The 65,260-nt window shown below is 38.9% G+C and overlaps 13 protein-coding genes across 15 annotated transcripts in view; 5 read left to right on the top strand and 8 right to left on the bottom strand.

Moving 5' to 3' along the window:
• LOC108134683 overlaps nucleotides 1-2,571 on the top strand; it is a 13,195-nt gene extending 10,624 nt beyond the window's left edge. Inside the window, exon 2 of the mRNA XM_017255081.2 lies at nucleotides 1,321-2,571. Within this exon, the coding sequence (XP_017110570.1) occupies nucleotides 1,321-2,280 (960 nt within the window). The 3' untranslated portion in view covers nucleotides 2,281-2,571. The remainder of the gene's footprint in view (nucleotides 1-1,320) is intronic.
• A 2,318-nt stretch (nucleotides 2,572-4,889) lies between these two features.
• LOC108134771 (eukaryotic translation initiation factor 4E-binding protein) lies at nucleotides 4,890-6,628 on the bottom strand. The gene is made up of 2 exons (XM_017255218.2): nucleotides 6,276-6,628; nucleotides 4,890-5,343 (listed from the first exon to the last, which is right to left on the bottom strand). The coding sequence occupies exons 1-2, from the start codon at nucleotides 6,418-6,420 to the stop codon at nucleotides 5,135-5,137; spliced, it is 354 nt and encodes a 117-aa protein (XP_017110707.1). The 5' UTR covers nucleotides 6,421-6,628; the 3' UTR covers nucleotides 4,890-5,134.
• A 4,108-nt stretch (nucleotides 6,629-10,736) lies between these two features.
• LOC108134763 (N-acetylgalactosaminyltransferase 4) lies at nucleotides 10,737-13,959 on the bottom strand. The gene is made up of 4 exons (XM_017255208.2): nucleotides 13,383-13,959; nucleotides 12,927-13,269; nucleotides 12,178-12,606; nucleotides 10,737-11,797 (listed from the first exon to the last, which is right to left on the bottom strand). Exons 1-4 carry the CDS (start codon nucleotides 13,925-13,927, stop codon nucleotides 11,141-11,143), a joined length of 1,974 nt encoding a protein of 657 aa, XP_017110697.1. The 5' UTR covers nucleotides 13,928-13,959; the 3' UTR covers nucleotides 10,737-11,140.
• Nucleotides 13,960-14,419: 460 nt separating this feature from the next.
• Nucleotides 14,420-17,256, bottom strand: LOC108134697 (putative polypeptide N-acetylgalactosaminyltransferase 10). Its single transcript, XM_017255094.2, has 4 exons — nucleotides 16,731-17,256; nucleotides 16,334-16,676; nucleotides 15,732-16,154; nucleotides 14,420-15,162 (listed from the first exon to the last, which is right to left on the bottom strand). The coding sequence occupies exons 1-4, from the start codon at nucleotides 17,195-17,197 to the stop codon at nucleotides 14,500-14,502; spliced, it is 1,896 nt and encodes a 631-aa protein (XP_017110583.1). The 5' UTR covers nucleotides 17,198-17,256; the 3' UTR covers nucleotides 14,420-14,499.
• A 442-nt stretch (nucleotides 17,257-17,698) lies between these two features.
• Nucleotides 17,699-20,625, top strand: LOC108134752 (ATP-dependent DNA helicase PIF1). Its single transcript, XM_017255194.1, has 2 exons — nucleotides 17,699-18,742; nucleotides 19,016-20,625. Exons 1-2 carry the CDS (start codon nucleotides 17,792-17,794, stop codon nucleotides 20,063-20,065), a joined length of 2,001 nt encoding a protein of 666 aa, XP_017110683.1. The 5' UTR covers nucleotides 17,699-17,791; the 3' UTR covers nucleotides 20,066-20,625.
• A 742-nt stretch (nucleotides 20,626-21,367) lies between these two features.
• Nucleotides 21,368-23,040, bottom strand: LOC108134754 (NADH dehydrogenase [ubiquinone] 1 beta subcomplex subunit 10). 2 transcript variants are annotated; one of them, XM_017255196.1, is made up of 4 exons: nucleotides 22,961-23,040; nucleotides 22,770-22,870; nucleotides 21,875-22,150; nucleotides 21,368-21,602 (listed from the first exon to the last, which is right to left on the bottom strand). In XM_017255196.1, the coding sequence occupies exons 2-4, from the start codon at nucleotides 22,849-22,851 to the stop codon at nucleotides 21,481-21,483; spliced, it is 480 nt and encodes a 159-aa protein (XP_017110685.1). In that variant the 5' UTR covers nucleotides 22,852-22,870; nucleotides 22,961-23,040; the 3' UTR covers nucleotides 21,368-21,480. The 2 variants fall into 2 exon arrangements, with proteins under 2 accessions (XP_017110685.1, XP_017110684.1); XM_017255195.1 differs by having other exon boundaries at nucleotides 22,770-22,886; nucleotides 22,961-23,030.
• A 52-nt stretch (nucleotides 23,041-23,092) lies between these two features.
• On the top strand, nucleotides 23,093-26,722 carry LOC108134728 (E3 ubiquitin-protein ligase msl-2). The gene is made up of 3 exons (XM_017255134.2): nucleotides 23,093-23,146; nucleotides 23,281-25,380; nucleotides 25,435-26,722. Exons 2-3 carry the CDS (start codon nucleotides 23,556-23,558, stop codon nucleotides 25,836-25,838), a joined length of 2,229 nt encoding a protein of 742 aa, XP_017110623.1. The 5' UTR covers nucleotides 23,093-23,146; nucleotides 23,281-23,555; the 3' UTR covers nucleotides 25,839-26,722.
• A 677-nt stretch (nucleotides 26,723-27,399) lies between these two features.
• LOC108134730 lies at nucleotides 27,400-29,436 on the top strand. Of its 2 annotated transcripts, none has more exons than XM_017255136.2 (3): nucleotides 27,400-27,613; nucleotides 27,678-27,928; nucleotides 28,381-29,436. In XM_017255136.2, exons 1-3 carry the CDS (start codon nucleotides 27,529-27,531, stop codon nucleotides 29,365-29,367), a joined length of 1,323 nt encoding a protein of 440 aa, XP_017110625.1. In that variant the 5' UTR covers nucleotides 27,400-27,528; the 3' UTR covers nucleotides 29,368-29,436. The 2 variants fall into 2 exon arrangements, with proteins under 2 accessions (XP_017110625.1, XP_017110624.1); XM_017255135.2 differs by having other exon boundaries at nucleotides 27,675-27,928.
• On the bottom strand, nucleotides 29,394-32,455 carry LOC108134727 (exocyst complex component 2). The gene is made up of 4 exons (XM_017255131.2): nucleotides 32,254-32,455; nucleotides 31,570-32,184; nucleotides 29,686-31,513; nucleotides 29,394-29,622 (listed from the first exon to the last, which is right to left on the bottom strand). Exons 1-4 carry the CDS (start codon nucleotides 32,360-32,362, stop codon nucleotides 29,484-29,486), a joined length of 2,691 nt encoding a protein of 896 aa, XP_017110620.1. The 5' UTR covers nucleotides 32,363-32,455; the 3' UTR covers nucleotides 29,394-29,483.
• Nucleotides 32,456-32,975: 520 nt separating this feature from the next.
• Nucleotides 32,976-36,351, top strand: LOC108134745 (conserved oligomeric Golgi complex subunit 3). Its single transcript, XM_017255184.2, has 8 exons — nucleotides 32,976-33,172; nucleotides 33,235-33,750; nucleotides 33,813-34,300; nucleotides 34,358-34,497; nucleotides 34,563-34,723; nucleotides 34,785-34,914; nucleotides 34,973-35,700; nucleotides 35,761-36,351. The coding sequence occupies exons 1-8, from the start codon at nucleotides 33,008-33,010 to the stop codon at nucleotides 36,115-36,117; spliced, it is 2,685 nt and encodes an 894-aa protein (XP_017110673.1). The 5' UTR covers nucleotides 32,976-33,007; the 3' UTR covers nucleotides 36,118-36,351.
• LOC108134746 (AN1-type zinc finger protein 2A) lies at nucleotides 36,275-37,553 on the bottom strand. Its single transcript, XM_017255185.1, has 3 exons — nucleotides 37,353-37,553; nucleotides 36,729-37,279; nucleotides 36,275-36,629 (listed from the first exon to the last, which is right to left on the bottom strand). Exons 1-3 carry the CDS (start codon nucleotides 37,405-37,407, stop codon nucleotides 36,462-36,464), a joined length of 774 nt encoding a protein of 257 aa, XP_017110674.1. The 5' UTR covers nucleotides 37,408-37,553; the 3' UTR covers nucleotides 36,275-36,461.
• A 424-nt stretch (nucleotides 37,554-37,977) lies between these two features.
• Nucleotides 37,978-40,622, bottom strand: LOC108134766 (sorting nexin-2). The gene is made up of 5 exons (XM_017255212.2): nucleotides 40,339-40,622; nucleotides 39,744-39,847; nucleotides 38,785-39,670; nucleotides 38,570-38,722; nucleotides 37,978-38,508 (listed from the first exon to the last, which is right to left on the bottom strand). Exons 1-5 carry the CDS (start codon nucleotides 40,519-40,521, stop codon nucleotides 38,458-38,460), a joined length of 1,377 nt encoding a protein of 458 aa, XP_017110701.1. The 5' UTR covers nucleotides 40,522-40,622; the 3' UTR covers nucleotides 37,978-38,457.
• Nucleotides 40,623-43,566: 2,944 nt separating this feature from the next.
• LOC108134680 (lipase 3) lies at nucleotides 43,567-45,812 on the bottom strand. The gene is made up of 3 exons (XM_017255078.2): nucleotides 45,672-45,812; nucleotides 44,434-45,165; nucleotides 43,567-43,988 (listed from the first exon to the last, which is right to left on the bottom strand). The coding sequence occupies exons 1-3, from the start codon at nucleotides 45,774-45,776 to the stop codon at nucleotides 43,590-43,592; spliced, it is 1,236 nt and encodes a 411-aa protein (XP_017110567.1). The 5' UTR covers nucleotides 45,777-45,812; the 3' UTR covers nucleotides 43,567-43,589.
• Between the last annotated feature and the right edge of the window lie 19,448 nt (nucleotides 45,813-65,260).

Below are 65,260 nucleotides of genomic sequence, written 5' to 3'. Positions count from 1 at the left end.
AAGGTATTCATAAGTTTATGATTGCTGAGAATCACAAATGTTCGACTTTAATATGAAATATTTCTATATTTTATAATAATATAATATATATATTTTTTAGTTGAAAAACATTGCAAATATTTACATTTTGTTCAGTGCATTGCTGTTTGTTCAGTGGTGGCGACTGCCAGTTGATAAATATCATTAAACCGACCGCCTTGCTGTTGGCTTTTGTTTAGTGCGCCCAAGAAGATTGATAATGCCACACAAAGGAGGGCTATTTGTGTGGGAAGTGTTAATAGGACGAATGAATATAAATATCCAATTAAGTGCAGCGATTTGATTTAATTGGCTGGCGATTTGTGGGGATGCTTTGTATAAATAATGGTGAATGAATAAAAGACCCCTGGTGACTATGAGATGTTGGCCATCCGATTTGCTAATTAGCTTGTGGCTCTTTTCCAACCACCGCCTCCCATTATGATAGCCGCCTTGAGCAACGATCTGTGCATGAAATATCACGCCAACTACAGTAGCGGCCAACTCGATCCAGAGACTCGGCTTTTCAACAATTCAACGATTCACCGATCTACCGGCAAACCCCAACCAGTTACTTTTAACTCGGCTCACTGCGAAATTAAATCAATTAAATCAAAAAGAGTGAAGTTTAAAAGATTGAAAGATGAGCGAATTGTGGATACTCTTGCAGTACATTTTTATATTGCCTTTTTGTAAATTTATTGCAGAGCTTAAGTTGATGTATAATATTTTGTGAGATAAATTTGAATCCTAAAATGTAACTTACTCATATATTATATAATAGTAACATTAATTATATAATATAACAGAATATTAAGCACATATATTCAGAATTATGACATACAAATTATATACTTAAAATTAGAATTTATTTTTATATTTAAAGAAAATTAAGTGCCCACTTAAAATTTAATTTGGTGTCAAATTTACAGAACATTATATAACGTTTTCTTTTTTAAAAATAATATATTTTGAACTCGCAAATTATTTGTTATAAAAGAACTGCTTTCGTAAATTATACAAATTTCGAATATACCCAAATAGTTTTTAGGGTATCTAACTTATAGACAGCGGCAACCAATAGAGTTGAGTGATTTTGGATCAATTATGTTTACGGCTGCTCATTAAACATTTATCGAATTGATTGAGCGGTTATGTGATGTCTTAAACCAATTACATGTGTGTTAAGCCATATTTCGCTTCTATTGCTATACATTTCCTCTTTTAATTAGCTTTTAATTAGTCTCTTAAGTTTTTCATTACACATGCTTTTAGCTAATCTCTTTCAAATTCCAATTACAGATGCCTTACCACCGACTGAGTATTCTGGTGCTGCTGTTGCAGCTATCGCTGGCCTTCAGCCTAGCCGATGTGGGCTATCATTACAACAGACCCACGAGGCCTAGTATTCCATCGGCTCCTTCGGGACCCGGATCGGCATATACAGGCCATAAATTTAGTGCCCTGCCCACGATTCATCCGCTGCCTCCGATCCCCGCACTCCCGCCACTTCCAACGGCCAGGATTCCGATTCCCAGGATACCGATTCATCCCACAGCTCCGGCTGCCAGCATCGTTAGTCATTATCTGCCGCCCAAGCAGGTGGTTTCCACTTATATACCCCCTCCGGTGGCTGCCCCCATAACATCGATAAGTTTCCATGGCGCCCCCACTTTTAAGCCCATCTATGGACCGCCCACACTGGCCACGCCCATTGTGGTACCGCCCACGGGACCAGCTCCTCTGCCGGAAGGAGGAAATCTTCGCATACCCTTTGGCAAACAGGCCTTGATTTCTCCCGGAGAATCCTATGTGTCCAATGGCAGACAACTGAGGCAATATGCTGTCATCGAAATTATTGACAATGATATAGATGAGACACCGGGTCCATTCCTCGGTGGATCCAGTTTCTTTGATCGCTATGGAGCACATGTGGGTGCTCCGACGGCCAATGGCATCCAAATAGATTCTCGAGCCAATTCCGCAATCCTAGCCCAGCAGCAATTAGCCGTGCAGCCAAGATCTCAAGGCGGAGGATCCCAGGGAGGAGATGCCATAGCCTTGGGATCGGGTGGACTGGGCTTTGTCCGGCTGGCCAATGGAAATGTCTACCTCGGTTCCGGATCCTTGGGCTACATCAGTGGTCAGCAGCGATTGGCTTCTGTGCTGGAGGCACGCACCCGTTCGGAATCCACTTCGGATGCCCTGCACTTTGGTCACGGTCCCTTGGGCGGAGCGGACAACCTGCTGAGATTCAAGTAGAGAGAGGCTACCTTCCTTAACCACGCACACACATACACAACTACATCTACATCTGCACAGAAAAAAAATTGACAACAAATGAGACTTGTTTTGATTTCAATGATCAATTTGATATGTTCGAAAAAAAGAAAAAGCTTATCAATTTTACATTATTCAAGTTAAACCTTTGAATATCCAATTGATATTGGCAAATTTTTTTTTTCTGTGTACTACATCTATGAAAATATGTATATTTTATTGTAAATATGTAATTAAAGAACCACTTCTTGTTTGTGTAGACCGTAAGCATGATTAAACTATTTCAGATTCTTGTACATTTGTCCTATGCAAAACAGCGAAACTTGATCAAATAAATACGAATATGGTTAAAAATAAATAAACAACAATATTTTAATAATCAAATATACAATTAATTGATTTAAGAGAAGGTAGATTAGAGTCATAAGTAATATAGAGAAGCAAATTATTTAACTGAGTGGCTCCATAATGAACGATCATGAAAACGAGCACTTTGGAAACTATAAATTATTGCTGTTGTTACCTAAAAGTAGACTATATTTTTATAAATTTATTGAAAAAGTACTAAAAGGTAAAAATACTTAGGTTGACAAGCGCGAAACTTTGAAAACCTTTTCACAAACTAATTACTTAAACGAATTTAAAATAATACGTTTTATTTAGCAGTGTTCCTTAGTTTTTATGCAAATAAGTTTGAAGTAATGATAATTCCCTCTTTAATAAAGTTACTTATTTTTGATCGGTCCATTTTGACTTTTTTCAGGTGAAATTTTATGTCGTATAGAAAATATAAAAAGTATATAACTAAGCATTTACTTTAATTGGGTTTCTTAATTTTTTATAAAATAATTTTCATTTATGAACATTTTTGGATTAATATTTATGTATGATGTTGCAAGTTTATATGTTTTGTACTGGCAGATAATTTAAATTTATTTTTTAATATTTATTTAGTATAAGAAAGAACCTCAACATAAACATGGATTCGAAACTTAATTTATTCATTGTTTATACAACTCAGAATTAATTACCAACTATTTGTATCGACTTGCTTGCGTAGTTTGCTCATTGATTTAAATTGATTGCTTAATATTTATAACTCTGTAAACATCTGTTGATCAGACAGAAATTGCACGCGTAGCACTATTTGCACTATCTCGTATGGTCGAAATTTTGCACTGCGCTGCTAAATCTCTGCTGAGCAAACACTTTGCCAGCGCCTGTTTGCCGTCTGCCATTTGCCATTAAGTAATTATTCATGCGCAGTATTCAAATGGGGCTGGAACGTGCCGGGATCAGTAGTTGTTGTAGGGATCGGTCTATCTGAACATGTGCTTAGCATAATACTTTTGTACACTGCTAGTATTTTCTTTAAATAGCTAGTTTTTAGTTATTATAAATATGGATACTAGATTTTTATTATTTTATATTTGGAATAGTTATTAGTATCTAATATTTTAATTTAAATTAAACTTAACTATAATGCATTTAAAAAAAATCGGGCCATTTTAAATAGATCTATATTTTCCACATTAATTAAAATACTTTTAATATTAAATCGAGCCACTTAATATGCATATAAAATATAATTTATAATATATAAAAATAATATATAAAATTTTGGATTTAATTTCAAGTTATTTAAAAGTTTATTTCTAAGTTTTCCCCAACGCCACAGGCTAGTCATTTTAATTTTTTTTATCAGTGTATACATAGTGGTGAAAAAGGGAGGCAAGAGGCAGTCGTCTTTACCTAACTGCGCAGTTTTTAAAGATCTATTTTTTGTGGGGCTTGTTTGCCGGTTTCTAGAAACGCGTTGTTGATCTTGTGTTTGGTTTGCATGTGTTTATACCATATAGATATGTGTGTATATTATTTTCGATAACTGGGACACGCGCTGCTGGGGCCACTGACTGGCTAACTAAAAAAGCCGGCCGGTATTTCCAGCAGTCTATGTTTAAAATCCCCCACCCACCAAAAACCCCCTCAACAATATGTGTTTCTGTTCAAACAGTTCAACAAACTGCCAAAATATAATGTTAAACCAAAAACTGACTCAAGGTGAAGTGGAAAGTGTTCTATCAAACTCGTGGAACGCCTCCCAAGGTTCATTCGCTGATAAAGAAAGTAATTGCGGATTCGCACATGTACTTTTAAATTCAAATTAATAACTGATCTTGATAACTTCAATGACAGCTATAATATCCCTTCAGCTGCATTGGTTAAAAAACAAAACGTAGTAAATCCAAGTATTACGTATTTGTTTTTAATATTAATCCACTATATTTTTAAGTTATTTTAAATACTTGTGGAAGTCTATGTCAGGAATAAATTTTAAATCCAAATACTAGGTGTGTACTAAATTTAAATATTTTTAAAATAAAAATTAACATATAAGCTATTTAGGAATAGATTTAAATATCTTAAATTTTAAATTGTTTTTGCAATACTTTGCACTTTAATTTTAATATTAAATTAGTTGCTTTGTATTTTAATTATTTATCATGTGCATTGCATTTAATAGTAAGATAATTTGTTTATTAATTCTTTTTTATCTATTCCATTTTTTAATAAGTATAAGAAAAATGTTCTCTTTTTTAAATAATGTGTATTTTTTTATTGCTTTTCACTTAACATCTAGGGCTTTACAAGTTACAAAGTCAATATGACCGAAAGAACAAAACAAGTGGAAGAACTAAGGACTTAGCAGCTAGTTTATGAATATGGCTAAAACGATGCATACTAAGCTTATAAGATCGGTTGTTTTTTAGTGGGTTTTAACTAAGAACTAAATGATTTTGGCAGTTGCTGCTTAGGAGGACTTCTAATAGTTCCCCTACAGATCCAATTGGAACTGTTCCTGATCCTCGATCTTCAGAGACTTGGTCTTCTTCACCAGTTCCGTGGGCACGGGCACACATTTGCGGAAGGGAGTGCGAGGCGTGCCCCTCAGCAGACAACTGGGAACATTGGACGGAGGAGTTTGGCTCAACGGGGAGCCACGGAGATTCTTCATGAAAGCCCTCTCGTAGATCAGTTTAGTGCCTAAAATTATACAAAATTGGAAAAAAGCTTGATTAGTCAGGGTGTCTGTGTTGCATCAGCAAGAGTATTCAAAGTTTCCCCCTGATAAGACAGCTGCGTAAACATTTCTTTCGAGCGATAGTGAGTCACAAACACCGAGCACATGTGCTCTCGATTGTCATCAAAAGCTGACTGATTCAGTAAGATGACCAGGTTTCATCAGCCAAGAAAAGGTGAGTGAGGATTTAAAAATAAATATGCATAAAGGTTTGTTTAAAGTTTACACAAAGAAGCAAAAAACCTTCATAATTTGAATATCTTCTTTTTTCTCAGTAATTAGATTATTGGCATAACTAGTTATGAATTTAGGTAATTTATTTTATGGTGGAGCATTAATGGTTTGATATTTGTTTTGTTTTTAATCACATTGAGATCATTGAAAATTCTTATGAAAAATGAAATTTGATGTTTAATTGTTCAGACATTATTCAATTTCAGAGTTGTAATTATAAATTATATTGTTAGACTTGTAAAATAAAATTACATTTTTATGGTGCCTTAAATAGGTTTTGCTTAAAGGTATTTGAAACTGTATTAAACAGATTAAATAGTACTTTAAATAGACTGTTAAGTCCTTTTAAATTGAATTATTATATAACATGTTGTTTAATTTGTAAGACAAGATGTTGTTTTATATATATACTTGTAAATATGTATTAAACTTGAGCTTGTACAAATTTCATTGACAAATGCTTTTAAATATAAATAAAATTCAATGGAGTTTTTAAATCTTTAAATTCTGTTGAAAGGATGTTGAACAATCAATTTAAAATAAATAAAATTTAGTTAATTAATTTGATTCTTTAACAATCTCTGACCCTGATAAACCGATTTTGCCATTAATTTTGTGAATAACGATGGGTAATCCCTGTATTTACTATCCATAAACTTACCGCCAGGAGTGGTGGAGTAGAGGGTTCCTCCGGGAGTCGAGGAGTAGACCTCCGGCATGTGGATCGGATCCGAGATGACAATCTTTCTGGTGATCACGGGCAGGGCCTGGGTGATGGCTTGACGGGCAGTCGGTGATGCAGACATCTTTATTGATTGGTATTGATATTGGTATTGGTTTTGGAAACTTTCCGCTGGTTTTGTAAGCACACTCGATATGGCTGCGACAATTTGATTGTTTACACAAACTGCGTTGTTTGTATTTGCTTAATCAGCTATAAAGAGCTCTGAACCTAGGTGGCTACTAGACGTTGACCGTTGGCTGTTCGCTAAGCGATTGCTGGCGGTTTTACGAAAACGGGCTCTATTTATACCCCCCATGCTCTCTCTTGCTCAGCTAAGCTCTCTCTCTCTCTCCCACTCTCTTTCTCTCAATTACTCGCCTGATTATAATGCTTGGGTCGGCTGATGTTTTTGTTTTTATCTGGGGTGTATTTTCTGCGTAGTTTATGACAAACCGGGTTGTTCTTTTTGTTATTGCTTTATTCTAATAACCATGCACTGAAAAAAAATGGATTCCTAAATGTGTACGACTATTTTAATAATCACTTTACATGTCATAATTAAATAAAATATAAATCCATTAATTTAAGTGCAATGCATATTAAAATGCATGATTTAATATTCAAATAGATGAACTAAAGTGGAAATAATTAGATTACAATTTTAAGTATGTATTTTAAATGCATAATATTTAAATTAAGTTGAGGCATATATAAAATTAAATACAATTACAGATAGGAAAATCTATCCCGAAAATATATTTATTATTTCCATATTTTAAATAGCAGAAAACCATATAAGTTTTTTTTTTTAAATTTATTTATTAACATATTTTAAATAACTAAAAACCATAGAACCCTGAAAATCAAGTCAAAAATCAATATTAGAACACTGAAATCAAAGCAAAAATCCATGACAAAATCCATGAAACTATATAAATCACAGTGACAAAAATATTTAAATCGAGTATAATATTTAAAACGTATTTTTTATAACAGTGTACCTATTGTTTTTATTTTTGTTGCACGGGGAGACCGCTGCACAACCCAGACATTTCCAGAGATAAAGGGTATATTTCAAAAGGGGACTGTCTTGAGGGGCTTCTCGCCTTGGGCTCTTGTTTATCTTTAGCCATTTGTTATTGTTTAATGCACGGCAATATTATTGGTAAACAAGTTAGCCAGCAAATACTGAACGGCAATCGCATTCTTTTCTCAAAAACGTCTATTATCGATCTTGCCAGGGAAATGGGATGACTCAGGTGCAAGTCAGATGTTATCAATGGCTCTCTGTTTAAGTTGTTTCAAAGAATTTCGGGAAGTACTGTCTGCTCTCCATGGCTTTTTTAATTTGCACTCGTTTTCACGAAATAAAATTAATTAGCATAACGACACGTAGCCGGCAAACGTTGACGTAGGCTCCCAGTGTATTTCTATGCATGTTCGTACTCAGAGAGCATATCAATAAAAAAAAGTGCGATATTCTACAGGAGGTTTTTCGGCTGGAAGATACTTAGTATTGATATTTGTTAAAGGCGGAAACTATTTATTTCGAACTGTGGTAAAACTATAAACAGGAAGAGATAAAAAGCTTACGTAACTTGGTAATGATGTGAGCTTGTTAAGCGCAAAATTTAAAAATGTTAATAAGGGAAAAATGTGCTTCGTAGGGAAAAACAGTTTTTAAAATTTAAAAAAATAGCGAAATAAGTTGCAGACACAAAGTAAAACGTAGTTAAGTTATATAAAAAAAAGAGGCACAATTAAGAAGTTAAGACCACTAACCAATTTGTCTAGTTCTGATCTTTTTAATGGACCAACTGTTTTCTAATGTCAGATTTTATAAGTTAACCCTTCAAAGAAACCCACATACCAAAATTAAGACTTGAACCCCCATTAGTTCCCGAGTTCTTTGAGGTGGGAAATGTAATTTTCGGCAAAATTAATATACCCCACTGATCGCTGCAATGACAGGGTATTTTTAAGAAGCGGCACGAGCGGTTTTCGCCATGCGGGGGCGATGTTGACGATTTTTAATCGTTGGACGCATGTAAGTAGTGCTAAAGGAACTTTTGCTTGCGTCGACGCCCACGAATCGACGTAATTCGGATTTTGGCCACTGGCCATGTGAATGTGGGGTTAACGTAAGGTTGCCACGTGTGTTGATCTATAATGATCACGATGGGGGACAAGAGGTGGCGCCCACCTACAAATCAAGGTCAGCTCTTAAGCGTGCTAATATTTATGGTTTAACATGGGGGAAAATTCTGTAGACCTTGAATGAGTTTTTTTTTTGGGTATAGGAAATTCCACAACATTTTTAAGGAAAGCATGACCCACATCCATCAATTACATATAAGACAATGGGGGTGGGAGTTTAGCTGACCCCCACAAAAAAGCAAACGGTAAACAAGGGAGCTAGAACCTAGAAAACACCGAGCATAATGCCGTGTCATCTTGCACGTACACCACAGCATAAAAACCGCCCTACGTGCTGCGAGATATGTATGTATGTTTATTATATTATAGTTTCGGGTGAGAGACCCACCTTATCAACCCTCAAAGAACCAGTTCGGATTTCACTTTCGGTTTCATTGAAGATATATTACCTGCGCAGAGAGAGAAACATATAGACGCCACGAAAGAGATGGCAGGATGTTTTCCAATTGCGTTGCAGCCAAGTGAAAATGCGTCTTGAGAAATTCTAAGCGCCGGGGGGTGTTTTTCTATACTATTTAATTCGCCAAGGGGACAGGTATGTAGTATGTATTGGCATAGTAAAATTCGACAGAAATCTGTATTTTTTTCGGGGAGGCTGATGAAATTGCACCACAAGTTTGCGTGGGTCATTACCACTCGGGGGATCTATTTCTAAACGAGTCTGAGATAGTTGTGAATGAGCTAGACGAAATCAACTTGTTTTTATTTTTCGGTGCGAGCGAATATCACGAAAAAACGTAAACAAATGAAAATGTCATTAAAGAGAGGAGGAATAACGATATTTTGATGCTCTATAAATTTCAAAATGTCTTTTTTTTAAGGAGCATCTGAAAAATATATACCTACTTATGAATGAAGTGATGTACTTACTTTGAAATCAAAAATCTTAGGTTTCAAATTTTGAATTATTTTAAATAGAATTGGAATTTTAAATTATTTTACATTTTAAAAAATCTTCAAATTTTTAAACACCGGATAAATTAAAAAAAAATATAAAAATCTATTAATTTATTATTTTGAAACATTTAAATGTTAATTAAATGAGTTAATACACAAACCAATAAAAACCAATTAATTTAAAACTTCAAAGATAGTAAAAATAACTTAAATCATCAAATTTACAAAAGTTTAGTATTTATATTTAGTATTAGAAAGAGTATAAGTTAATGTCATAGCGGTCTTAATTTTCTAGCCTTCTTTGATACTTAAGATGGAAATCAAACTAATGGTATTCGGCAGTAAATATTTTTCCAAGAAAACATCACAAAAAAAAAACAATTATTTAAGTTTGAAAAACGTAAACAAGATATTATCGGGTAAATATTTTACTAAAATTTTTTTAAGAATTAGCTTAATCCCACCCAATTCGCTAAATGCCTTAAAAAAGGGCATCTTTAGACGCAAATCAGATGAACATCGATCACATCGCGCATCTCTGTTGACGTCGATGACCCACATTCTGTGTGTTTCGAATGAGAAGCGTCGTCGTCGTCGCGTTGGCCAAAAAAATCAAATCATTTGACATTGTTTATGCACAAAATATGAAAAACGCAGAGGAAAAAAAATTGAGAGGAAATAACCAAAATAACAATACGTTGTTTATAAATTAGCATGTGCTTTTGTCCCAGAAGATAATGAACTGCATAGATAAGGATAAAGCCAACCCAGATCGAGACTGCTTGACGCTAAGTCAATGCCTGCTGTCATTGGCATTCAGATTCAGATTCAGGGATCTTCGATCTTCGTCCTCTGTTGCGACAATCGCGTAATTTGCGTCTTAAATTACATCAGCAAAACTGCATTTGGGGGTTTTTCGGACCTGAAAGAGGGGTGACATCTTCCGCAGTCTATCCGGTGTCTACCTCTACCTCTTCACGACTCCTCTTATGCTTTTGCAAAATTTTGTAGAAAGTTCAACAGCCCCTCTGATAAGGTTTTTGCGACAGTCGAAAATGCTAATCAAAAGAATAGGAATACTACTGGCATTTTAAATGCTCTCTTTTTTTAATTCAAAGAAATTCTTAAGGTGCTTTCCGAAATATTTGCGTTGGTTTGGTTGACTGTTTAAATTATATTACATAATTTTTAATAATTAAACAAATAAAAATATAACAAAAGTAAGAAGAAAAGAAGAAAAAAGAAAAATATAACTTCTCTAATTTACCTGAGCTATATAATAACTTTATTATTTAAAACAATTTATTGTCAATAATAATCTTCGTTTAGAATTTCTAAGCAAAGCTCTCAAGGCAATCTTAATACTTGAAGTTAGTGTATGTACAGCAAATAAAGAGCAGAATTTGTGGCTTTCGATCAGACAGAATCTGCGCTCCGATTGCGATCTTTCCGTCCAGATCTTTCACTTTCCGCTGCCGTATATCAATAATGCATGGGGCAAGAATTAATGGAAAAATGGAATTTACTTGGTGAACGTTTTTTTTTTTTGTTGCTAAAATGGAACCTTCACAACGATCAATGAACTAAAATAAAATAAAAACCCGTGACGTTCGAGGAGGTCCCCGAACTGAAGCGATCAACATGTGGCTGTAGTTTACTCAAATGGGTGTGGTTCGCTCGACAGATGACTACTGCAAATCGTAGAACTTATCCAGCATGGTATTGTTCACGAATCCGAATTGCCAGCGCTGTCGCGGATTGTTCTGATCGCAGAAATTGGTGACCACCTTGGCATTGCCATCCTCCACGAATCCCTCCATGCAGATGTTGCTGTTCTTGAAGTGAACCAACCACTGATTACTGCGATCGTAGTACCAAAACTGATTGCCACCCTGACTGTGACAACTCCACATCCAAACAGTGGCATTTGGCGGCTGACTCTGCACATCCAGACACACCGAATCGTAGTCCCTCATCTTCAGATCGCGATGGACGCCCAGATCCCAAAACTGATTGGGTTGCGGATGCGTTTTGTTATCCGCACAACTGAACATTCCCACCGGCTTTTCGATGCCCAAGCCCATACTATCCAGGCAGTAGATCGGATTGGCCACGTTTTGAATGACACCAGAGGCATAGGTTGGTGGCTCCACCGGCGGGAATTTTTCCAGGAAATCCGGTGCCACCTCTGTCATGAACCAGTGGAAACTCTTGCACTTCAACCGCTGCCTGATTCCGTGCTGGCGGGTCAGATTTCCCGCATCCACTTTCGCGTAGATCGGATCACGGGAGTACACATACTGCTTGTACTCATCCATCCACACCTCCGCCACGCGTTTGTGGTTCTAAAAAAGAAATGTTTTAAATATTTTTAAATTAATACAAATTATTATTTAAAATATTAATATATATTTTAGTGTATTTGAGCTTAAAAACAATTCCCACAACATCTACTTAGTAACTTAAATAATCTAATATCAACCAACATTCATTCTACATTTAAAATATTTAATTTGGTTGTTTTCAGAATAGATTTTACACAATAATTCAAAATTGGAAAGTTAAATCACACAATTTTTTACTTAAATATTATACATTATAATTTTGTAAGTAATCTGATTGTTTTTTAAATTGATGGAGCACAACTTGTTTTTGTACCCCCACAATTTTTTTTTAAATCAATTTTTATAATTAAAATTTGTAAATCAAGTCAGGTTATACCGACCTTGGCTACAAAGTTGTCGCCTCTGGGGTTGCTTCTCGGTTTCATGGGTCCTCGGAAGATGTGGGCCACCCTGGAGCAGGGAACGTCCAGCAGCATGCCGCCGCACATCCAGATCTTGAAGCTCAGCTCGTACTGTTCGCCGCCCCAGATGTCCAGCTCATCATCGTAGCCACCCAGATCCCAGAAGAAGTCCGAGTTGATGGCAAACAGACCGCCCATCATCACGGGACTGCGAAAGGGTAACGAAGGGTCCACGGAGTCCTCAGGCAAAACAGGCAGTTGTTTGTACAGCATTTTCCAATCAAAACCCCCACGAGCCCCCCTCTGATATCCACCCGAATAGGAAAAATCCGTATGCGAAATAACATCCACAATGGGGCAAGTCGAGATCTTGGAATTGATGGCAATGGGTTCGATCAGAGGAGGAAGCTAATGGAAAGAATTTTGGATAAAAAAATTTTATAAAATATTAATTTTTTAATTAAAAGTTTTTTATATTATAATATGCTATTTTCAGATAGTTTGATAATGATGAAAATTGTATTAATTATTGGTTGCGAAAATATGAACTGAGTAAAATAAATAATTATTTTGAAAATAACCTTTAAACTTTTCTAATTAAATATGTTATAAAAGTACTTTTGACAATTAATATGATAAAAATTATATTATGTGAAACTGTAGATAAACATTCTAAATGGCGAAGCTTTATTTTGTAAGAAACACAATCCGTCTATAAAAACTCTTACCCAATTGTAGTTAACTTCGATGTGGGAGTCAAAGAAGACCATAACTTCCCCGATTGCCACTTTTGCTCCTGCAATCCTCGCTGCAATCAGACCTTTTCTCTCCGGATTTCTTACTATAGTCACCAGATGTGGAAAGTGCTGAGCTACATGTTCATCCAATGGTTCTTTCAAGGCTTGCCACTCACTGCCATCGTCCACGAGGACAATTTGCTTGAGTAACTCCGGTGGAGTGCGATTTATCACACTATAGATGGATCGCAGCAAGACACTGAAATGCTCATTGAAGAATATGAAAATCACACTGACATTGGGTAACTTTGCCAGGTATTTTCGGGTTCGGCAGCTATAAACATAAAGTAAAAGGTTTTCAAAAATTAAATTAAAAATGACCTACATTTCCTCTAAATTTTCAAAATGAAATTGAATTAGATTGTGTAGATAGATTGATATACTCACGCCTCAAGTCTGACATCCGGCACAGATCGGTTGATGGAAATGCGATCCGAAACGAGGCCATTAAAGCCATTCCTATGGGACATCTCCGCCTCCAGCTCCTTTTCACTGAGGTCATCTATGAATGCTGGCATTCCGTTTTCACCAAAACCAGTTCTTTTCTTATCCGCCTCCATGGCGGCATAATCGTGCCAGTCCTTGCGTTCGCCTTCCGGTTCCGGCAGCCGGAAACCCACAATCTTCTCACCTTGTGGCACATCTCTTACAGAGTTGCGATCCTGATATGGAGGTCGTGGAGCCTTTCGAGGTGGCTGTATATTGGCTGCCCTAAAAACTGGAGTCACGGGATCTCCATTTCCATCGAGTTTTTCCTCTAAGTCCGCATTCCGTTTCATTCGCCGCTCGACTATCAAAGTGGTGAGCAGGGAAACACTGGCGATGGCCACCACTAGCAGGACTATTTTGCGTATTAGACGCTTCACATATCTCCTCTTCATGGCCATTTGGACGTCTTGCCGGTGGAAGTCCAAAGCACTGACTGCTGGCATAATAATGCAGTAGTGACACCTGGCAAAAAAAACTAGACAGCCATTAGTGTAATTGGTAGTATCGCATCTCGAGTGCGGGAAATTCGTTGATAAGGCGACGTAGTGAGTTCCATTTTTGGAACTTTAACCATGGTTAGATGACACGCTTCTCCACTATCAATCAGTGGCAGACAGACGACTTTGGCTGCACGAGATGACGTGTCAGACGAAGATTCGGAACTCACCTGAACAAAAGTTGGTCCAAAAGAACAATAATAAACTGAACCTCACCGCATGCGAATTCAAATTAGTGGAGCGCGCGTCACGGTGGCGACACCTGTTTGGCTATAGCCGGAACTAAAGGCAGTTATTTGAAAAGGGTTGATACACTTTTTAAAATATTTTCTAAATAAATTTATAAATTTATAAAGTAATTAATAAAAGAATACAAAATATAGTTGTATTTATTTTTATTTTAAAACTACGTTTGCTTATAAATTTGAAAGGAAAGAATTTGTTGAGAAATGCATATTATTATTTTGATGAAATATTTTTTTTAAATTAAGTAAATTATTAACTAACTATATTTTTTTCTAGGCTCCCTGGTATTCCAATTGCGGATCATAGGCATCGAATTCTCCGAACTTCCACTGCTGCTTGGTATCGTTTTTGTGGCAAACGTTATTGGAGAGCACTTTGCCCACTTGATGACCATTCGGCAAATTGGCTTCTAAGCACCAAATCCACATCTGACCCTGTTGAATTAAACGTTGTCGGCGGTTATAGAGCCAGTACTGATTTCCTCCATTTTCATGGCAGTGAAAGAGCCAAACTGATTTTGTCTTAAATCCCTGCGTTTGCAAACAACCGCCACCGTTTAGCAGCCGAATTTCACGTTCATTTGTTAGATGCCAATTCTGAAATTTACCGAGTTGCGTTCCATTTCCGTTGCAGCGTGAAAGAACCACGGGTTTTTTGTGGCTTCCATTCAGGGAGTCCACACAGAATCCGGGGTAGGCCACACTTTCAATGGATCCCGAGATCATCCCCGGTGGCTCTAGAGTTGGAAATACTTTCAGGAAATCCGGTGCCACTGAGTGCATGTACCAGTCAAAGGACTTGCACTTCAACGACTTTCTAAGTGACTGCCTTTGGGTAAGCAATCCGGCCTGTGTCTTCTCATAAAGGTCTTGGCTTCTGTCGTAAACGTAAGTCTTGTACTCATCCATCCACACTTCAGCCACGCGTTTGTAGTTCTATTGAGCAAATGTTAATGCTGTTTAATAATTTTAGGTAATTGAGTTTTTTGATAACCTCTTTTGCCCTTTCGACTTCTAAGTATTTTCCTAAAATTTTGTAGTGCTGAAAACAGCGTATACACATTTTTCGGAATGCTACTTGTTGAGTTTATAGTTCTATGGAAAATATTTAAATAAATTATTTTAACATATAATTTCTTTATATATATATTTATATTTATTTTATGTAAACTTTGCGCTTTGGAACACTAAATGTTTTTCCTTGCCTTTTTTGGAAGCTTTCTAGGTATAGTTGCGTATACATAATTTTCAGAAAGCCACTTATTTAGTAATTGGTACTAAAAGTTATTTTGTAGAAAATTAAATGATAATAAAATGATTCTTTATCTTTTAAAGAAAACTTTCTAGGCATCATTGCGTATACGCAATTTTTGCAATGCCAATTATTGTGTATACGCAATTTTCAGACTTAAATATTTTAAAATCGTTTTAATTTCAAAATGTATATATATCAACGTTCAAAATTAAATAAAATTCCTCAACTTAGAAGGGTATTATTTACTCACCCTGGCCACGAAATTGTAATTCCTTGGGCTCTGTTTCGATCGCATTGGTCCTCTGTTTATGTGGCCCACTCGGGAGCAGGGAACATAAAGCATCATGCCGCCACACATCCAGACCTTAAAGCTTAGCTCAAACTGATCCCCGCCCCAGATGTCCAGCTCCTCATCGTATCCTCCCAGTTGCCAAAAGTAATTCCTGTCGATGGCCAAAGCGCCCACAATCAACGGTGTTCGATATGGCGAGGATCCAAATCCTTTATCCTCGGGAAAAACTGATAGTTTCTGAATCTGAAGTAACCAATTAAAGCCCGAACGGGAGAACGAATTATACTTGGTGTAAGCAAATGTTTTGTGAGAGATTATATCCAAAATGGAACCAGTGACAATATTCCTATTAATGGCTATGGGTTCCAGCAGGGGAGGAAGCTGAAAAATTGGATTGAAAAGTTATTAGTAGTTAAAAGAAGTAAAATATAAATAAATTTAACTTAAGTAAGTAAAATAAATACAAATTTGTTTAATCTTGAAGTAACAACAGCAAAAGGATTTTAACTCTTTTGTTGACTTAAATCTTCTCTATAGTAAAATATAGTCAAAGGTCTTACCCAATTTATGTTGACTTCGATGTGGGAATCTAGGAAAATCAAAACTTGGCAGCTGGCTATTTTGGCTGCCTCTAGCCGCGCTTTAATCAGGCCACGTCGCTCTGTAAATCTCAGTATTTGGATTATTTTGGGAAAGCTCAACGCCACAAGGTCTTCGAGCTTGTGTCCCAAATCCGATAGATAACTGGCATCATCCACAAGGACAATTTGCTTGAGTAACTCCGAGGGAGAGCGATTTATGATGCTCGATATGGAGCGTAAAATCACACTGAGATGCTCATTGTGAAAAGCCATAATAACAGTCACATTGGGCAAGTTATTTAGATATTTGCGATGCCAGCAACTGAGATTGTATTTGAGTTTTAAAGTTTATAAATGTATATCGATAAAAACTTACCTTAAAGGTCTGATATCTTGCAAGGATCTATTTAGTGAAATGTGATCGGAGAGCTTGGCATTTAAGCCATGCATTTGGTAGAGTATATCCTTTTCGTCAATGTTTGGTATTTCCGCTGCCATACCCTGCTCACCCAAGCCAATTCTAATTTTATCCTCTTTAATGGCCAAATGATCGTGCCAATCCCTTAAAGCTGTTTGTTTTGGTAAGCGGAAGTTTCCATTGCGTTTGATTTTCAAAATATCCAATTCATTTTGGGATAAAGTTACTTTTCGTAGGGAAAACTCAATTTTTTGTTGGTTTTCCCTATTTGAGAGTTGTTCTTTGGGAATTCCCTCTTTTTGTATCAGTTTGCTTACCGCATGGAATCTGTGGGCAACCAGGTAGGCCAAAATGGACGTTGAAATCAAAGAAGCCACCAGAATGGCAACCAGAAGGCGCACAATTAATCTTAAATCCCAGTTCATAGCGATTGTGTTTTTTTAGCTATCAATTGTAAATAAAGTGATTTTACGATAGGAGTTGATTCTTTCTAAGCCTCCTTAAACAATTTTAAATATAAATATTTGAGTAAAAGTTTATGTGATTTTATAAATTTCCTCTGACTCCTATTTCCGGGTCGAGTCCCTGCTGATCCTGGATAGAAGCTTAGCTATTTAGTTTTATTAAGCTAGGAGTTGTGAATATACTTATTTTTGCTGTTCAGTTATTTTAATTATATCTTATGGCCTTTTCTAATTGTGATTGATTTCAGCTTGCCTAAATAAACAAGTTTTACATTTTAATTCTACAATAAAAGTTTATTCCAAATTCCAACTAAAATACAACCAGTTTCCGGCTTGAGTCCCAGCTGATCCTGGAATGAAACTTAGCTAATCATTTCAACATATTTTTGGTATTTTCAAACGATCAAGCGAGGGCACACTGGCACCCGCTGATATCGATTATTTTCACACTGCTATCGAAAAGCCAATCGGCGAGCAAAGCAAACGCATGGAATAGTTAGATTTGTTTTAATTTTAATTTTACGCAAAACTGACTAAAGCCAAGCGCTAACCGCAATGGATCTCAACGACGCAGTGGTCACCTGTGCAGTGAACATGCAGTGGACGAATTCCGTGGGAATTACGGGTAGAAAACTGGCCTACAAGACGGCGACTTTGCGTTTGGTGCGAAATGATTTGCGCGAATTGTTTGTGGAGGTGACGCCGGAAAAACTAAAGCCACTCAAGTTTAAACTCAAAGATCTCATGGTGCACAAGAAATTCATGTCGGAGGGCAAGGCCACGTTCAATTTCAAGGCGGAAAACTGCACCCTCTACTTGTCCAATGCGCCACCGGGCACTCTGATGTTCTTCCTGCGCACGATTTTCATTAAAATGAATGGAAATGCGGAAGGATGTCAGCCGGATGATGCCTCGCTGCAAAAGAAACTCCGGGAGCATCTGATGTCCGGTAAGCCCAGCAGCTTTGAAGACGTCTCTCCCGTGACAACGGCCGAAATGATTTTGGCGCGCAAAAAGGCGGGTTTGCTGTCCAAGGGTTCGGTGACCACTCCATCGCCTCAGGCGGCCAAAAAACGACGTTTCGAGGAGCTCAAGGAGGAGCGGGGCGAGGGGCGGAGTGGCCTGCCAGCAGCCAAGAAACTCTATCAATCGGTCACAGACGAATCCCTGCGACTGAGCGAGGAGCAAATGGAGGTCCTGCGTGCCTGCACCTCCGGCAAAAATGTATTCTTCACTGGTTCCGCCGGCACGGGAAAGAGTTTCCTCCTTCGAAGGATCATCTCCGCCCTGCCACCGGATGGCACAGTGGCTACGGCTTCTACGGGCGTGGCAGCTTGTCTTATTGGTGGCACCACTTTGCATGCCTTTGCGGGCATAGGCGGTGGAGACGCCACCATGCAGAGGTCTCTGGAACTGGCTTCACGACCCGTCAGCGCCCAAAACTGGCGCAAGTGCAAGCGACTGATCATCGATGAGATCTCCATGGTGGACGGGCAGTTCTTTGAGGTACTTTGGTTTTACATTATTTGAAAATCCAGTAAGCAAAACTAAAGAATTTATAGATATCATGACTAAATTGATTCGCTTAATAAGCTAGCAAAAGAATCTCTTTCAAGAATGGTGCAGAAAAAAAGTTATCCGATGTTTAATTTTTGTTTCCCTAAGAAATAATAATACCTAAAAAACAATCATTAAATTGGAATATATTTGTTTAATAAAATTCTAAACTCTTATATATTTGATTTAATTTTTGTAATTCCTATTTCTATCTTTTCACAGAAAATCGAAGCCGTGGCTCGTCACATTCGTCGCAACGATCGCCCCTTTGGCGGCATCCAGCTTATTTTGTGCGGCGATTTCCTGCAACTTCCGCCGGTTATTAAGTCTGATTTCGGGGCAGCGCCCAGTGCCACGCCCCAGCAGCGATTCTGCTTCCAGTCCAGCGCGTGGGAGACATGCATCCAGTGTGTTTACGAGCTGAAGCAAGTGCATCGTCAGTCGGATCCGGAGTTTGTGAAGATTCTAAACCACCTTCGAATTGGTCATGTAAATGATTCAATAACTAGTCGACTGGCGGCAACATCAAAGCAGAAAATCGAGGGCAATGGCATACTGGCCACACAATTGTGCTCCCACACGAACGATGCCAATTCCATAAACGAGTCGAAGTTGGAAAATCTCGAGGGAGACAAGGTGTTGTTCAAGGCCGATGATTCGGATGCCGGCATGACCAAGACTTTGGACCAACAGATTCAGGCTCCCTCACAACTTTACCTAAAAGTCAATGCCCAAGTGATGCTGCTCAAGAATATAAACATATCCAATGGTCTGGTGAACGGAGCTCGCGGCGTGGTTGTTAGAATGGACAAGGATCTGCCGGTGGTGAGGTTCAAAAACAATCAGGAGTATATTTGCAAGCACGAGAAGTGGATCATTAAAACGGCCACGGGCGCACTCATCACACGTCGCCAGGTGCCATTGAAGTTGGCCTGGGCATTTTCCATACACAAAAGCCAAGGCTTAACTCTCGACTGCGTGGAGATGTCGCTGTCCAAAGTTTTTGAGGCTGGGCAGGCTTATGTGGCCTTATCGCGAGCCAAATCCCTGCAATCCATTCGCATCCTCGACTTCGATGCCAAGCAAGTGTGGGCCAATCCGCAGGTGCTGCAATTCTACAAGGGATTCCGACGCAAGCTAATGGACACCACCATGATTCCCCTGGGTCCCAAAAACAAGGACAAGAAGCCAGGAGACGCTAAAACCGGAAACAGCGCTCTGGCCAAGCTGAAAAAGAGTCTCATGAACAAGCCGCTCGTCTCCATTAGCTAAGCACGTAAATTAGGTTAGCTATACCTATAGTTGAATTATAGTATAAACGAAAGCCCCAAGAGAACTTCACAACTAACTTATATTGGTAAACTAATTTCATTAGGAAAAGTGCATTTTTTTTCTTTTTTTAAAGAATTGTAAACCATTTATTTCATTTTTTAAAGAAACAAAAAATTATATTCTTGGTAACTGATGCTTTTTTAAATGAAATGTTACGATTTAAAAGTTAATTAAAAGTGAAGTTCGTGTAGTGCTTCAAACCAAACTGAATTATGAATTTTAGAGTGCTTACTAATTTACCTACTTTATAAACCTAACCGACTGTTTCTCTTTTGAGGATTGTCTCAAATAGTTTTTAAGTTAACTTTAACTTTGTCGAAATGGTAAACTATAAAAAATCTTAGATAATTAAAAACTAAATTAATTTATAAGGGTTTATATAACCAAAATGTTCATTTTTTAAATGACTACTTTTAGCTGAAGAATGACTTTGAAATTAATAAAAATACTTAGACATCTGAATTAAATGAAAAATAAAAACCTAAAACATTTAAAACCCATAGCGTATAGTGTGGTGTTTGTGTTAATCATTCTTTATAATCTAAATGATGCGGTTTAATCCAAAATTGTCTGCCGAAATGACTCGTGTGCTTTACAAAATCGGTCTTTCTAGTGATTATACTTTTACTTTTGTAGTAACGATGAGCTTTTATTTTTTAATCTACAAATTTTCAAAATATGAGGATTTTTCAGTCTCAATTACATTAAAAATTGGCAATTTTCTAGTAACAAAAGCAAAATTTAATTCTGAATTGACTTTGGAAGATTTGGAATTCATTAATTTTTAGGAATTGTAATTAACACCAGGCACTACAATTAAAACTATTTTAAAATGAAACAGAAGCTCAGAAACTTTTTAATTGGAATTTGAAAATTTCTACAATGGCCTCGAGTGCCTCATTTTTGTTTTTGCTGGTAATGATAATGCTGAATTTCCACAAAAATTTCCGAAAATACATTTGGCGAATTGACCCGCAGTTCCAAACTTTGCTGAAATCTGTTATAATGATGATAAGGCCAAAAACAAGTCTTGAATAAAAATTATTTTGAAATAAGTTTAACAAATTTACCATTTAAAACATTATTATTCTTATCTCTTGTATGCTTTGTCTATATAAATATAAGCCAAAACATTCAGCCAATTTAAAGATATTTCGCTTTAGACTGGGTAAGTAGCAGACGAAACTATAAAAGCCCTTTTCTCAAAACCTTTTCTCAGTTACAATTAATTTTAAAAGATGGTTTTTAGGGTTTACCATTTCAGGGCGCGTATATTTAGTTATAACGGATAATGAAACTAGAAAACAACATCAGCTCAGATTGGCTCGTGTCGTTGGGCACTCGGGGATCGGAGTTTAGTGGGCGGCCTCCTCCTTCATGCCACTGCCCACGGGTCCGTGACGACGCTCCCAAATCAGACGATGCTTCTGCTTCATGTATGCGGTCTTGGCATTGGCATAGCCACCCAAATCGCCATCTGAAACAGAAGGGTATCAATTAGTAGGTGGCCATTTGATGGTTAAGGATTCTCGGTGGTCAATATTTTTCAAAATATATTTTTTAATATTTTAAAAATATAAGACCTTTGAAAATATTTTCTTTAAGTTTGTTTGATGTTTGTTATTGAGACTATTCAAAAAAAATGCTTAACATTCGGTTCTAGACACCCAGATGTCCTTAAATATAAGCCTCTTTTTTGGTAATATTGTGCCCAAAAAACATCTATTGCTCTCCAGATTTTATACTCACACTTGATGAACCAATTTTCGGTGGCCTTCTCGTATTGTTCCAGCAGCGGCTTGCACTTGACGATGTGGTCGGGAGCCTCGTAGAGGGTGCAGTCCTCGAAGCGCTGGCGCAGAATGTTCACGATCTCGTTGTCCACCATGCGATCCCGACGGAACTGCTGATCGGCCTCGAAGCGGCAGACGGCATCGTCCGTGTAGCACTGATCGATGGTCGGCACTCGGCGGAAACGCTGGTGGTACCAGTTCTGCTTCTCCTGGTTCGGCTCCACAATGCTCTCTGTGGGGAGGACATAAGTGAGTTTATAGTTTACCCAGAAAATCTTATTAAGAATTCCTAAAGAAAATATATAATTAATAAGTTTAACTAGAGAACTACTCAAATAAATCATATAAAGACGTTTTTAAAACGACAAACCAACTAAACTCGCTCTTCTGTTAATAATAATAACCGAATCGATATGAAATTTGGTATGTGGCATTTTTGAAACAAAAAACATTACTCCATTTTGGATATAATAACTTAGGGACTTAGATTTAACAACAATATGCTTAATTGAATGCAAATATGTCAGGAAATAACCCGGTATTTTCTATAACATTTATAATATAACGTCTCAGTTTTAAACAGTTTGAGGAAGATTATTTATAATTCTTTGGTTGTACCGAAACTTCTTCAAAACACAAACCTTATTTTGGTAAAAACAAAAAGTTATTTTAGTATTACCATTTCAATGGAGTGTAAACAAAAACAAATGCCCTAGGTGTTGAGGTTATGTCATTATGTAATTGCCTGGAGTTTTTCCACTTTTTCCAGTTCCTGACCATAGGAAACTCATCTGAACTGAGTCTGGATACTCTAAGGATCATATTGTATCCAATCCCCAAGGATTACGTACCACGGAACCAAGTAATGGGTCCATCGATGACATTGAGCACCGATTCGGCGAAGCTGGCCATTGGACTGCGCGGCTCCGGCATTTTTTGGCTTTCGTCTCCCCTAGAACAAGCGTAAGCTATATTAGTTTATAGATCCATTGGTTTCGGACTTTGTTTGACAGGAAATTCTTAAAAAAAAAACCTTAATTACTTAAAAGTCTTAATGCAAAATTCGGAAGTAGGACCGCAGCTTGGTTAGGCAAAAAATCTACTGGGTTGCCCCAAATCAGCTGTTTAACTGCCCTCAGGAAAACGGTCACACTGCTGGCCACACTGATGTGGCTTATCTGCACTACCACACTGCGGTCACACTTGCTACGCTCAGCTCGTTGCTCGGGTAATTTTTTTTAAGTTGTTAAATTTAGTTATTATTTACACTGTACACTGTACAGTACATAACCATTTACAATGACTTGAGTTATCTCAAACATAAACCCATATTTTTTTTTTTTTTTTGCACGTGAAACATAGTGTTAAGGATCATACACAGCATCGACCAAGTGAAAAAAGGCTGGCCTGTGAATCCTGTGAAATTGTCCATTTAATGAAAAAACCAATGGATTAAGGTTCAATTTTGTGTAACTACGGCGTGGTGAGCAGAGGAATTGCAGGTAATTCGGCGGATTAAACAGGTAGCTGGCAGCTTGACCAGCGGAGTCTCACATTTTGGTTTGTGGTTGGTAAACAAAAAAAAAACACAAGACACCGGCGTTTCGTACAGTACCGGCCATAGAAATATAGCCACCATGTTGGCCCAGACGGTCTACCTGAAGGTGACACGCCTCTCGCTGCGCTCCGCCTCCAATCTGTCCAAGCGCCGCGTGGATGAGCTGAACTCGGGCATTGGCGAGCTCCGGCAGCTGCTCTCCTGCGTGGTCTGCTGCCAGCTCCTGGTGGATCCCTACTCCCCCAAGGGCAAGCGATGCCAGCACAATGTGTGCCGGCTGTGCCTGCGCGGCAAGAAGCATCTCTTTCCCAACTGCTCCCAGTGTGAGGGGTGCTCCGACTTCAAGACTTACGAGGAGAACCGCCTGATGGGCATCCAGTTGCTGTGCTACAAGACGCTGTGCGTCCATCTGCTGCAATCCTCGTTGTTCGGCCAGTTGGCTGGCTTGCGGCCCCAGGTGGGCAGGGAGTTGGTGCCGCGCATCAAGCTGCCGCCCATGACCACCCAGGAGTTCATACGCGAGGGCTCTAATATCTCAGACACTGGGGACACCTTCCTGCCGCAGCCGGATTTGCCTTTCCTCAAGGATCTGCCCACATCCCTGCCCGCGGAGACGCCTCCGACGACGGCAGCCACCACTCCGGAGCTGCCCTACGATCAGCATCTCAACATCAGCGATATCGAGGCTGAGGCGGCGGCCACCGCTGAACAGGGTCACTTCTCGCCACTTCCTCTGCTGCCCACGGGATCTCGGATGGGTTTGCTCACCCATGGCGGCCAGATGGTCATCGCCACGGAGTCTGGCCTCATAGAGCACGCCTGGACGGATCAGGTGGACCTCTCCGCCGCCGTCTCTGTGGCCAGTTTCCCCAGCAACAGCACCAACTTTGCCGTCTCCTATGTTATGCCCACGGCAGCATCCACTCCGTTTGAATCGCAGGAGCTGCAAATCGGTCAGGTGGTGCAAATGGCAGACTCCACGCAACTGGAAGTGCTGGAGACCATTGAAACCTCCGGCCAGTTGGCTGTTGAAGAGCCCCATCAATTGGCTGTTGAGGAATCTGTTGAAATCTCAGCTCAATTGGAAGAGCTGTCTGTGGAGGAGCCTCTGGCTGCTATAAGAGATCAAGAAGAGAGCAGGGAATTGGAGGTTCCCGCGGAAATCGTAGAGCAAGAAGAGGAGTTGGCCCTGCCAATTGCCCAGTCACCTTTGCTAGCTGATTTAGAAGAGCCCCAAGCAGAGGTAGTTTCCTCCCACAAAAGGAAACTATCCCAACTGCAGGCAGAAGAACATGTCGAGCAGGAGGTGATTGATAAGGATTTGGAAGAGCTACAAGCAGTAGCTGAAGAGGCAGCCGAAGAGCACTTGCAACCCCCCAATGTGGAGCTGCAGGAGGAGGAAGAGCCACCACTCACACGAAAGAGAACCCGCAGTCTGAAGGCCTCGCAAGCGGCCAAACTGGAGCCTGTCAAGTTGCAGAGCGGCAAGAGTTCCTTCCGCAAGATTCGCGGCAAGGAAAAGGAGGAGAAGGCCAAGCCAACGAAGCCCAAGTGCCGCTGTGGAATCTCTGGTTCGGCCAATACCCTGACCACCTGTCGCAACTCCCGCTGTCAGTGCTATAACTCTGGCAATAGTTGCGCTGGCTGCAATTGTGTGAGCTGCAAGAATCCCCACAAAGAGGACTTTGTGGAGAGTGACAACGAAGAAGAACTGAGCCCAGAGCCAGTGGTGCTGGAGCAAACAGAGGAACCAGCAGAGGCGGCCAAGCAGGAGGAGGAGAACAGTGGGGAGGCTGTGCAGCCAGAAAGTTCAGGCGATGGCATCAGTTTAGTGCCATTGAGCAATCTGCAGCAGTCACAGCATCCCTTGGTTCTGGTGCAGAACGAGAATGGCGAATACCAGGGTAAGCTGTTGCATAGCAGATTTGAATCCTCTCTAATTGTCTATTTTTTTATAGGTTTTAATATCTTCCAGGGCAACAAGCCCGTTGATCCGGCCACAGTTGGTTTCATGCGCGTCCAGTTGCAGAACAACGATGGCAACGGTTCCATACCGCAGTACGCCTATGTGATGCCACCTCCTGCGCTTCCCGCAGAGCCACCACTTCCACCGCCATCCCTGTCGCCACCACCGCCGCCGCCGGCTCCCGAAAGGAAAGTGATCGAGTCGTCGCCAACCAAGAAATTCAGGACCACCAGTAGAACACGACGCGGCAGGGCCAACTTCTCGGCCCTCGACACGGTGGACGAGCTTGTCAGTGGCGGATCGAGGAGCAACTCTGCCGCCGGCGACAGATTGTCAGCCACTGACAATGCCCACTCACTGTTCGAGGAGATCATGTCCGGCTCGGATGACTTGTAAGCAAGGCAACGACTCACCCATAGATGTTGTTTTATCCTTACATTGCTTATATAATTTTTTTTTTTTTTTTTTTGTGTTTATGTGATGTATTTTGTGATGCCCAGAAATGTTTCTTCAAATAGAATATGTCTGGGCATCATCCTCACTGATCTTCTTATTTCATTAAGATATTTAGTTCCTCTCTAATCAACGCCACAACAAACACTCAAATCAACTCCCAAATATCTTTTAGGAGCATTCTACATCCTGAGGATTTCCCAGACTTTTTTAATCATCCAGCAAATGTTTCCAAAACTCAATTTTTTTGAATATGTATTAAGCAACCAATTAGTCGTCTAGTATTAAGCAATGTGTGTATGTTTACATATAAATATGTAAACCAATTCTGCAGCTGCCGCAGGAAAAATGATATATATTTATGATTTAAGAGCAAAGCAATAGTCATAACTAAAGGAAATTTAGTTCGTTTAACGAACAGCGAATTATAAAATATCTTTTGTATGCTTTGCTCAAAATGCGGTTGCTGTGAGCCAAAAACAAAAAAACAAACAAACTCAATTTTTTTTCCTAAACTAAGACAATTTTTTGAATAGGCTAAGACATTTTTTTGGGCATGAATTTTTTTGAGCACGAGAACTTAGTTTTAAGAAACAATAATACAAACTAAGCCATATATAGCCGTTAATATATATGCGAATATATAAATACAACAACTATTAAAAAAAGTCAAATAAATATGAGCATTGCAGTTATGAAATATTTTGATTTATTTATTTAGATTACTCAAAAAGGTTATTCTTAACATAAGCTGTTAAATAATCTGAAAAGTGCGAGTGTAAAATTTAAAAATACTTAACAAAGACAAATAAATATGAGCATTGTAATTATGAAATGGGTTGTTACTGAAAAAGTTATTCTTAACACCAGCTGTAAAAAATCTTCGTTCATAGTTTAAGAAACGCGAGTTCTTTAGTTCTTGGTCTTTTGAGTTCTAGAGATACAAAATATTTGAAAATGGAAAATATGCTAAGACATTGAAAATTCCTTAAAAGGTTATTCTCAACATAAACGTTGAAATAATCTACGATTAAATATATACATAAATGCATAAAATAAAAAAAGTCTAAGAAATAAAAGTTTTGCAAATTCTAAAATTATTTATCGATTTTAAAGGTATGGATGGAATGGTTCCTTTAAACTGTTTATAATCTTTAATATTATTTTGAGGAACGCGAGTTCTTGAGTCCTTCAACTTTTGAGCACTTAAGCTCTTGAGTTACAAAATGTTTATCAAAGACAAATCAATATGAGCTTTGCAAATTTGAAATATTTAGTGATTTTAGCAACATTTTGCAAAACTTGATGTGATTAAGAAACCAAAAATAAATTCTTTAATAGAAAAGACGGTTTCAGGAACACTGTCTCTCTGAAGGAACATGTGTGGCTGTTTCCGCTCACTTAAGTCACTCGTTCTCAGTTCTTGAGTTTAATCAGCGGCTCCGCGAGAAGAGTCGCCCTTAGATAAGCACTACTGATCGTCTGGCTCATCATTATCGTCTGATTAACGCGCCAGTCAGTCGGCAGTGCGTATTTGTGCCGAGAAGTCGAGAAATCGAGAACGGAGGCTAGCCGCGTTTCACTTGTTTTTCCCGAACTGATAAGCAGAGAAGTTCAAGCCAATCCCCGAAAGATGAAGCCGCTGATAGTGGTAGTGCTTGTCGTGGGACTGCTGGCAACTAGCTGCCACATTGTCCACTCCCAGGCAGCTGGAGAAGGTGAGCCCCTGGAATCCTAGTTTCCCATCTCAACCGCTCAACGCTTTCGACCTTTGAGCAGCAGTCGTGGAGCAGGAAGATGACGCACTCAAGCAAAGTCAGGCCAGCATAGCTGCCCAGGTGGAGGCCATGCTGGAGCACTTTAAGCAAGAGGATCCACAGGGTCTGCCCGGCGTGCCCGTTCCCGATCCCCTGGAGGTGCCCAATGTCAAGAAGAGCCTGGGCATGGTCAATCTGGACATGAAGCAAGTGAAGGCCCACGGATTGTCCAAGTTCCGCGTGGACAAAATGAATCTAGACTTAAAGGAGATGAAGGTGGGTTTTTATACCGTTTACTTGTAGATAATATACCCTTTTTGTATGCCTATTAAGTATATAAGTCCGAGGCGGAAGCTATACAATCCAGAGATTTGGAAGTTAACATGCTGGTTTTAACTAAGTCTGAATTTATATATTTATATAGTTACGCCCACAACTCTGTTTTATCTTTCTGAAACATAGTAAAGGCCAGTTATTAAGAGGTATATGTTTATTCGGTCAACATCTATTAGCCAAAAATCTTTCAAATCGAACCTGTGGGCTTAGAAGTTTTTTAGAAAGAGAGCTCACATATTTAAGAGAGAGGCAAAGAGTGTTGCCATTGCAGTTCGGTAGATGGCGCCACTCAAAACCAATTGCTATTCAGAGGAATTTTAGTTTAAAAATTGTTAAGCTAAGTTTTAACTTAAGAGGAGTTTTCTCAATTATTAAAACCTCCTGCTTTCCAGTTCAATGGTGGCCTCCAACTGGATCAGATGCTGGTCAAGGGTCAGTACACCCTCAGCTCGTTCTTTTCGCGGGCCAATGGACCTTTTACTGTGATCCTAAAGAACGTATATGCCGAGGCCACTGCCTTTTTGGCCGTCGAACGCGATGGCCATTTGGCCACGGACCGCATTAAGATCGACATCACCTTCTCGGACATGACCATGGACTTCCAGAATCTCGGCCTGGTGGGCAGCGTCTTCCAGAGCGTGATCAATGGGGCGCCCAATCTGGTGTTCGACGCCATGAAGCCATTTATGCTGCAGGAGGCGGACAAGAAGTTGCGCAGCGAGATCGACACCATGATCAAGAACACGCTGGGTGAACGGCGGCTGCCGAACTCCATCACCCCGCTGGATAGCGCTATTGCCATGGCCAGGAAGATGGTGCGCCAGAAGGGCTACGATCCGTACCATTTGCCTGATGTTAACCGCACGATGGGAGTGTTCAGTGTCCAGCTGGCACACACCTGGATCAATGGCATCTCTAGCTTCTACCGGGTGGGCAACATAACCGCGGGGATGGCCAACAAAACGGTGTCGGTGGTGCTGCAAGTGGGCACTGGCCAGGTGACGGGAGCTGGCCAGTGGGAGGTGGGTCTGGGCATGATGACCCGCGTCGGGCATGTCCAGTTCACTGTGCAGCATATACGCGCCACTGTGGGCGTGAGCCAATCGCTGGACACCAGGAAGCGGGCGCAAATCACCGATCTGCAGTTTGACATGGGCAACATCCAGGTGCGTTGCGATGGAGCCGGCACGTTGGACTACGTCATGGAGTTTGCTGTGAACGTGATTCCCAACCTGTTGCGCTACCAGATCATGGACGCCATCGAGAATCCCATCAAGCAGCGCGTCCAGGAGAAGTTCAATGCCATCGATGTGGAGCAGGTCATCAAGACAATGGCCCAGAATGACTTTCAATTTGATCCAAAACTATTGGGTTTGTAAGGCAAGTTGTGTAGTAAATAAGCAAGTTTTTGCAATCGAATAAAGGTTTATCCCTACGGGGAATCACAAGCTAGTAGTTACAGTTATAGTTATAGTTATCTATCAGTGGAATGTCCTTAGGGATCCTTGACACTAAAGCAGAGTAGCTGCAGTCGCATGTTCCGCTTCACACGCTCCAGTATGTCATCCGCCTTGCGCTTTTGCTCGCCACTCAGGGGAGGATTGATGGCCTCCAAGGCCTCCATGAAGTAGTTTCTACGAAAGATTGGGTATTAGCCATGACATCTCATAAAAGAGCTTTTAAATTAAACAACTTACTTGGCCGTCTCATTGACATAACCCTCCAGGGAGTCCCTGAGCAGTCGGATGTCCACATGCGCCTGAATGGCACCCGTGAAGCTAAACCGCTGGACACAGCTCATCAGGCGGGCCAGTTCCTCTGAGATGGTCTGCACTATGGACTCCAGAATGGGTCTCAGCAGGGCTGGCGATATGCTGTAGATCTCGGAGTAGACACCAACCAGGTTGTCGCAGCATTCGTGGGCATAGGGACGCAACTGGCCAATCTCCATCTCGTGATCCCACTGGAAGCGTCCCAAGTACATGGATGGCTCAATGGTGCCCACCAGGGGATCACCCTTGTGCTCCACATATTCCTCCAGAAGATTTGTGAACAATTGGTTCACCGTGTAGCGGGCAGTTTCGATGGCCAACGTGGGCAGTGGATAGCCATAGCGCACGAAGATCTCACCGAGATGCGGGAAGAAGCTCTTGTTGCAGTACGCATAGTTGGCCAGGCAGCACAGCATGCGCTGCTCCCAGGTGACAGCTGCTCCAGCTGCAGCACTTCCGGCCACCGAATCCGGCTGCTGGGCATTGGGAAAGCCCAGCAGCTGGGACACATTGTGCGTGGGCGTCTCCTCGTCGTGCGAGTGAAAGGCCAGCTCCTCGATGACACCACTGAAGGTGGATAGGAATTCCTGTAGTCTCGTCGTCACCTCCCTTTGTCCATCCGATTGGGGCTCTAGCAGATTGCCCTCCCGCGTCTCCCTTTGCATGCAAACGGACTGCACTTCGTCCAGGGTTTCGATGAGCAGGGCTTCGAGGGCGGCCGGCAGCAAAGTGGCACCCGGATACTCCTCCACGCCCAGCTCCCAGGTCTCCTGGGCGCCCAACTTCTTGCAGCGATCCGTGGCGCGCTTGAAGATAATCGAAAAGCAGAAGAGACGCACCTCGTCAATGAGCTTCTGTATGATGTCCAAGGCCTCCGAGGGCAGATCCAGGCTGATGAGCGTGGCATAGGCAATCCTCGTGTAGCGCAGGCACTGCGGAATCCACGGCAGAAACGCATGAGTGGCCGAGGCGGAGCCAATGGGCCAAGCCAGGCCGCTGGACTGCCTCAGAGCACGCTGGTCCGTGGCTATGAGGATGGCCAGCCTCAGGTAGACACAAAACTTTTCAATGGCGTTTAGGATCATACGCTTGAAGTCTCCCGGTTTGGGATCGTGTGGACCCCTCAGCTCGCCGGTGAAGTACAGCTGACCCAGACGCCACAAATCCGGCAACTGAGAGGCGGCAATGTCACACAGTTCCTCGCAAAAGTTCACCCGACTTGGGGCCTGGCTGGGATCCCTGCCCTTGGCCTTCTCCTGCCCACCCTGGGCATCTTTGTTGGCATGCTGGTCGAAGGTTTGGCGGAAGGTGCCCTCCAAATACTTGGCCCTGGCCTCGATGGCATCCCAGGCGGGATCAATGTTGCGCAGCTTATCGCCTATGGGCGTGCCACTCTGCTGCAGCTCCAGACTGGTCAGCGCCTTGATCAGTTTCTTTTGCTGCTCCACGCTCTGCGGCATCTTGACCACTTTCTCGTGCAGCTGCTTCCGGATGGAAAGTATCCTGTGGTCCACCTCCTCCAGCACCTTGCGGAAAATGGGAATCTCCGTCTTGCCAAAGAGATTCTTGGCGCGCGAATAGTCATTCACCACAATGTCGTATTCGCCAGCCTTGGCCCGCCTATCCACCGCATTGGGCAGACAGAAGAGGAACTTGTGGCGCGAGAGGGCAAACAGGACGGATCGGGTGGAGTCCGCCTTCTCCTTGCGCACCAGGACATCCGTGAAGATCTTCTGCGATTCACTGATGGAGTCTGCAAACAGGAGAAGGTGTTACTATGGAAGTCCTTTAAGCAAAAGCCTCACCTACTCTCAATTGATGTCTCTAGGATATTCAGAGTCTCATTGCCATGGAGCTTGACATCCTCTTGCAGCTTATCCCGAATATTCATCAGGGTGTCCAACTGGTCAATCACCGAACCCGCATTGGACTTCAGGAAGGATAACTGACCCTCCTTCTGGCTTTCCACCTTGCGCTTTAAATAGGACAAACCCGCCTTGAGATCCTCAAAGGAGGTGGCCAGGTGATTCTCCAGGAGAAACCAGGATGGGGAGAAGTGCTCCTGGGAGAGATCGCCACAGGCTTCGGGGAACAGGTCACGCAAGTCCTCGGGAATCTTCTGCTCATTGCCCTCGATGGACAGGCCGAGGGGATCCTCCTGCGTCAGTCCAGACTGGGCCAAAGTGCGACGACCCCAGGCAAAGTTCTGCGAGGGTGACTCCTCGATCCAGACGGCGGATTCCTTGAGCGGACCTATAGTTTCATGGTAGGCACGGAACTGCACCGTGGAAGTGCCCACTCCGCCGCTCAAAGTGGTCACTATAATGTCGCCTTTTCCCTTTGCCGGACCAGTCCTTGCTATGATCTTGTTGGGTGACTTCCATTCCGCCGACAGCAGGCAATCGGAGCCGCAGATCTTCAGGCCTTTAAATTGGAAATCGGAGAAGAGTCATCACAAAAAATGGAACAGATTGTGCGGTGGACTACGCCTACCAATTAAATCCTGGGCACGGGTGCCCAGGAACTCGCCGCGGATGATGACGCGGGTGCCAGGTGGACCCTCCTTGGGGGAGAGCCCCGTTACCACCGGCTGCGGGGCCATCGTGATCCGTATTACCCGAATAAAAACTGATAAAAATTCAATAAAAACAGAAGAGAACTTGGTTTTAATGCCGCAGTGTTGGTTAGCGCAAGTTTATAAGACAGTGCTGCCAGGCTAGCTATTATACTGACAATTTTGACCTTTTTCTTTTTAACTGAAAGGAAAGTTAGGAAAAAAGGTGCTGGTATATAACTATATATCTTATAAGAGCTACTGCTACTGATTTACTTAGACTGAGAATACAATCAGTAGCTTAAACATATCATAACGTTAATTAGGGCAATGCCAAATAACAATAATTTTCCGAGAGTTTTAGAAAGTCAAAGAGACAAAGTCAAAGAGACATACTCTTTTAAAATTAATATATTGGACTGAATCTCTGAATTGCTGAATTTTCACCAGAAATATATTTTAGGTTTTGGGTAATTCAACAAAAGTATACTAAAAGTTTTCAGCAGCTACTGGGTTGCAGAACTGCTGAAATTTCAGCAAGTTGAATTTCTGTTGCATTTCCAGGCCTCACTAACATTTAGCTATTTTCTCGGCTCGAGCTAGTGTTGCCTGCCCCGCCTGCGCATCACTGGCGAGCCCAGAACTGCCAGCGCTGAACAGCTGATTGATTGTTTCCAAATCGGCCGCAGAAAAATGGATGACGTCGCCTCTGCCCAGAGCGAGAATGAAAATCTCCGCAAGATTCGGAACCGCCTGATGCAATGGGAGTCCAAGACGGATCCGCTGGCGGCGCTGAGTGTCCAGCAGGAGGAGCTTCTGGACATGCTGACCAATCTGTGGCGGGACAGTGGATCATCGGTATGTTGGGGTGCTCTTCCGGCAAAAGAAAGCGTTTTCAAGCCCTTCCTTTTCGTTTACAGGCATCGGTTCCGGGTACGCCCACTCAGGCAGGTCCACCGGACTCCATCCTGACTGCATGTCATCCCCAAAGTGGGGACAACATTGAGCTGCCATCGGAGGGATTGCAGAACACCAATGATTTCCTGCTCTGGTTTGCGGACGTCAGTGCCGAGATCGAGCAACGTGGCGATGCGGACTACCACAAATATCTGCAGCAGCTGGAGCAGCGCAAGGCGGAGTGCTCGCACATGCTGGACCAGATCGCGGGGGCCATGGAGCGCCTGGGCGCCCTCTGCGATGAGTATGACTTTGTGTCCCAGAAGACGAGTGCCCTAAACACGGCCAGTGAGCAGTTGATCGAGGAACAGGAGAAGCTCCAGGAGCTAAGCCACGAAATCCAGCGACGATTGCACTACTTCAGCCAGGTGGAGTTGCTCAATCAGCGACTGCAGAGTCCCACGCTTTCGGTGGCCAGCGAAGCTTTCCGGGAATGCCTCAACAAGATCGACGAATGCCTCAACTATATCGAGGAGAATGTGAGCTTGAATCTATTTATTATTTATTTAGTTATCCGCTTTACAATTACCCCTCATTGCAGCCCAAATTTAAAGATGCCGCCACCTACAATGTGAAGTACAGGCAGTGCCTGGCCAAAGCCTCCGGTTTGGTGCGCAACTATGTGACCAGCGTGATCAACCAAGCCACCGAGGCCACACTGCATCCCAAGAACAATGTACCAGATGCCTCCAGTGCCCTCAAAGCGCCGGATGCCGCCTTTGCCCTGTACTATGGCAAATATCAGACGGCAGCGGCAAAGGTAAAGCGTGTGGCTCAGTTGATAGAGGCGCGTTCGGAGCACAGCCAGGACTATGGACAGCTTATGGCGGATCTGCAGCAGCATTATTTGGCGCAAAGGGCCAGCGTCATGTCGCCGGCAGTCAATTCGTCCATACAAAATGTGAAACTAGCCCACAAGGGAGATCATTGCTCTTTAACTCGGAGTGCCTGTGCCTTTTTGGTGCATGTTTGCCAGGATGAACAGCGTTTGTTCTATCAGTTCTTCAGCACGGGAGCTGCACATTTGACGTAGTTATATCTATTCAACTCTTTGAACTTTATATTGACCATGACTTTTCTTTACAGAGTTTATCTAGAGGGCTTGTGCACTATACTTTACGACACCATGCGACCCTTTATCATACACATCAATCACTTGGAAACGCTGGCCGAGATCTGCTCAATTTTACGCATAGAAATGCTGGAGGAGCATGTCCAGCAGAACCGTAAGTTGATGTAGTTTTATATAATATATTAAAACCCATTTTAATAAGTTATTGTTGTTAACAAGCTGCTGCCCTGGAGGCCTTTGGCATCATTGCTCATCAACTGCTGCAGGATGTGCAAGAGCGTTTGGTTTTTCGAGCGCATTTATACCTCCAGTCGGATATTCAGAACTTTAATCCCTCATCGGGGGATTTGGCTTACCCCGAGAAGTTGGAAATGATGGAGGTAAGTTGAGATGAGAGATTTCAATTGATTGATATTATATTGAAATACATATATATTTCAGAGCATTGCCTTGTCGCTACAAGAACCTCCTACTTTGCGTCGCTCGGATTCTCGCGCCTCCATGATTTCTAGTGTTTCGAGTGTTGTGGAAACCGAAAGCGTGGACACTGCCTACAGGGTGAAGCAGATGAGTGAGTCTATAACGTAGACCTTCCTAAGCAAAGAGTTTAAAAACAGACATTTCTTTAGATTCCCCTGCTGATCTGCATGGCATGTGGTATCCCACAGTGCGTAGGACTTTGGTGTGCCTGTCTAGGCTCTACCGCTGCGTGGATAGACCCATTTTCCAGGGACTCTCGCAGGAGGCTTTAAAACTCTGCATCCAGAGTGTTTCGCATGCGGCTGGCAAGATATCCGCTAGCAAAACGCCCATCGATGGAGAGCTTTTCGAAATCAAGCACTTGCTTATACTGCGAGAACAAATAGCCCCATTTCGAGTGGATTTCACAGTGAAAGAAACCTCGCTGGACTTTAGCAAGGTGAAGACCGCTGCCTTTGGTCTTTTGCAGAAGCGCAAGCAGCTCTTCTCCATGGGCAGCAACAATGCTCTGCTGGAATTTCTGCTGGAGGGCACGCCGCAGATTAAAGAACATTTGCTGGACTCGCGAAAGGAAGTTGACCGCCAACTGAAGTCGGTGTGTGAGAAGTATATCAAGGATGCAGTGCACATGCTCGTAGGTCCGCTTGTTACATTCCTGGAAAAGGCGCAAAGTCTGTTGGCAGCGCCACAAGCCACGGATTCCGCCAAAGTCAACTACGTATTGAGGCAAAGTGCCTGGGCCAGTCCGCAGCAGATAAGTAGCATCATCCAAGAGACACAGCGCCTGATTAAAGCCAAGCTGGCGGTGCTCCAGCGTTCCATGCAGCTCTATCTGAGCAATCGTGATACGGAGTTCATTATTTTTCGACCGATTCGTGTAAGCTTTTACATTACCTATATTAAAATGAGTTATTTAATTTATATACCTCCCTCTTAGAACAACATAATTCAATCGTTCGTGAAACTGGAACAACTGCTGACCACCAATGGCTACTCTACCGATGATATGATCATCACGAGTTGTCCGTCGGCGGAGCAAGTTTCGATACTCCTGTCCAGTGCCAGTATTTTGGCCGCCGAGGGAGTGGCCAGTTTTGCAGCAGCAGCCCGCAAAATCAGCACTTCGTCGTCGGTGGAAGGAGGTTCCACTGTGGCCAGAAAGCTGAGCACGCTGTCCAATAAATCCGAACTGGTGGAGGAGCCAAAGGCCGAGGAAGCCGCTGCCCAGAAAGAATTGGTTCCTGCGGAGGGAATTTCAACGGAGAGGATCGGTGATCAGGCCAATTCTCAATAATTTGCAATCTATCTTGTATAACTACGTGTATCTATTTATGTAGCTAAGCCTTGTATCATATATTTATCTGTTTAGAGTTGCGCAAGATCGGTTTGCAATTTCCCTTTTCTAAAGATCCGTGTGTTAAACAACTCCAATCTATGCTTTCCAAAAAATGTAGAATTAACATTGATTTATTTTTGCTAAACCACGTAGAATGTGACGAAGTCGAAGTAAATTACCAACAAAATATTACGATAACGAAGTTCGATTGATTAAGAGCTAGTAGTTGGGCAGATTCCTTGCTGTTTGGTCAAGTAATGTGGATATGTTGAGAGTTGCTTGGCTTTTGGCTTCCGTTTGAACTAGGACAGCAGGCACTTGTCCTTGACGTTTCCCTGCTGGTTGCCAGCCCCGCCCACTGAAACCGGGGGGGCGTTGTTTGGCCCTGGTGTTTGGCGGTTGCGTTCCGCCGCGTCATCCTGCTCCATGATTGATAAGGCCAGGGCTCGCGCTAGTGCCTCGTCCTCGCTCTGAAAGTAATTAAGTTATGAAATTAGGGAAATTCTATACAATTCCAAATGACTTAAAGATTCTAGAAATTGTATAACATACAAAACTTGCCAACTCACCATATTGCCCTGTATGTTTTGTACTTGTGTGGCCTGCACAGCTCTTGGTCTGGGATTGGAATTGGAGTTGCTGGTTGGTTTATTCTGCCTGCGTCGCTCGGCCGCCTGGGCAGCCATGGATCGTGAATCCGAAGAGGTCTTGAATATGGACTGCCATCCTCCTCCACTGGCTGTAGATGATGATGACGCTGCCGCTGGCTTGGCACTAGATGGCTGGCAATCGTGATCGCTGGTGTGGCGATGACGCAGGCAAAAGTTCAAATGACACTGGGAGCAGGTCACCGGGATGAGCTCCTTGCGTTTGCATCCCTTGGCATGGCAGCGATTGGTGTAGATCTTCTTGCTCTCCGACTTGCACTGCTGGTCGATGTGCTGGCCCACGGTGACATCGGGTTCCACTCCGGGTGGCGTAGGCACGGGTTCACGGCACAGTGGACAGATGGGCACCTGGACGTTTTTCTTGTGGGCACCCGGACAATGGTGCCGCTCGTAGTTGTAGTGCGAGGCGCAGAAGACCTTGTCACACGAATCACACTTTACAGGCAGAAAATCTGTTTGTAGATCGACATTAATTCAATTAGTTTCTGCTTTCTCCTGGTTGGTTGTCCACTTTTTGCGTCTCACCCAATCTGTTGCAAGTTTCCTCGCTGCAATGCTGACCCAAGTGAGGAAACTCCATGCTGTACTTGTTAAGTTGCTATTTTCCTTGAAACTATTTACTGAAACCGTTCTGAAAGGCCTCTTATATGGCTGTTATTTTGGAAAACTTCGAGAAACAAAGTTGAAAATGACTAAACACTTCTTCTTCTTCTGGATTGTGTAAAACAGTGTGACCGTGTTTGGTTAACGAAAATATAACAAATATTAGTGATTGGCGCGTGAAGTCACTTTTTTCGAAATTAAAAATACAGTGATTTATAATATATATGTAATACAGCTTAAATGCAATTATTTCCAAACTTTTATGTTTTAGTGTAAAATAAAATAGAATTTCACTATATTTTTAAAATTTTGTTTAACTCTAAGATTGCAAAATAAGTCAAATAATTGTTATTAAATTTTAAGTAAATCGGACCAATACTAGGGAAGACACTATGTATATATGGAAATTATTTTCCTGAAACATCAAAGAACTTAAAAATAAGTTGCACTTTTGAACCAAAGCATACTCTGATATATACAAAACGACACAACAACTATTTACATCTATACATATTTACAAATTTATTTGTTGAAATGCTCTCTTTGTCATGATACAAAATGTTTTAATAGGAATATATATATAAATACATAAATATACCAACAATAAATAGGGAAAATCATTTCCCAATAATAATGGTATAAACTTCAATTTGGAAATGGCCATTCATCTAACAACTAGATCCACATTGCCGTGTTTTAGATAATACCGAATGCATACTTAGAATGAGAGTACTGTGAAAACCTTTCAGCTTCTTTGAATGTATACAAGCCTTGATAATAATTACTGTGTACGAATAAGGAGATAAATAGGCTTTGTGAATGCAACGATAAAGTTGAACTTTTCTATGCTTGAGAGGAATCGACGAAAGCAGTTTCATAAAAATACGAGCTGCGGCGGCGAAGGCGAAATTGTAGCTCCACAAATGATGGGTCAAGAACGAATTTGGTCCCGCAGAATAAGATCGTAGCGCGCGTAGCTGTTGGTTATTCAAAAAGTTTCTGGAAATGCATTAAATCGGAATAAAAGTTAAACGATTTCGCGGGCAAACGGAGCAAAGGCCTCCCAATAGCTGACGATCTGAAAATCAAACAAAAACATTCATTCTCTGTGTTTTTATATACATGGTATATATACGCACCTGTTGCTGATGCGCCATTTGGTCTTCTATATACTTGATAATGTTTACTTTAAAGTCTTTAACTCTGGTCAATTCGAAACGCTCCATTTCACGCTTTATTTCCGCCGAAATGTCGTCGAACTGCTGCTGACAGCGCTGCACCTTGCCCTGCCACTAAAATAAATAAAGAGGAGTAAATAAGAGATGAAATTATATATAAGTTATGCCAGACTCACCTCATCCACTTCCTGCTGGGCCTGATCCAGCTTATCCGCTCTGTTGGCCAGCTCAAAGCGTCCGCGATTCTCCCTACGCTTAGACAACTGCATTTGTGCATACTGCCAGTTCTGAAAGGCCTTGACACGCTCATGGAAAATGCACTTGATGGCCCCGAACAGGCCCAGATAGTCCTTGATAAACTCGGCCAGAATGAAGAAGTCCGAGTTGGCCTGTTCGGAGCGGAGCAGCTCGATCTTTTCCTCCACATCCGCCAGGTTGGATAGAGCCCTCGAAAGTCCAGTGTGCTCCTCGCAGGTGCTCAGCATGGCCGCCGATTTGGCCACTAAGCCAGTGAGAAGCGACAACTCCCGCCGCGAGGTGACCAGCGATTTCATGGCATTGTGCAGCTTCTGCAGATGGGCATCCAGGCTCTCCACCTCGGTGATCTTGTCATCGAACCATGGGTCATTCTCGTCCATTTTGTAGGTGATCTTATTCACAGTCTCGCCCACTTTGTTGAACAGCCGAATGACGCCGGCTCCACTGAGAGCTGAGGTGTTCACAGAACGCGGCAGTTCCTGATCGCTCTCCAGGAAGTTCATGAAGTCCAGGTCGACGCGTAGCACTGGATGTTGGGCTGTGCGATGGACAAATCGCTCCAAAGCTGCCCGGCGGATCTCAACCCATTCCTGATTCATCGGAGTGCCCGGTTCACTTTGCTGCGGGCTTATCTTCACCTTGGTGCTCCCGATAATGTTCTTCGAGGGCGCTGGGGGTATGATGCGACCCAGCCGCATGTACTTGCCCACCAGCAGATCATGGATGCCCAGGAAATCGCTGAAGCGACGCAGAGTGCTGAACTCGCTGCGCTTGAACTTGGGAATATTCGTTTTGGTCGTCACCCTGCCCGAGATAAGGTTTGAAATGGGATTTGACTATGCTTTCTATTGTATGATAAGGAATAGGGATGACTCACTTGTACGCCAAATAGGAGCCCATGCCATCGCCAATTTTCTGAGGATCTGAGATGACAATGTTGATGAAGTAGTCCCCGTCGTCGGTGAGCACCTCTTGCAGCGGCTAAAGGGGATTGGTTATGATTAGTAGATATGAAAAGCAACAAGCAGTTTGCTAAAGGGCGGCACTAAAGTCGTACAGTTGCGGTCAAAATGAGAGTAGTTTTTTAACCTATGGAATAGCTACTAGAAAAAGTTAGGAAGCAACTTTTGAAGATTTCTGTTTTGGGCAAATATTAAAGTTTACATTTATTATAGGAATAATAGGAATTCTTGACTAAATAAAACAATATGAAAGGTTTTTAAAACTCAGTTTGTTGATAAATTGTGATAAATTTAAAGAAAAGTTGGTATTTATATATATTTTTTTGTTGAGAATATTTTTTAGTACTTGACATTGCTCCACTACTATTTTTTTGCCCGCAGCTGTGGCCAACAAAGCCCAAACAAAGCGAATGTTGATAAAGCGAGCGACGCCCCGAAATTGGAGCTAATTAAATAGGGCTCCGAATGTAGGTTGCATGCGGATATAGCCTGTATATTCCCCCGACTTACGTGTATATCTCCGATACTGCTGGGACTTAGTGCCGACACAAATAGATCACTTTCATTCCTGTCCAGAGTTACACTTCCCGGCGCTGGAACCTCCTCCTCCTCGTCCTCCGATCCCGATGGCGCCCCATTGTTGATGTCCACCTCGGCGAAATCTCGCGTGTGTTCCGGGCTTTCAACCTCCATTTTTGATATATTATGTTGCTAGTTTGAATAATAATTAATTGCAATTATCGGGAGCTAATTTCTTTCTCTCTTTTCGGTCGCCTCAGCAATGTGACCAGAGTGCAAAAGGCATTTTAAGCGGAAAAGCTGACCTAAAGCTTTCAGTATTTAACGCAAACATAAAAATACCATATTCCGTGACTCGGTAACTGTTTAATTTGAAAAAAAAAAATCCGTTATAAGAATGTTTATTTAAAATTTTGAAAACTTATACGACTTTTTAAGCAAAACAGTTTACTTTATCAAAAAACCTTTTCAATTCATTTATTACACAACAAAATGTACGGAAAATGTTTACATAAAGTGTTACTACAGAGTACTCCAAGCAAATATATTTACAATATACTAAAGTTTATACAAAAACCAATGTTATGTCTTATCCATTTTGTCTTACTTTCTACTGAGAAAGTGTTAGAGCTTTCTTTGCAAGCAGTCTAAGCTTAAAATTTTTAAAAACTTTGGCCTAAATAAATCAAAAAAGGTTGCCCAAATAACATCATAATTTGTGAATTCTTTTTGATTAAGTAAATGCAGATTTAATTACGTTCAAACCAGAAACTTTTTTGCGCAAACAAGACTTTCTTGTGGGGCCTTGTTTTTCAAAGTTTCTAACTGCAGGGCAAATATGTAAATTGAAATGCAAATGGGTAAATAAATTAGAAAGAGCTATGTGCAAGTAAAAATACTACAATGCCAAATGTTAGAATGAAGTTTAATAAAACAAACAAATAAGCCAAAACTAAGTAGTTTATTAGTAAAACCTTAAACCACTACAAAAAATCAAAAAAGGGCTGTTGTTTTTTGGTGATTCCTTACTCCCTTACCCTGGCAATCTGCATTATGCATTCTGCTTAACTTTTCGACAATAAACATTTGGCCAACATTTGGACACTTTGTCGACATCTTGGCTGAGAGTAAGATTTCCTACTACTTTTGGGGGCTCTACTGATTTTCCTCTTGTTTTTCCCTGCGACTTTTTATGCCAGGCGCATATTTTTATGCGGAAAATTTTTCAATTTTTGCAATTGCAACTTTTCCGGTTGCTGCTACTGCTGCTGCTGCCGATGCTGCTTGTTTTTCAGCTACCCAGTATTCTGCAGCAGTTTTTTGGCGACTTTTGTTTAAATTATGCATACAAAAGTGTCGCAGCCACTTAGGAAAAGACAGGAGAGGAGGAGTTTTGGGTGAGAAAAGTTTGTCAGCGCTTGGCCAGTCACTGTGGATTTTCCGCATGAGAAATACTTTTAACACTTTCTGTTTGCCTTTTCCAACAAATTGAAAACGAAAATAAAGGATTATGGGGTCAGGTTTTGAGCGGGGGGTCCTAGCAGACCGGTAGATTTATAGCCCCGCAGATGTCTGTGGTGCATTCCCCTCCAAAAATCCTTTTACCCTTTATTAATTTTATTCCCCTGTGTTTGCCTTTGATGATCTGCAATTTTCCCTTACTTTTTACAAACTTTTTCTGAATTTTTGCGCATTTTTTTCGTCTGCTGACGCACTTGAGCCTCGTCACCGGCATTATCCTCTTCCACATCAGCGGACCGCGATTAATAAAGAGCTGCGGTTTAATTGCCAACAGCCTGGCTTCAATGGTTAATGGCCGAAAGGAAAAAGGGGTAAAACGTAAAGCCGTCCGAAGTGCGAAGCACTTTGCGAATTACTTAGAGTCAATTAATTATCTACGTGGTTCACTGCACACCAAGGGGGCTGAGTTAAGAGTTTAGCGCGATTTAAATCTAGCTCTTAATCTAACAAGTGTGAGTTGATAACACCTGCGATAAGAAATTCATTTGACATCAAATTCCTAATTTTAATTCAGAATTGTATAGCTGATTAGCTGATGAAAAACGATAATAAGTGAGCTTAAATGTGATTCATCAATTAGTTATTTTAGGTAAAAACATGGAAACTAATATATAAAAGCATTTTTTGCCAATACGAAATGACATCAAATTCCTAGTCTTTAATCAAAATTCTATATATTCTAAATATAATGATGATTCATCACATAAAACATAAATAAAATTAAACTATTTTTGTTCCTTTTCCTGGAAATGAATGCAAATTTCTTTTATCAATGTAAGTTTTTCAAGCAGAGATAAGAAATTCATTTGAAACCAAATTCCTAGTTTTAATTCATAATTTTATAGCTAGCTTCACAAGGAAAACGATAATAAGTGCGTCATTCTCTGTGATGATTCATAAATAGAAAAAATAAAATACATGAGAATTTAAATGCATAACATTTTTATTCCCCTGCAAATTCCTCTTATCAATGCATTTTTCTAGTTGCCTGTGCAGCAATTCCACAGGGTGTTGGCTACCCACTTAACCACATAAATCATCATTATAAGCATATTTGCAACTGGTTCCCGTCCAAACCGCCAAACAAACCCACTGCTAATTACTGTAATTTAGGAAAAGTGAAAAAGGGTGAGGAAAACCACGTTATCCAGCCAGCGATAATGTTTGTCAACAAACCGGGAGGAAAAAACTTGTACATCACAGAGGCGTGACCAAAACCAAGTTCAGAGAATGGGGCAGACTAGGGACGAGATAACCCAACCAGCAGACACTTGTTAACTGGTAATTAGCTCGGCAATCTTGCCATTCTGGTCGAAACTGTCTCAAAAGGTCACTCTCTTGGGGGTATTTCCCAAAGATAGTGACTAAATTTGGTAATATGAAACATAAATCAAGTATATTTTTAGATTTCACATGCAAAAAAACTTAGTTCCATTAAAAATCCATTTTTTAAGCGACTTAACCATTGCACTTATTTTTGTTGTTAGTTGTCATTCAGGCCTGTATTTCCTAAAGATATGAAAAAGATTTGGTAAAATTTACTAAAACGTTTGTCCTTTCTGTTCATCATATATATTTTTTAATATATATATAAATAGTATTTAGATTTAATAGAGATCATGATTATAAATAGATTATTTAAATGTTTATTTTTACCAACCAGAATATCTCAAAAACTCATTAAAAATACCTTGTATATAAGACTTTAATTGTTTATATCTTTATTTATTAGCTTCCTCCGCATCGTAAGCTATGCTATACTCCAACACCATGTCGTTGATAACCTTCTTGACCTCCGTGGCAAAAATAAAGTCCAAATGTCCCCATGTGGGCTCTGGAACCTCATGGAGTAGGGCCAAATTGGGTAAAAACTCGGGCAGTCGAGAGATATCCTGTTTGTTGGCCGAACCATCTGCCAAACCATAGTACAGGTAAAGCTTAGAGGTTATTTTGGTAAGATCATATGCCGGAGGTTCTGCCACTCCGTAATACTCCAGATTCTTGCGGCTTCCCCAATCGTATAAACGGAACTCATTCGAGACGAAGGACTGAATGTAGTGAATGGCCTGATTGGAGGAGACTCCAGCGGGATGCGTTTCAGCGATTTGTGGGAGGAGAGTCTAAAAAGGGAATAAAACATAAATTAATTGGGAATAAAAATAAATTAAGAACTAGGTTAAAGACAAAGTTTAGTAGGAAATATTACATTTTAATTATAACAGCTAAAGCCAATTACAACCGATTATAAATTTACTAGAAATCACAAATATTAATTTTAAATAAATAAATAAATTTATTTGACAAATTTAAAAAAAAAACACTTCGGTTTTTCCATGAAGCACATAAAAGTAATAAATAAATAGCATAAAATAATGATGTAACCCTTTGTCAAAAATGCAAAAATTGGACAAACAAATTGTTTTTCTAAATCCACCCCAGATGGATAGTTTAGGTCTCAAGCTGCTCAAAAAAGTCACCCTTTTGGCTGTGCGTCTTGTTTTGGCATAATTACAGCAAAAAGTCTCTAAAAAAATGTGTTTTTTTTATATGTCATAAAAGACCCACCTGATTGAGGTTTCCAATTTCAGGACCTCCCCAGAGCATGGCCAAAGTCTTGCAGTAGCTGAGCATAATTGGCTGATTGCTGCAAGTGGTGTCCAATATCCTCTGGATGAAGGCATTCTGGGGCAGCAGGACCTGGTTTTCCAAAAGTGTCGACCCGATGCCATGATGTCCGAATAATGGAGCCGTGCCGACAATGAGACCCTCTGTGGTGTTACCCATAAACACCGGAGGTGCCAGCATATGAGCCGTCTTGATTTTGGCATTATACTCGGGTCTATAGGAGCCCATCACGAAAAAGGAAGTGCATCCTTGGGAATGACCAACATAATGGAGCGACTGCTGCCCCGTTAGATCCAGTATATAATCAATCGTGGTGGGCAGATCGATGGAGCCAATCTCGTGCCAGCTGAACTTCCAGAAATACGGATGCTTCACATCCAGCCGGGTGTTGTTCCTCGAGTAGATGTTGCCACGGGCATTGCCCAGCCAGACATCGTAGCCAGCATCTGCGTAGTTGAACGGGATGGCCGATTCCGGACCATTGAGTAGGAAGCAATCGGAGCAGCTGAACAGCCCGTGCATGATGAGCACCACCGGACGTGGCGGGGATTCCCCTCCTGCATTGCTTAGCTTCGGGGAGTGAGGAATGCGGAACAGATTCAGCACATAGCCGTCGGGGGTCTCCGCAAAATGCGATTCGGCCGGGTAGCCATGGGCCTCAATGCGCTCCGCCTGCAAGCCAGAAGTCAAAGTTAAATATGCTCTCCAAATGGGTATTAAATTTAATCATGTATAAATTAAAGCTACCAATTCAATATTGAATTTACATTAAGATTATCTTGTGTCAAAAGTGATTTAAAATGTCTGGATGTTGAATATATTTTGGAAAATATTACTATATTAATGTTATTATTAAATTAATTATGAAATACTTGAATTTACTACGTTAAAATTATTATGTGAATAAAACAAATATTTTCAAATTTGTTTACACTTTCTTTACATTAGGCACTTCTTATTTTGAATAAAATTTATGAGAACAAAACATACATTTCAACATAAATCCTTATTGTTCGCTTGATTGTTTACATATGACGAAGCTTATTTACATTTTTTAGACACTCTTTAAATAAATTTTACTAAAAAATATTGCTTTAATTATAAATGTAATGTTTATTATATTTCTTTTTCACTTATAATATTTTCTCATTTCTTAAGCGAAATACTTTTCAACCCACCGAGGTCTTTATCCTTTTAAAGGGTATATCAATGAAAGGATCAAAATCGTCGATTGCCACGGCCGCAGCCACAATGGCCAAAATAGTTAGCACTCCTTTCAGCATTTCTGGCTGAACTTTTGCCTTCGAGATCGGTCGTACGACTAAGTACTTGCGCAAATACCTATTAATCAGTTTTAAGTTCAATCTAATCTATCGATTGAAAGTCGAGTGGGGCTTTTTATTAGAGCTTCCTTGATACCAGGAAAGCGTCGCGTAAATCCAAGATTTATATACTTCGCTCTGGCCATTTGAATTGTTCAAGGCGATTATCGCGAATCGATAAGCCAGTCCAAGGGGGTTGAGTTTAATTATTTTATGGGTTTTAATAGCCATAAACTTAATACAATTACTAAGTACTCATGTCATGACTTAACTTTAAAAGAAAATAAAAGCAATGTTTACAATCTGTGTACATAAAACAGCATGAAAGCATTTTTAATGCCTAAAAATGTTTAAGACTTGTAATGCTATCATTAAAATTGTTTAACAATAGTTATAGCCATCATTTTCTAGCCATAAATATTAATGGCTTAATTTAAGCAGAGCTTTTTAGGAGTATTTATAGCCTTGGACAGAAAGTAATTACTTTAAACCTGTTTATTTGTTGAATTTTACTAGTCATAAATTAAAACTATAATTAAAAGTGCTGTCAAAATAGAGTTGGAAGGTATTAAAAATATTTTTTTGGACACAAAACGCAAATTTTAATTAGCTTGCTCACCATTTGGGGCTTTACACTATTCCCCAAATTCCTCGAATCCTTTTATGGCACAACACAATAGTCCCCCCTTTTCCCCATTTTTTCCCCCAAGTCCTTTTTTCCCAATCAGACAGAAATTGCAGTACACGCCTATCAACGAGTTGCGCCTGACTTGCTGCGATTTTTGCATTATGTCAGTGGATTGTAATGCGGCAAGATAGCACAAGAATGGCTGAGGAAAGAGTGGGTGGTGCTTTCCACGGGATGGGTGGGATTGGGTGGTGACTGGGTGGCGATTGGGCGGTGGAACGCCTCACCGAGATTGGCATTAAGCGTGGCGAAAGCCACAAATTGCGAGCATCGTTCTCCACGAGCAACTCCCAACTCTTACTACTTAAAAAAAAAAACTTGTGACTAGGCCATAACTTTTCTTAGAGCAAGTTGATTTCAAAAAGGCATTCCTATAAAACTTTGTTGCTTATATATCTACAAATCTTCGTTAAAATAAAATGTTTCTAGTTTCGGATTGATTTTCTATAAATTATTATGATGTAACCCTATTCTTTTTTTTTTTTTTTTTAAAGCAATGTAGTAAACTTATTATTTATTTATTAATTATTTGATGTTTTATGTTAAATTCCTATTATATGAAATATTATATTAATTAATTGACAATTTATAGATTGGTTGTAATATGATTTAATTTAAACCAATTTAAGGTTAAGAATTCTTAAGAAATTCTTAAATAAAATTTAATAACCGGTTTGCTATATATTTTTCTTACAGTGCAGACTCTTTTGGTCCTCCTGTCTACGGGTGATATGTGTGTATGTGAGTTCGGCATTGTCACGGCAATGTCGGCGCCGTCGGATATTCAGAGGAAAAGAGAGATAAACCGAACCAAACGAAAATGCGGTCCATTGAAATTATGTGAAGTGCAGGAAGGCTCCCTGGAAAAACTACCACAGGGGGAAAAGCGAAAAGTCGTGCTAGACAGAACAAATGGAAATATATTTTTCGGGAAATGCAAGCAGCAAAATACTCAACAACAATGGAGAAAGAAATACAATGTGTAGCAGGATGGCAATTAATTCAGGTAAAAATATTTTAAAAGAACTTATTATTTTCTATACACTGTGGACTGCAATGAACACGTTGTAAACTTTATTTAATTGGTGCTCAATCAAGAATGGAGAAAGTAAGAAGATTATAGTTAAAACCTTTGGCGGAAAAATACTTATGAAATCCAATGTGATGGCAATTATTTCTAGTACAAATATATCAAATAAATATGTATTATTTTTGAATTGGCGCTCAAGCTTTTAAGAAAATCTTTGAAAAACCAAAGAATTTGATTCAATGAAAAACTGTTGTATCTCTATATATTTCTATAGAAAATTGCAATTGCAGGACAATTATTCGTTGCCTTTTTGCTGCACGTTTGCTAAATTGTTTTGCGGTGTCTTCTTCATCTTTTTTCATCGGCTTGCTCGGCACTTTCTACTCGAAATTTAATTAAACAGCTTAATTGGCTGCCTGATGAGCACCAACTGTCTGCCAAAATGCATTTTGATTGCATAAAATTCGTATTTGCTTGCCATTTTTCCTAAAGCTGTGAAACAATTTTCCAGCCACCAGCTGGAAACGTGACTTATCATAAATCTAAAGTTACGCTGTGCCAAGTCGATCCGCATAAAATCCATAGACATAGACAAAAATATAGCCAAGTTGTTAGGTGACAGACACCAGTGATTGCATAAAAAAAAAAAACAATAACCGTGGCAATAGCGCCAATAACAACATTGTCATCAATGTGTCAAGTTTGCGTTAATGGCCAAGTCAAAAAGCCACTTACAAGCCATCTGCCAAGTCAACTCATCGTGCCCTTAAAGTTGTTTTTATATCTCCTCTTCTATTTTTCCCGTTTTTTTTTCCATTTTGTCTGGGGTCATGGCAGAGTTGAATGTCAAGTGTATACATATGCATATAGATTTACCATCATTTGTCTACGATTATGTCATAAAAACAATATGTCGTTTTGGATGAGACACCTTTTCGTTAAAATAATAGCAGATAAAAGGAAAACGCAATAGATATCAATAGGGAGATGACAGACAATTACAACCAATAAATCAAATTTAAAGATTTACTCCTTTTTCTTACCAGTGTAGAAATTTTACACTTGAGCCACTTAAAACCATCTTAAGAGCTAAGCTTAATTTCTAATAAAAGTGACTAAATATTATTGTCGTTTTTGTGCCTTTGAGAATTTATTTTTGCTGATTATTTTATATGAAATTTTAAATATTTAAGCCTAGTTAAATTCCAATAAATTCTAATTGCTGCATTTGTTGGCATGGTCAAAAGCAAATTGACAGAAAAGCGAACCTCTTGCAACTTCGATGATTTGCAGACATCAAGTTCTGTGCGAGAGATATCAAAATGCAATATTTCCAGTAGAATAAATTTGAGAACTTCCCCCCTGAACTCTTAGAATTCAGAAACGAGTGGGAGTATGCATATGGCATGGCATTCATTTTTTTTTGCCGGCTTGCAATTGACAAGCACAATAAACTGAGAAATATGGCCGTATCGTTGCCTTTACCAGCTTATATGTTCAGCTTCCTTCAGGATACTTCTCATCTGGGAGAAATATTAAAATGTAGCTATGAGCGGGTGTGTGAACAAAAAATAAATACATATCTGCACTAAAATAAGAAGAAATTAACTGTAACAGCTCTTGCAGTTAAACCAATAGCCTAAACATCTTTCAACAGCCGAGTTATAGCCTGGGTATAAACAAGGTTGAACTTTAACATTAAATGGAAAAATATAACATTTAAAATTTTAATAGCTTTAAAAAGAAAAACAAAAACAAAACAGAAAATAATGTTAAAATACTAAAAATGCTTGAACATTTTTAAAAAAATAAATTGCACTCTGAACTACAAATTTGAATGTATGAAAATGGACAGCTTTAATGGGTTTTTATTTAAAAATCCTCATTTTGTTTACGATTATTAAAATATTCAATATGGAAATAAATTGCATTTAAACTGATGTAAAAATATCAAAAATGAGAATGTTGTTTACGATCTTTAAAATTTCGAAACATTTTTGTTAACATAAATTGCACTGAAAGCTGTGTATAAACATTAAAAATTGCAAACAAAACTATGCAAAGATTAAAAGCCATACATTTTTGATCAAATTTAAATTTTTCAAAATACTTTATGGGTGCTATTACGGTAGAAAATAGAGTATATCGAATACATCAATTCAGAAAACTAACTTAACAGGGGGCAGGAAGGAAAATGCACTTTGGCACCCATTTTAAAGATAAATTGCGATTGAAAATTTGTTTTATCTGTTTCGTTTTTATTTATTTTGGAGACTGAGTTTTCATATTATGGTGGTTCAAAAAAAACTCTACTCTAAACGTTTAGCTTGGTAGATTTTGGTGTACAATAAATGTATTGGAAACCAAAACATTTTATATAAAGTTTAAGGCGTTATGCAATGGTGACAAAGTCTTTTTAAAAATTACTCACACGGCAAGTAGTTCAAAGGCAACAGTACGTATGAGTAATATACTTTAAATAGAATGCACAAATCCTTAAAGACATTTTATTCAGACAAATTATTCTGATGTGCATACTATAAGTGGTTGAAAGTATCATTTGGGCCACCCTAATGTACAAAAATGCTTTCAAAAGTACACTAAATTGTTGCACACATTAAATTGCATTTAAAAATATGCACACTACAACCAGTCCTGATGTCCCATCATCAATTTCCCACGAGGTGTCAGCCAGGGGTGGACAGGTGAGCAGGTGAACAGGTGGTAAGGTGGAAAACTGGACAGGTGACCACCGCGAGGAAAATCAAGCCAAACACGTGTCGGGCTTTAATTATGTCATAATATTAGCGGAAGGGAGGTGAAGGGATGTCAAGGTGCCAAAACATGATAAGGCATGTTTGTTTGAACAACATTTGCATTTGTGCAACAACCGAAAGGCACTATTTAATTCTTTGTTTATCTTTCTGCTTCTTCCGATGGCAATCGGTTTATTTGGCGTGATTTTATAAAATGGTATGGGGTTTCCAAATAAAATCATTTTTATTAAAGATACAAAAACTGTTGTCGTAAAATGCGCAAGCTAACAGTATTTAATTCTATAGAAGAAGTAAGTTCAACAAACCAATTCCAATTTTTTTAAAATTTATAAATAATATTAAAATCAAAGTCGAACTCTAAGTTATTTAAATATTAGTTAGCTTAGGATTAGGAAATGTGTGTTATCAATAAAAAAATTAAATTGTCTGTAACAAGTGAATTAAAAATAAAGCCAACTCTCTTGTTACAATATAACACGTTTTAGTTAATTTGCTTATCCGTGTTTTGTACAAATTGACACAGGTCAAAGTGGCATTACTTTTCTTGTTGCGATACCATGATTTTTTGGTTATGCCACTTATGCCACAAATGTGTTGCCAACTCGTTAAACGCCCCCTCCACCCCGCCGCCCATTCCGCCCACTCTATCATTTAAACAGCAGCAACTAACTCATGCAAAACCAATTAGGTGCGGTCGTTTCGCATCGCAACATCAACACGATGATGCATTGTGCCACACCCCCCTCCTCCGCTCCCGCCCCTCTGGCCGTTGTATTTTAACCAAGTTTTAATTATTGCTACCGTACGATGGGTTTAATTTTTTTGGATGTGTGAGTGTCTGCCCCGTAAACGATTTGAGCGATAAATGCAGCTGGGAAAATGTATCACTTTTCGTGTGGGTTTTTCTTTCGGGTTTTGCTACACTTTTTGTTTTTTGCTGATTTTTAATAATCTGCAATCTCGAAGCCGCTTCTTGGCCAACTCTCATCTGCTCATTAACGGGAAGATCTGCTCATGCATTGCATCTCAAGTGGTAGTTGCTCGTACACACAGAAAAATAGTGTGGATGGGGGAAAATAAAATGTTATTTAACTTGATAAAATAATAAAAGTTTAAATTAAATCATATAAGAAAAATATTGCCTACCTATGGAAAATGAACCTGGGCCATCTTAGTTATTCTAGCATAATTTGATCTATTGTATTTATCTATTATCTATTGTATTTATTTAAACTTAAAAAGTATCAGTTTTATATATTTGTATTTATTTAAATCTAAAATATTTCGGGTTACATTATTTTTGTTCTGTGTAGTTTTTCTGATTGCTTTAGCTTGACTGGCTTTTTGCAAAACTTAAACTTCTTGGCACCTCAAGATGTTGGGCCAGTGTTGAGCAATTTACAAACGCTTACTAATTGTTGGCCGAGTGCTTCAGAGTGTGTTGGCTGTAATGGCGGAAGCGTTCCGTGGAATAAGTGCCATTATTTCAGAGCAGAGGAGCTCTTAAAAATAGGCCAAGGCGGGAAAAAATTCAGCTTAAGTCATTAATAAAAAAAAGGAAGAAAAATGTATGAACAAGTTTTGAAAATTCCAGTAATTGCGAAGTGTTGAAAAGCCTTTAATAAAAATTATAGAACATGTTTTAAATGTTTAAGAGACTCTCCAATAAATTTTGTAAAAAGTTAAAAACAATTTGAAAACTAAGTAGTTAATAGAAGTGAAAAAATGCCCTCCCCTTAATAATAATTCAAAAGCAATTCAAGCTAATTAAAATAGTTATAGAAAGTAATTATAAAGATTGCCCTTTTTTTTACAACATTTCAACTTAGTAAAAGAGAAGGTCAAGTCTAGGTCAATTGTCGACTTAGATTTATACGAAAATATTTATATTGCAAAAAAAAGCTAATTCTTAAAACCAAACTAGTAGTTTTTATGTTATATTATTCTAAAACCAGTTTGAAATTTAAATTCTTAAATTAAGTTCAGTAAAAAATTGTTTTAAATTTTCTTATACTTAAACTTTACTTATTACGAACACAATAATATCTGCTAAATATTAGATAAACAAGTATAACCTTTTAGATATCTCAATCACATAAATATGTTATCAGTTAAAACTCGTTGCCAACTGAGCGTCGAACAAGTTGCTCGAGCCGGCTCACACTCACTCTTATACGGGCGTAACGGTCATGCACCGGCGAGTATAAGAGTGGCAAGACATAAGTGAAGGCAGTGGACATGCACAATCCATTAAGGATAAATGCAGGCAGAAATTACAGCATCAAAAGGATAATCGGCGAAGAGTGACAAGGATATCGCAGTTAAATAACTTCTTCTCAGCTGTTGCGCCTGACTGTTGAATTAAGAGTGGCAGTGAACCAAGCTGCTCAATAATGGAAATCATGCTGGAAATGGTTAAAAAAAAGTAAACCAAATAATTGGATGACAGTGAAAATCTATTAAGTATGATTAAAAACAATCTGTGCAATTCATGGATAAACATATAGTAGTCAGCTGACTGGCTTTGAAATTGATTTAAATTGAGTAATTTACAGCTGGCGAAAGCAATTTGACAATACAGTGATTAGCCCGGGGATCGAGTTGTCAATGGTAACATAATAGGCTGGTTATATACCACGTTAGACAATGTACCCTGCTGGGTGTTATATGTATAGCTAAACCCCAGAAGTCGGATCGCTCGGGTCCATAGACTTCATAATGCCGCTGAGTTAGGGAGCCAACTGTTGATATGCCCGGCTGAGCAAAAGAGTTTCGCATTAAAATTTACCGACCGACTTAACCCAAGCGTTACGACTGCAGCTCTGCGGGTGAGGGTGTAATTTTGGAGGGGAGTAGAGGTGGAGGGACTTCCAACTGGGCAGTACTTACTTTGGCACTTGTGATGCTTCGGACGGACGGTTTTGGCTCATGCCAAACACGTTTACCCACCGCTACACTAGCAGAAAAGCTACAACTTATAATTTCTAATTCTATATAATTTATTTTCAGTTTTATTAAACCTTTATAAACATTAAAATTTAAATATCTGAGTTGTGAAAAAGTGTTTTAAACTTGTTAATAATATTATATTTAAAAAGAAAAAAAAGTTATTATGTAAAGTAATTGTTAAATGTTGAAATAAATAAAAACCATAACTAAAAGTTTTTAAGAAATTCAACTGAAACGATTTGCAAAATTTCTATTCAATAAATTAATGAATTACACACATACATTTTTTTTGATTGTACCCCATTTTTGCCAGTGTAAGCAAACAGACAAAACCGAAACACCCGCATTTCGAACGCCACTCACTCTTGACCACTGCCCACTTTGAGCCATTCACCCATTTCTTGTGCGAACAGCAAGCGAGTGATGAATTTGGGGAGGGGAACGGGAAAGGGAACCTTTACCATTGCCCACCTTTCAGTGGTAATTACTCCATTTAGAGGCATACCTGTACCCCTTTCGCCCAACAGCCCCACCCATCTGGGAGCCAATCAGCTGACGACCGCTCGCCATGTGCATAAATTAACAATGCCAAAATGTGTGTCACCGTCAACCGACATTCCTAATCAAATTCAAATTCAATATGCATTTTGTTTCAACTCACCAACTCACAAGGTGTGGGTTACAAAGAACCCCCGGCGGGATGGTAGAAGAAACTCGAAAGTTGATTGTACCCACCTCTGGAAAAGACAATAAAATGGGCAAACTAAATGACCAAACACCTCACACAAGAGCACGTGGAGAAATAAAGAAAAGGAAAAGAAAATGTACCACAAAATAATCAGAAATCAAAATGGGTTTGCTAGGTTTATATAAATAAATACCCTAAAATAAATATGAACATACTGTGTATAAGATAAAATGAAATATTCAATCTTGAAGGAAAATAAAATATTTTTTTATTGGATAATAATTCTTTTTTTTCTAGTTAGATATGAAAACTTTTAACTGTCAACTGTCTTTATAATAAATATCCTAAAATTAATATGAATACATTTCATTGATATAATCAATCCCCAACGAATCCAAACTCCATTCTTAAAGGGTATAAAATGTAGTATGCAGTAGATGGAAATATTTAATGAATACTGAATGAGAACGAGAGTGCACACAGAACGGGCATTTGTATAGGAGTCGAATATTAAAATGGCTCACAGGTTGAACTTGGCTCCGAAGTGCCGAAATGGAGAGGGCAAACAACCAGTTTGCTGCATTTTAGATGATTTTGAAAACACTTTTTTATTGATTTTAATATGAAATTAGCGAGGCATAGAGAATGAAAGAAAATGATATAAAAAGGGCAGACAGAATATTAAGAAATACATAAGAAAAAGCGAAGAAGGAAAAGCTGGGTTTGAGAAACTCAAGGCTAATATTGATCGAAATTAAGATTGCAAACAGGTTAATGCTGCGTCATAATTAGTCGGATCCCGGCCACTGATATGCAAATTTAATTTAATGTTAATGTGGGTTAAAGTTAGATGAACTCAAGGTGTAAATAGAAATGGAAAATTGCAGGAGGTAAATGAACTCTTATGTATTTCAAAACCCCAAAACGATTCAGCGCCACTTTGCCTACTATAAAATGCAGTAGAAAAATCAAGCATGCATAATTTAAAAGATTTGTGCCATTAAATATTACATTGGCTTATAAATGGCTTTGTTTTAATCAATTTAAATATTAAACAATACATTTGGCTTTTGGCCTGCCGTAAAACTAATGAGCTAACAGCCGTTACTATTTATTAATGAGCTTGCATAAAATAAATAATTTCGTGCGATAAATTTGGCAATGCGAAAAGCTTAAATATTCAACTAGATAAATTATGCAATGGCTGCATGCAAATAAATATTGTTTGTAACACAGCGGAATAACGGATCTCCCTCACACTCTATTATTATTTATTATATTTTGTTTGGGTTTCTTTCAGTTTCGGCCACGCCATATTTGGATTTTACCTAAGCAGCAAACGAAACAACTCTGAACTCCGGCATTATACCATAAATTAGGCATAATAATTCAGGAAATCGCAAGCCGCGTTGTCAGCAGATAAAGACGCCAAAGCAGGGAAATAATAATAGAGAGATAAAATCGCGAGTGAAACCATTTTATAAGGCCGAAGTCGGAGACCCTCATAAAACACTTTCGTTTGGAAGTCATTAAAATCATAATGACAGCATTGTTCTCATTATAATCATCGCAGTCTACGGCCAAGGCCCACAATGGCCATAAATCATGCAATTTCTGGCTTTTGAACTTCAACGGCATCAACCCATTTCTCGCGGCCTAAGTGAATTTTAATTGTTGATTACCGATGGCGTAAACTGCAATTTAATTGCTACGCGAATATCGCCCACTAAACTGCTAATGGCAATTCAATTTTATTAAACTAGGAGTTCAAAGATGCTTGTATTGGTGTCAAAGGGATTATTTTAATAGGAGTAAATTTAATAGGATTATATTTTTCTATTGTTTGGCAATGTAAATTATTTTTATAAATTTTAATTTAATATATGTTAATAATTGACAGTCTTATGTTTATGCTGAGACTAAAAAAGTAGTTGTAATGACAATATAAATAAATTTAGCTTTAATTTTATAAACTACGATTTCTTATCATATAAATACCTATTATAAATTTAAAGCCAATTTTTGGTAGCTTAACTTGCTTATCTCCCTTACAATCCATTGTCAATGCATTTTTTCGCTTTTTCCTGAGTTCAATGCCTTGGGTATGGTCTTCACTGATAATCCATTTGAGTTTATTCTTATATTCGCTTAGCCGCAGGTACAACAAAAAAGGAATGGCTATGTACCCAGTGCACTCAAATTAAATTTCGTGGCGTTGTAAGCCCCCTGGGGAATAGACCGTGTTCGGCTGGTCAGAAGTTGACAATTTTTTTATTGCCATTTTTTCCCTTTATTATTGTGCTGTTTTGTTTTTCTAAGCCCTGTGGAGCTTGCCTCTGTTTCGCTGAAAAAGGTGAAATAAAGCCAGGAGACTTTTTTGTTTGGCTTTGATTAAAGTGCTTATTGGATTTACTAAAATAGACAAAAAAAATTCCTTTTCTCTTTGTTTGTTTGCTTTTTGACTGAAAATTGCGAACAAAAACTGCAAACTGGCTCTCTAGAATAATGAAAAAATAGAATTTCAAATACGTTTCTGCTAAGATATATTTTTTTGTTTTAATATTCTGCAATAAAACTTAATCATTTTGGCTTTCTTTGATAAAAATAGATTTAGCTCTTTTGAAGCAATTCATTTTGTTTTATTTGCTTGAATATTTTGATTAATTTCGGTAAAAGACAATATTTAATTGCATTTATTTGAATAGTTTTCATACAAATTCCGAAAAGTTGGTCATTGTAAATGTTCTTTTTGGCTAGCAGCATTATTCTTTGCCGATTTTGAAAAGGCATGCCTCCTATGGTTTGTGGCTTAGTGTTCTAAGATTCTGCATTTAAATTTTACTCTTAACTTTTGTGTTGATTTTCTAAGCGATTTAATGAAATTTAAATTTAAAAAAAAGCCTTGCAGAAAAGTGAACCAAAACCAGCACATTTAATTCCATAACATTTCTTACAGATATCCGATTTGGAAAAGACTTAATTCTTTAGGGTTTTGGATTAGTTTCCCATAAATCTGCATTTAAATGTTGGCTAGTAATTTCGGTTCGATTTTTTAGAAATTTTGATGATGGTACCCCTAATAATTTTTTCTAAAAACGGATGTTTGTCAAAAAATGACCCACACCCAGTTCCTTTAATTGCATAACTTTTCTCTCAGAAATCCGATTTTGAAAAGGCATGCCTCCTATGGTTTGTGGCTTAGTGTTCTAAGATTCTGCATTTAAATTTTACTCTTAAATTTTGTGTTGATTTTCTAAGCGATTTAATGAAATTTAAATTTAAAAAAAAAGCCTTGCAGAAAAGTGAACCAAAACCAGCACATTTAATTCCATAACTTTTCTTACAGATAACCGATTTGGAAGAGACTTAATTCTTTGGTAGCCTTTTTTTTTCTTCTTTAACTTTTGCTGCAATTGCTGACTCATGTTATTGTTTTTCAGTTTAACCATTGTCTTTTATCATCTTTTGTTTGAGCTATTGCATTTAGTCCCCAAACCAAAAAAGGTTGAAATATATCTGCAAGCGGCATGCATACTCGTTGATGATTTATGCTCGCACGAATGTTTTTGGTCTGCGGTATGAATATTAATATGGCACGGACAATGTGTATGTGTTGCAGTTGTTAGAATATATTTTGCATTTTGCGGACAAAAATAATAAAAGCGTAATATATTTTAAAGGTTTAAAAATAAAAATATTGGGAATTGGCAATAAATAAAAATAAATAATAATCGGCATTAAATAGGAACTTCTTAAAATCAAAAAAAAAAAAATGTTGGCTTAGTATTTGCTACTTTAAGGTAGTATAATCCGAATTTTATTAATCTTGATTAATTTAATGGACAAACTTTATTTAAATGCCCCAATATGAATATCTTAATTTCTTTTTAATTCACGTTATTGTCTAGGCATAAACACACTTAATTTAAGCTGGCTCGAAGCAGATGAAGAAGATGTTTTTCGGGGAGTGAGACAAAAAGGTGGCCCCAACGCCAAATCGTGTTTGCACGCGCACCTTAGCCTTATGCAATTGCGATTGCCTCGACTCGTTGTATTTGCTTCAAGTGAGCTTCAGTCTTGGCCAACTTGGTCGCTCGACTGCTGGTGCTGGTGACGCTTTTGATTTACGTAAAGAGATGTGGTTTTTTTCGCTTCTGCCATTTTGGCCACTGCATCTCTGACGACCTTGACGCTTGAGACCAGATTGTGCAAACGAACCAAACGCCAAACGCCTTCTAACTACGCCAGCATAAAGAAAAGCAAGCAAAACTAAAAGCCAGAGATAAAGTTCGTGAAAAATGCCAAAGGAGAGGACCCAAAAAAGAAATAGCAAAGTCCAAACTCAGCTGGGACCCCATTTAACCAATGCACATTGGGTTCTTTCTATGTGCAAACATAACAACAAAATATTTCCTTAAACTGTACAATAACTAAAAATGGGCTTCAATTTTTAATATTTTAGATTTTAATTGACTCATCCAATTAATTTAACAAAATAAACATATTTTCGATACCATGATAAATCACAATTGTAGTGTTTTGGCTTTACTTAATACTCGTAATTTTAGCAGACTAAGATAGATCATTGTTTTAAATAAATTATTTGTGATTTTTTTTTTTCTAATATTTTTTTAGTAATAATTTGTGTGCCATTATGACCAATGTGCATTAACTGAATGGACAGATGGTTACAATGAACTTGAGGGCTGAGTCCGCCGAATGAATGAAACGGGCAACTTTATGGGCCTCTTTTGTTGAAGCCCAAGTTGAAGTTGAAAATGGAGATGGAGATGGAGACTTAGGTTGCGGCTTTTTTATAAGCCTTTTGTCCGGCAAATAGGTTGCTGCAACGTGCAGCAATTACAAGTGCAAACACAAATAAACGCAAAGTAACCGAGGCAAATTGTTATCAGGCAAAAGCAAAACCAAATGCATTGGACCATTCAGATTCAGTCTGCATGACATTGAATGTTTTTTGAGGTTACTGTGGTTGTTATTATTGAAATTGTTGAGCTGGAAAGGTGAGGGCGAAGATTGTAATTAAAGTGTGGAATGCACTTCAAGCGAAACCGTTTTTGTGCGTAAATAATGCTATACTTAATGAATTTGAACTATTTTTGATCCAAAAATATTTCATGACTTGATTTCCAAACACATCGATGAGGATAATCTAAGTAATTATTGTAAGCCAGGTTCTAAAAAAACTTTCAATATATATGTGCTATGGGTTAATAATAAAAAAAGTAAAAAACTTTTCAATTAAAAACTCAGACATTTACCATTTCTTTAATTAAATATTGAAATCGTTGGTACATTTTTAAATCAAATACAAATTTAAGCAGTTATTTCCCAATAATCTCAAAAACATAGCTCTGCCTTACTGTTTCATATCAACAAACATTGAAATTGAACCCAACTGTGTTAAGTGCCCATAAGTGGAGGAATGCCTTTAAAATTGGAGCTACCATTATCATTATGATTATTATAATACCGATTAGTGTTACGGTGGCTGATATGATTTATCAAAAGCCGAAATTAATTATGCTGCTGCTGTTGCCAATTGAATTAAATGCCTGCCGCGCAATGATTGTTCATGGCGATTGCTCCCCGAAAATCCCCACTGCCTCGCCCCCTTTTCGCGTTCATTTTGCGCCTCAATTAACGGCAGCAAAAGGAAATAACAGCCAGAGGGAAAATAACAACAACAACAACAGCATTGGGAAATGGTCAGGGAAAAGCAATTTTTTGGGAGTGAGCAGTGAGTGTGTGTGAAGATAGCCGGGCGTCGTAAATTTTGTACAATTTGAACTCGAAAGTCGTTAAATGTAACACAGGCCACAACCATGGTGGTGATATAAGGGGGAGGTGGTGGGGGGTTGGCTGGCTTCTGCGGGTACACTGAACAAAATGTACGATAAATATTCAAAATGATTTGGGTTTTTCTAGAAGTTTATTACTTGTAACAAAACCAAAAGATAACATAATTATTTTTGTTTGTTCATGCATTCATGTTTTGCTAATCTACATTTTAAAACTATAGCCATAAAACTTAACCAAGAATATGAACAACAAATAAAATTAATAAAAAAAATGGTAGATATAAATAAACAATAATTGAGAAACTGAAATCTTAAGATACACGAATTTTTGTTTGTAGTTTTTGTATTATAACTATGTTAGAAAAAACAATTAAAATGAAATAAAAAATATTAAGAATCTAAAAACTAACAATACATTAATTTTTGTTATTACTTGTGTTATTGATTTCTAGTCTACATTTGAAAAATATAACATGCTTTACATATCATTCAAATTTCTTTTTGCGTTCGTATATTTATTCGTGACACACATTTGTTTGCTTTCTTGATGACTAATAATGAGTTATTAATTTGTTTTCAGTGTACACGCACACCCCTTGCAATGGCAATGAGTTGGAGAGTGCAGAAAACATGAAAGCCAAACGTGAGAAATTGGGTCACTGGAGAAGTGGGCGGCGAACCTGAGAGCGGGGGCGTGGCCATAAGGGGGGCAATAGAAATTGCTTGCAATTGGATATTGCAGTACAGCCAAATGTATGCTGGATGCAAGCTGGTGAGGATCGGGGGTGTTGAGGGGAATAAGGGGATTGCTGGCTAAATGCAATGCGTTTCCTCTGCCTTTCGGATAAGTGAATTGCCAGAGTTTCGTATTTTTTCCCAGCTCCCAAATACCAGATACCAACTACCAGCTACTACTATTTCACATTCAAAGGCAATGCGTTTTAAGTGTGATAAGTAAATTTACCTTTGGGTTTGTTTTGGGTCAACTGGATGAAATTTCAGAACTGAAACTTAATTTCCAGCTGGGGGTCAATTACAATGCATGTGAATGGCAGAAATGGGCCTTGGATTCAGTTTCCAAATTTTAGTAGATTAAAATTTACTTGAAAACTTTAAGGTTAAGCTACCAGAATTGGACACCGAAAGGTGAAATAACTAAAAAGATACTCTTAAAATAAATAAAGTGTCCAAGATTGTAAGATATTTATGATCATAATTATGACAGCACTTTCTTGTCCTCTAGATTAATTTGCATTAAAATTTACTGTACATGTTTTAGAATTAAAAAGGCATCCATTTAATTAATAAAAAGTCTAAGATATTAAATATTTATGACCATAATTATATGACCATAGTTAATGCACCACTTTCTCAACAATAAGATTAAAATGTACTTTGGAAAAGATCTGAAATCATTAAAGAACAATTACCATGCACATTAAATATTTATGACCATAATTAATGCAACACTTTCTTATCAATTGTGGTATTTTTGAGCTTGTAAGCAATTCCTTTCTGCTTCACTTATTTTCCGTCATAAAAATGCAGCGCATTTGAATAAAAAACACAGCAACTTTGGGAGAGGAAAATGCACGCGATAGGTAAATGTGTGAAGCAGACCGCAAGCGAATGCCAGCGGGCAGTGCAAATATACCCCATTTTTCGAACCCATTTTCCAACTCACCCCACGATTTTCTTTTCTTTCTATTTTTTTTGAGCAAACAAAATGGTAAAAGAAAAGCGAAAAGCGAGCGAAAATGTTTGCATTTTGTTCGGCTAAGTTTTGTTTGCGCTTGAGATAGCGGTAAGCTGGGGAATCCCCTACTTTTCTGCCACGCCCCCTCCCCCATTTTCCCCAACTTTTCATTTTCGCCCTCGTTTAGCCCCATTTTTAGTGCATTACTTATGCAGTTATCACGTATGGGCAAGTGTGTGCCGAGGATTTATTGTTTTCTACGTGCATTCTAAGCAGAAATTTAAGCGAAGCAAATCATTTCGAATACAAGGCACCATCTTTTTGGCAAAAAGATGCTCCAAGGATACTCACGCCCGCTCAAGTGGCTATTTATCCTTATTTCGCTGGAAAGGCGCACTAAAAATGTATATACAAATTTCCTTTTTCGGCTTAAGTAGCTGAAAGCTTTTGAAGAAGTGCAACGTGGAAGGACCTTTCCAGGCTATTTATGGATGATTTTCAGGGGCCCTTCCATATACGTTTTATGCAGAAAGGGGCGCTGCCTTTGAACTTAAAAATAGTTTTATGGCTTAATAAAACATGCCAAGATTTAAGACTTTTGCGGAAGAAGCAGGGAGAGTTCTTAAAATGTGTTGCACGTATTGTAAAGTTCCCTGAAATCCAGGATAATTTTAACTAAAGAAAAGTAAAGATAGGTAAAATTTAAAATTCAGATTTTAAATTTAATTTTGCGCCAAGTTTTAAAGTTGCTGCATTGCATTTCAAGTATATATAGATAAACAAAAGTCGCTGCATTATTTATTTTAGTCCCCTTTGGCAATTTAAACAAGTTAGTTATTAGCAATGAATGAATCAAGATACTTTTTAAATTGAATTAACCTTTCTTTTCTTTCCTTTTAGTATTCATATTAATATTCCCTTTGCCATTTCAGCACTATTCCTTTCAGCAGCTTTTCCACTAACTTGATTGGCTTTCCTTTTGATGTCCTGTCAACTAAAAAAAAAATGGGGCCACAAAGCTCGACTTAAAAAAAAGGGAATGCTTAAATTAAATTTAATATTAATAAGCTCTTTTGACAAGCCAAATTGAACTTTAATTAATTTTTTGTTGGTTAACAATGGAGGAATGTTCAACTAATAAATTCGAGCCGAAATAAAAGCCCTGGTCAGTGTCAAAGCCCAAGTCGAAAACATGTCATATTCGTACGGCGACCAAAGCTGGCATAATTTATGAGTACATTTTTGCTCCTTTTCTTAAATGCTTATAAGAATGTGCAAAAGGTTGAGTTGGGTGTTGTGACCAGGGTCTCAGGTGATGTATTGTATTTCTCTGATTTATTGCCTTATTTATGCCCAGACAGCTGGCGATTTGTGTCACAGACGGACGTGAAATGGCCATGGCAATAACAAAAGTAAATAATATTAATAAAATTGTTCAGCATTTGATTACATTGTTGACGGGCAACCATATAAGTGCTTCGAATATATATTACAAATTAAATTGGTTTTAGTGTTATGGTATAATAGCTCAAATTCATCAAATTTAACAGATTCTTTGAAAAACTAAAATATAGTTTGAATTGGTATATACATAGCTAATAAAATGCTAAACATTTTATTTTCTATTTTTAATAAACTTTTTCGTGAAATGTTTTGTCTGTTACAAATGATTTTAGTTACGAGTGTTTTTGAACAATTTAAAAATACTAGTTCTATTTTTTTAATGCTAAAATATGTTTTGAATTTAAATTTAAATCAAATTTAAATCATTTTCTTTTTTATTTAATTTACAAATGTTATTTCAAAATGTTACTTCAGATTTTAAAAGCAAGTTCTGTTTATTCAATAGTGACTAACAAATGATGATTTACGTACGAAAACTGTCTTTAAATTGGGTCAGCTTATTTATGGAAAAGCAAAAATACCAGTGAAAGTAGGGCAATCTTGGTTGAAAATGGGGTGGTGCTCAGACCCCAAAGACTATCACCTCACACACTCTGTTTTTTTTCACTTTTTACGTGACGTTGGCATTGTGCAAGTCTCCATTTCCTCCACTTTTTGTCCCAGAACAGACCCCCCCACACAGACTTGGCTAAGAGTCTTGAATAATGACCCTGGCGGTTGGCATGTGGTCGTCCTTAGAGCCTCAGGCTCCTTCCAAACTCACTTCACTTGCAGGAATACTTTTCGTTATCCCATCCATAGAGAGGTAGGTACCTCTCTACCCATCATTATATATGTGTTGACCGCAAATTATGCACGTGGGTGGCCCAGAGCAGGCCAAACAATTGCACAGTTGTCCTTGAACCCGGGGCATCCTAACTCCTAGGTCCTACATTTTATTTGTTTGCGATGTGCACGCACCCACAGACACGCGGATGAAATTGATGTCCTTGCCGGGCCATAATATACGGCCAGGATCGTTTAACGTCTACGTGTTTGAGTTAGCTGCCGCTCAAGTGGGTCCAATGGGTGGCATAGAGCTTTCAGAAAATAAGAAAAAAATCTATCAAGCCTCTATCGAGGAAAAAGCAGTAATTTCGAAATTTTATGTTTAAAGAATATATGGTTTTTTAAAAACTATAAGGTGTTAAAAATTTGAAATATATGCAATATGCAATTTATAAAATTATTCTAAACATAAAATACTGGTAGGTCAAACCGTTTTTTGTATTAATTTTGAAATATATGCAATACGCGTTTTTAAAAATTAAACAACATTATAATAAGCTAGGGTATAAAGTGGTTTTAAAATATAAAAGGATAAATTTAAAAAAGTCTGCCTTATAAATGTTCAAATCAAATTCAAGTTTTTTTTTTTAATTTTTAAATACACTTCGTATGGTATATAAGAACTAAACAAATATTTCAACCTAATATGAACATAGACCAACAGAAAGGCAGCATACCGAAAGTACTAAATAAATCCAAAGAGTATGGAGAAAATCTATTAAACAAGCAAAGTAAAAAGGTCACGCACTCAGTGCTTTTCACTGTTCGTCCTTTCCGTTTGTTTGCCTTGCAAACTTACGATGCTTTAAAATTCACCATGGATGTTGAATTGCACTTTCCGAATTCCATTCTTTGAACACAATTAATTTTCCTGTATGTGCCACAAATGAAATCGAAGCCCCCAAATATGCGGTCAAAGTTCATGCAGAATGATAGTTAATTGCGTTCGTGACAAATTGGTTTTGGGGCCGGTCTTTTGGCCAAAAACCATCAATGCAATGTACAAATTTCATTTCGCTTCTGGTCACCGAAAATTCGAATTTTGCATATGAAATTAGACAAGAAATGTATTCCACATGCAAAATTGTGTGAGTGTTTTCTAAATACCAAAATGGTGCTTTAAAGCCTCAAAAAATACCTTAATATTGCTTAAACTTTAATACAAATATTTTTGAATATGAAATTTCTATTTGTTTATTCAAATTAATCTTTATTACTTATGCAAAACATCTGCAGATATGCAAAAACAAGTGAATTTTCTCGACAGGAAACCAAAATATAATTTCAATAAATCCGTTTCCATCTGCACATTTGTGAAACTTATAATTTGCATAGCATTTTCTAGTACAACAAGCGGAAAATACGAGAAATGCAAACACTTGTTCTTCATTTCAAGCGGAAATTTAAAGTTCAAGTTGATTCTATCGCACGAGCAATTAAAGTTTCTGCTCGTTAAATTATGTACAATTCATTTTGTGAGAACGCTGTCATGTCAGTGGTGGTACGCAAGGGCGGTTAGGGGTGAGGGGGGCGTGGTCCTAGTGTGGGCGTGGCATCAGAATTATG

Source organism: Drosophila elegans, unplaced genomic scaffold (genome assembly GCF_018152505.1).
Source record: "Drosophila elegans isolate 14027-0461.03 unplaced genomic scaffold, ASM1815250v1 contig_814, whole genome shotgun sequence".
NCBI lineage: Eukaryota > Metazoa > Arthropoda > Insecta > Diptera > Drosophilidae > Drosophila > Drosophila elegans.
Note: the sequence above shows the minus strand (reverse complement) of the source record. Positions and strands in the feature narration are given on the sequence as shown.

Bases quoted from the DNA above. Each gene is read 5' to 3' on its own strand.
- LOC108134752 (XM_017255194.1), top strand. From the start codon at position 17,792: ATGGATCTCAACGACGCAGTGGTCACCTGTGCAGTGAACATGCAGTGG. The intron at 18,743-19,015 runs GTACTTTGGTTT...ATCTTTTCACAG, and splicing joins TGGACGGGCAGTTCTTTGAG to AAAATCGAAGCCGTGGCTCG.
- LOC108134697 (XM_017255094.2), bottom strand. From the start codon at position 17,197: ATGAACTGGGATTTAAGATTAATTGTGCGCCTTCTGGTTGCCATTCTG. The intron at 16,155-16,333 runs GTAAGACCTTTG...CCAATTTTTCAG, and splicing joins TCGAAGTCAACATAAATTGG to CTTCCTCCCCTGCTGGAACC. The intron at 15,163-15,731 runs GTGAGTAAATAA...TTTGCTCAATAG, and splicing joins ATTACAATTTCGTGGCCAGG to AACTACAAACGCGTGGCTGA.
- LOC108134727 (XM_017255131.2), bottom strand. From the start codon at position 32,362: ATGGCCCCGCAGCCGGTGGTAACGGGGCTCTCCCCCAAGGAGGGTCCA. The intron at 32,185-32,253 runs GTAGGCGTAGTC...TCCAATTTAAAG, and splicing joins CCGTGCCCAGGATTTAATTG to GCCTGAAGATCTGCGGCTCC. The intron at 31,514-31,569 runs GTAGGTGAGGCT...TCCTGTTTGCAG, and splicing joins CCTAGAGACATCAATTGAGA to ACTCCATCAGTGAATCGCAG.
- LOC108134754 (XM_017255196.1), bottom strand. From the start codon at position 22,851: ATGCCGGAGCCGCGCAGTCCAATGGCCAGCTTCGCCGAATCGGTGCTC. The intron at 22,151-22,769 runs GTACGTAATCCT...TCCTCCCCACAG, and splicing joins ACCCATTACTTGGTTCCGTG to AGAGCATTGTGGAGCCGAAC. The intron at 21,603-21,874 runs GTGAGTATAAAA...CTTCTGTTTCAG, and splicing joins CGAAAATTGGTTCATCAAGT to ATGGCGATTTGGGTGGCTAT.
- LOC108134728 (XM_017255134.2), top strand. From the start codon at position 23,556: ATGTTGGCCCAGACGGTCTACCTGAAGGTGACACGCCTCTCGCTGCGC. The intron at 25,381-25,434 runs GTAAGCTGTTGC...ATTTTTTTATAG, and splicing joins CGAGAATGGCGAATACCAGG to GTTTTAATATCTTCCAGGGC.
- LOC108134745 (XM_017255184.2), top strand. From the start codon at position 33,008: ATGGATGACGTCGCCTCTGCCCAGAGCGAGAATGAAAATCTCCGCAAG. The intron at 34,724-34,784 runs GTAAGTTGAGAT...TATATATTTCAG, and splicing joins AGAAGTTGGAAATGATGGAG to AGCATTGCCTTGTCGCTACA. The intron at 34,915-34,972 runs GTGAGTCTATAA...ACATTTCTTTAG, and splicing joins CTACAGGGTGAAGCAGATGA to ATTCCCCTGCTGATCTGCAT.
- LOC108134771 (XM_017255218.2), bottom strand. From the start codon at position 6,420: ATGTCTGCATCACCGACTGCCCGTCAAGCCATCACCCAGGCCCTGCCC. The intron at 5,344-6,275 runs GTAAGTTTATGG...GTATAATTTTAG, and splicing joins CTACTCCACCACTCCTGGCG to GCACTAAACTGATCTACGAG.
- LOC108134680 (XM_017255078.2), bottom strand. From the start codon at position 45,776: ATGCTGAAAGGAGTGCTAACTATTTTGGCCATTGTGGCTGCGGCCGTG. The intron at 45,166-45,671 runs GTGGGTTGAAAA...TCTGGCTTGCAG, and splicing joins TTAAAAGGATAAAGACCTCG to GCGGAGCGCATTGAGGCCCA. The intron at 43,989-44,433 runs GTGGGTCTTTTA...TTCCCTTTTTAG, and splicing joins AAATTGGAAACCTCAATCAG to ACTCTCCTCCCACAAATCGC.
- LOC108134763 (XM_017255208.2), bottom strand. From the start codon at position 13,927: ATGCCAGCAGTCAGTGCTTTGGACTTCCACCGGCAAGACGTCCAAATG. The intron at 12,607-12,926 runs GTAAGAGTTTTT...TCTTTCCATTAG, and splicing joins TCGAAGTTAACTACAATTGG to CTTCCTCCTCTGATCGAACC. The intron at 11,798-12,177 runs GTCGGTATAACC...TTTCTTTTTTAG, and splicing joins GCGACAACTTTGTAGCCAAG to AACCACAAACGCGTGGCGGA.
- LOC108134746 (XM_017255185.1), bottom strand. From the start codon at position 37,407: ATGGAGTTTCCTCACTTGGGTCAGCATTGCAGCGAGGAAACTTGCAAC. The intron at 37,280-37,352 runs GTGAGACGCAAA...ATCTACAAACAG, and splicing joins GGAAACTTGCAACAGATTGG to ATTTTCTGCCTGTAAAGTGT. The intron at 36,630-36,728 runs GTGAGTTGGCAA...AATTACTTTCAG, and splicing joins AAAACATACAGGGCAATATG to AGCGAGGACGAGGCACTAGC.
- LOC108134730 (XM_017255135.2), top strand. From the start codon at position 27,529: ATGAAGCCGCTGATAGTGGTAGTGCTTGTCGTGGGACTGCTGGCAACT. The intron at 27,614-27,674 runs GTGAGCCCCTGG...ACCTTTGAGCAG, and splicing joins CTCCCAGGCAGCTGGAGAAG to CAGTCGTGGAGCAGGAAGAT. The intron at 27,929-28,380 runs GTGGGTTTTTAT...CCTGCTTTCCAG, and splicing joins TAGACTTAAAGGAGATGAAG to TTCAATGGTGGCCTCCAACT.
- LOC108134766 (XM_017255212.2), bottom strand. From the start codon at position 40,521: ATGGAGGTTGAAAGCCCGGAACACACGCGAGATTTCGCCGAGGTGGAC. The intron at 39,848-40,338 runs GTAAGTCGGGGG...AATCCCCTTTAG, and splicing joins GCAGTATCGGAGATATACAC to CCGCTGCAAGAGGTGCTCAC. The intron at 38,723-38,784 runs GTGAGTCTGGCA...TATTTATTTTAG, and splicing joins CCCAGCAGGAAGTGGATGAG to TGGCAGGGCAAGGTGCAGCG.